The 71238-nt window shown below is 44.3% G+C and overlaps 3 protein-coding genes and 1 long non-coding RNA gene across 5 annotated transcripts; all 4 read right to left on the bottom strand.

Moving 5' to 3' along the window:
- Nucleotides 1-12314: 12314 nt before the first annotated feature.
- On the bottom strand, nt 12315-28651 carry BUB3 (BUB3 mitotic checkpoint protein). 2 transcript variants are annotated; one of them, XM_081006746.1, is made up of 8 exons: nt 28494-28651; nt 25198-25392; nt 23771-23840; nt 21754-21905; nt 18355-18513; nt 17098-17275; nt 16486-16706; nt 12315-12558 (listed from the first exon to the last, which is right to left on the bottom strand). In XM_081006746.1, the coding sequence occupies exons 2-7, from the start codon at nt 25390-25392 to the stop codon at nt 16486-16488; spliced, it is 975 nt and encodes a 324-aa protein (XP_080862872.1). In that variant the 5' UTR covers nt 28494-28651; the 3' UTR covers nt 12315-12558. The 2 variants fall into 2 exon arrangements, with proteins under 2 accessions (XP_080862872.1, XP_080862871.1); XM_081006745.1 differs by having other exon boundaries at nt 16490-16706.
- Nucleotides 13421-16479, bottom strand: LOC308477813. Its single transcript, XR_013986717.1, has 2 exons — nt 14511-16479; nt 13421-14469 (listed from the first exon to the last, which is right to left on the bottom strand). It is a non-coding gene; the product is annotated as an uncharacterized lncRNA (long non-coding RNA).
- A 4378-nt stretch (nt 28652-33029) lies between the features above and the next one.
- On the bottom strand, nt 33030-64583 carry HMX2 (H6 family homeobox 2). Its single transcript, XM_081005319.1, has 3 exons — nt 64365-64583; nt 35315-35607; nt 33030-34065 (listed from the first exon to the last, which is right to left on the bottom strand). The coding sequence occupies exons 1-3, from the start codon at nt 64505-64507 to the stop codon at nt 33521-33523; spliced, it is 981 nt and encodes a 326-aa protein (XP_080861445.1). The 5' UTR covers nt 64508-64583; the 3' UTR covers nt 33030-33520.
- HMX3 (H6 family homeobox 3) lies at nt 64514-67607 on the bottom strand. The gene is made up of 2 exons (XM_081005318.1): nt 66806-67607; nt 64514-65271 (listed from the first exon to the last, which is right to left on the bottom strand). The coding sequence occupies exons 1-2, from the start codon at nt 67167-67169 to the stop codon at nt 64610-64612; spliced, it is 1026 nt and encodes a 341-aa protein (XP_080861444.1). The 5' UTR covers nt 67170-67607; the 3' UTR covers nt 64514-64609.
- Nucleotides 67608-71238: the final 3631 nt, after the last annotated feature.

Raw genomic sequence — 71238 nt, 5'->3', positions numbered from 1 at the left:
ATCTTCATTTTTGAAGTATAGTTCTTCAAACTGAGCAACATTCTTAGCCCAATAAGACAGACAGACTGTCTGCACAGAAACTATTTAATTTGAGCTGGTTGCCCCTTCTGAAAAATGATGTCGACAGAAGATAAGGAGACAGGCATTTTAAATTTGTTCCATCAGAACCAGTGGCTTGTTATAGGAAGCTTATTTGAGGCAATTCAGAACTGTTCACTTTTAAGAGCCAATTGTCCATCTCGAAGACTGTTTGTAACTGAAATACAGACCAAAAATGGTTTGTAACAGCATGAGCTGCTACCGTAGGATGGAATTCACTTGACAGCCAAACGATATGTGCATATCCCTGTGTTCCATTTTATTATCTGTTGACTCTTGGCTTTTTGTCAATAACGTAAGCCACAGTCCATCAAATACTGCCCTTGCAAAACTTCCATATATATATATATATACATACATACATACATACATACGCACACAGAATCTGGATTTCTGGTCACTCTTTTGTCTATATTTGCCTTTCAAATCCATAAAACCCATTGGATCTCATTAGCGTGATCATGCTTAACCAGCCATATGTATTGGAAGGAAACATCCTTCAAGGACCTTACTCTCTCCTGCTTCTTTGAATACTATGCTGCAACATGGCAAAAGCTGATGAGAAAAGGTGGGGAACCTCTTCCAGCCCAAGGGATGCATTCCCTTCTGAGCAACCTTCCAAGGGGTCACATAAGAGTGGTGGGCAGAGCAACAAATGTGAATTTTTCCTCCGTACAGTTGGCTAGTCCCTATAAACTCCTCTCTCTCCTCTATCCAGACAAGTAGGAGGCATTATTGGAGTTCAGGGAAACATTCTAGCCAAGCAAAAATTCCCAAGAAGGGTGCAAAGCAGGGTCACTGAAGGGTGTGGATGGGATATGGCCAGGTGGAGAGACACAGAGGTTGCATTTGGCCTCTAGACCTGAGGCTTCCTCTCTGTTCTTGCTGTAGAGTCAGAACACCTGCTACTAGCTCCACACAGAGGCCATTGTGTGAGCTGTCTTTCAAGTCAGCTTGGAAACCACAGCTGGTGCAGAAGGCATCTCACAATCTTTGGGCTGGAGCCAAGCAATCAGATCCTATCAAGCTGAGACTTCACCAGTTCCAATGATTGCCAGTACAATTCCAGGCTTGATTCAAAGCAAAAGCCTTTAAGGCTCTAAATGGGTTGGGACCAGATTGCCTTAGGGATTGCCTGATGATATCTGTCAAGGCCAGCCCAAGACATTTTGCTACCTGAAGCAAAGGGCAAAAAGTGACATTCCACATACAGAAACCAAATAAACTGACAGATGAATCTTACGTACTAGAAGCAGGACAGCACACCTGGGAGCAGCAGACTAGTTCGGGGAACACAGGATATGCTATATCTATCCTCCAACAGAGTGGAATGGTTAGGGGCTCAACCAAGAGACTGCATCTCTGCCCCCCAACATCTGACACTTAAGGCTATCACTTCATTCTAATAGACCAGCTCTGATACCAGCCTACATGTTCCCTAATATCTGCGTCAGTGACCCTGTTCAGATGCCCACCGGTAAAGCTATTCAGCTGGCAGGCACAAGGAACAGGGCCTTTTCTGCAGTGGCCCTCCATTCATGGAACTCAGTCCCAGGGTAAGTCTAAAAAGTGGTATATAAACCTTCTTAAATCAATTTAGGACCAGAGTCTCACACCCGTGAGCAGTATCACCTTGGGAACAATCTCCACCAGATTACAAAGATGTGATGATGAGCGAGACACAAAATGGCAGCAAGAAGGCTGTTCCCAGAAACATCTTTGTGATGTTGGTCCTCATTGTGAGAAGCATCCTGCATATAGACTCTCCCCACCACCGCTCCAATGTTATTGTTTTTCAAAGCCACCTTTATTTGCTTCTTGCAGCAACTGCAGACCAGGTAGGTCAAAGGGTCCAATTTTCTTGTAGCTAGAAGGATTCCCCCCTACCCAGAAGAAGAGGCCTACAACATGGGTTGCCATAGTAACCTCTAGGCTAGAATGCAACTCAACACTACACCCACAAATAGCCATCACAGATACCATTGGACGTTTTCATGGCTATGGTAAAGGGACCTGGTATAGCCATGGCCCTTCTTGAGACAAAATCTACTCTTTTTTATAAAACACACACACCAAAAAACAGTATAATTGAAGCCCTGGATAAAAGCAAAATTGATAGGCATAAAAGACTAACCTGGTGCTTGCTGATGTCAGGAAGAGCTTTGATATGAAAATCGAAGAGAGCAACTTTGGTTCCATGATCTTTCCGGTTCAGATGCCTGCTATTAATTTGGGCAGGCATTATTTGATTCAAAAGGCAGGCAGCAGCAGCGAGTTAAACAGACAAAGATATATTAACTTATCCTTAAACTGGGAGACACACCAGAAACCGATAACCTCAATTAGATTGAGGTGGCTTTATCTCTCAATGGGATCTTTCACTCAGAACGAGGAAGTGAATTTATGACGGGGGGAAATGAATAAAGAATGGAAACAGCCCAAGCATGTATTCAAACCAATAATCATAATCTTTACCATTTTGTTTTCTTTAGGGATCCCCCTCCCCAATTTCATAGCCGTATTATTCCAACAAAGCTGAAACAATACAGAGGTAAAACATTTCATGTGAAGTGCAGCAGATATTTAACTAATTAGCAAAATGACCTTTGCATCATTTTCATCCACCATCTTCTTACATAAATATTTCATGAATTACATGTAATCATTAGTAACATCAACTTGAGTGAATTAATTACTGCCAATTCCTATTAATAAAATGCATCTTGTAATAAATAATGTTGGTTTATTACAGAGTATTAGTCTCAGGGGCACTCACATATGTCAGTTGCCTTCTACTTGAGGCTAAGAGAAAAGTAATCAAATAACTGTAATTATTGTACTAAATATATCACCGTTTGTTTAAAATGTCAATGAGACTGGATAAAGGCATTTATAACACTCCAAACTGAATATTCTACTGTATAGGAGTGTGGGGGAAGAAAAAGAGTGGATGTTAAATATCAGACTATAATGACTAGCGTCCATGAGGTATCAGTCATGTCAGCAGATGGAAGATGACATATGGTTCAATGCTATGAACAAAAGTTCACTGATCTAGAGTTGTGCACCGATACATAGCTGCCGACACCAAGATCTGACCCCAGTTCTATAAACCAAAGTTTATGTGTGAACATCTAGGAATTTGTGAGCTTCTGGCATCAACTGAAGAGGAAGAGTCCTAAGAGGGATGCCAAAAGCAACTGACTTGCAGCACAACAAATATGACATCAAAAGCTATTTATGTTCCAAGCTCTGCAGGTCCGCCATAGCATCTTCCCTCTCACCCCCGTAAAAAAGGTTGGAGAGAGTGGGAAGAGTTCCCTTTGGACATTAGGTCCGCACATGAAGTGATGTTCCGTTGTGCAGTTTGTTGTCCTTTTGCAAAACACTGCTGCAGAAATGCGCACTGTCCTCACAGAGGCTGCAGTCTAGAGAGGGAGAGCTGCTTGGGGAGATAATCTGTGCACATGCGCCAAGCTGCTTTTCTCGCCATGACTTTTTGCTCCCACGCGGTGAACAGCAGCCAAGGTGAGAGGGGTGTTAATGCAGGAAAAGCAAGGATTAAGAAAGAAACAGACACACACACACACACACACACACACACACACTACTTTAGATTGCAAACATGGCAGAAACATTTGACAAAAGAAAAAACATCAGAGACAAATGATATGTGGCTGAGCATCATATATAACTTGGCGTTTAGGACAGGAATACAAACTTCTGCTCTTTCAGCATAATGGCTAAATATTCATTCTCTCTCTCTCTCTCTCTCTCTCTCTCCCTTCTTGATTCCTGCCTGAGACCTTTCCAGCAACTGGGGTTGTTATGTGGAGCGTTTAAATTTTAAAAAAATGCCTATATTGTTCCTTTGCAAGCAATGCCTTATTTAGAAAATGCTATTTTGTTTTACACTAAAGCCTGATCCGCTCAATTAACATACAAGTAAGCAGTTGTCTCCTGCATGTGTAGTATTTGCAAAACATTGCAAGAAGCGGTCTCTCGCTCCCTTGTTTCCTTGTTCCTTTCAAGGGACTGGCAGCTCCATGCATGTGTCTCTTTGAAGATGAAGAGTTCCCCTGCCCTGTAAAGGGATGCCCCCTTGTGCAAGGGACAACAAAAGCAGCTTATCAAATGTGGGCTCTGGATCAGATCACTTGATTAGAATTGTGCCTCCTGCTCCAGTCATATTTATCTAGCACATGTAAGCATAGAACACAGGTAAATGTGTTGAACCTAGAGAATGAAAATGGCGGGCAACTGAACATAATAATGAATTTCCCTTTAATCTTTTTTTTTAAAAAAAAAAAACAACCTACAAAATAGACCAAAATTAATTTGTCCACACAACTTTTAATGTTGGAGGAGGGAATCGAGCAAATTCACAATGAAAGCTGCCAAACCAGGTAATTGAAACCATAGATTTATTTGTATGGTTCTTCCATTTCAGCTATACAGTAAATTAAACACAAAGCCAAAATATTAACATCAGATTTAAAGCAGCTTATTAATATATTCTGCCATCTTGTTAACATGTTAGGCTTTCTTTTTTAAAAGAAAAGAAATGAACATGATAAAGTAATAAAATAAAACTAGGCAGAGGATTAAAAGAAAGTGCTGCTTAACTTTATAAAGATAATTACCTGACACAAAAAGCAGCTAACAAGAAAATTTAGCTTTGGAGTTCATCCAAGAAAATTAAACCCATGTTGCTACCACACAGCCACCAAATACTGGGGTTTGGCAGAAAAACATCTATTTTTTAAATAATAGCCCAATGGTCCCAGAGGACATCAGCAGATGAATAAAGGAGATTGGGGGGGGTGCAATATAGAATCTCAAGCCTTTTTCCAAAATGGTGCTAATGCTTCTCTGAAACTTAATTTTATAATTTACTGGCAGTCAAGATGGCAGGAAATAAAATAATTTGCTATATTCTGCACAACAAACCCCACTTTTCCTGGGAAGGGTAATTATCCCTTTAAAAAAAAAGGAGGGGGAAAAAGACGACATCTCATATTAAGCTAAAGTCTCATCAAGAAGAGAAAGAGTGCCTCATTACATGTAATTACCAGGGAATTAGAAACATCATTTAACTAAATGAGCGAATAATGCTCAGGATATTGAAGAAACTTGCCTGCACTTCTGCAGAGCACTCTAAGTCCCATTACAAAAATTGCACCTCTTTAATGGAATAATTTTAGGCCTTGTCTGCCTTGCTTTAAAAATAAAGAGCCTCCGAGAGGCAGAAAGAGGCTGAAACTACCATAAACAACTGTTGAAAAGAGCTGCTGAGTAGGAGCAGTCTCTACTGGATACCATGATTTAAAATGACTCATAATCTAACATAATCATGAAAATTAAACCTTCGGGATTGGGAGGGGGTGTGTGGGAGGGGAGTATTACCATTTTTTTATTTTTTATTTTTTTTAAAAAAATGTACTTACTTGAGGCTGCAATGTGTTTGCGATTCTGTATATTGCAAATTAGGAGGGAAAGATTTTGAGGTTAAAAGCACGTCTTTTGAGCGTCTGCTTAAAATGAGGCTGTTGCATGAGAAGTGGGTTGAAAAGCAATATGGTTGCGCGCCTGAAGAATTGCCACTGCCATCATGCATAGCAAATTCATCCGTGGTTTTTCACTTCCCCTGTTGCTTTTATACGCACCATGCCTGCCAGCTCTGAAAACTCAAAAGGCGATTGAGGGGACAGGGAGGAAGAGGAGGAACTTCAGAGCTTGCTGGTGCCCCACCACCACCACTGAGTTGTAGACCTTGCCCTGTGATGCCCTTCCTAGCTGACTTCTAGCACTTCGCCTATTAAATGAGCCAGTAGGGTATAGTGGTTAGAGTGCTGGGAGACCATGATTCCAATCCCCACTCAGCCATGAAAATCACTGGGTGACTTTGGGCAAGTCACTCACTCTCAGCCTAACCTACCTCAGCTCACAGGGCTGTAGGGATAATACAGGTGAAACTCGAAAAATTAGAATATCTTGGAAAAGTTCATTTATTTCAGTAATTCAACTTAAAAGGTGAAACTAATATATTAGATTGGGAAGCAGGTGGTGCTGTGGGTTAAACCACAGAGCCTAGGACTTGCTCATCAAAAGGTCGGCAGTTCGAATCCCCGCGACGGGGTGAGCTCCCATTGCTCGGTCCCTGCTCCTGCCAACCTAGCAGTTCGAAAGCATGTCAAAGTGCAAAGTCGCGGACGACTCTGGGGTTGCGGCGCTCATCTCACTTTATTGGCCGAGGGAGCCGGGGTACAGCTTCCGGGTCATGTGGCCAACATGACTAAGCCGCTTCTGGCAAACCAGAGCAGTGCACGGAAACGCTGTTTACCTTCCCGCCGGAGGTACTTGCACTTTGACGTGCTTTCAAACTGCTAGTTGTGCTGAACATCTGTTTCAAGGTGTGGCATAAATGTTTGGAATTAAGTAAATAATTGTAAAAGTTCTTCAGGGCTACTTCCTAAGCAGCTGATTAGTGTTCTCCATTTTCTGACAAGGTTACATTGGCCCAGGTTCATTTTCTGGATTTGGTGGCTGTGCAGTAACAACATGGGTTTAATTTTCTTGGATGAACTCCAAAGCTAAATTTTCTTGTTAGCTGCTTTTTGTGTCAGGTAATTATCTTTATAAAATTAAGCAGCACTTTCTTTTAATCCTCTGCCTAGTCTTATTTTATTACTTTATCATGTTCATTTCTTTCTTTTTTTTAAAAAAAAAGTTTTTTAAAAAGTTTTTTTTGTAGTTTTTTATTGTAAGGTAAAGGTAAAGGACCAAACTGCGGGAGGCAGTGGAAGACAGGAGTGCCTGGTGTGCTCTGGTCCATGGGGTCACGAAGAGTCGGACACGGCTAAACGACTAAACAACAAAAGGTAGAGGGACGCCTCACCATTAGGTCCCGTCGTGGAAAACTCTGGGGTTGCGGCGCTCATCTCACTTTATTGGCCGAGGGAGCCAGCGTAAAAAAAAAGAAAGCCTAACATGTTAACAAGATGGCAGAATATATTAATAAGCTGCTTCAAACCTGATGTTAAAATTTTGGCTTTGTGTTTAATTTACTGTATAGCTGAAATGGAAGAACCATACAAATAAATCTATGGTTTCAATTACCCGGTTTGGCAGCTTTCATTGTGAATTTACTCAATTCCATCCTCCAACATTAAAAGTTGTGTGAACCAATTAATTTTGGTCTAGTTTGTAGTTTAAAAAAAAAAAAGATTAAAGGGAAATTCATTATTATGTCCAGTTGCCAGCCCATTTCATCCTCTTGGATCAACTCATTTACCTGTGTTCTATGCTTGCATGTGCTAGATAATTGTGGAGAACAGCCTTTACCAAAGGTGTCATGGGCTTTGAAGACACTCAAATTCAGGATGCAAGGGAGAAACATACTAGGAGGAAGGCATGCTTGGCAAATCCACACCGTGATCAGCTCCTGCCTGGAAACCAATGTCCCCACTATGGAAGGACACATGGATCCAGAATTGGCCTCCACAGTCACTTACGGACTCATTGTTAAAACTGTGTTTATGGAAGACAATCTTACTCGGCTACGAGTGATCACCAAAGAAGAAGTATCTGTTAGTGTACTCAGTTTCCCATCTAGATAGGGAATCCTTCATGGAATCTTGTATGGGTGACATCCAGCTGTATCTGTCTGTCTGTCCACCAGTGGAATGGACTTCCACTTTACTTTACTTTTCTGCCCTCTCCTCTCCCCTCCCCTCCGTGCCACACTCTGTGTGGGTGGTTTGAGGATATACGGGGATAGCTTCAGGGAGGTAAGGGACATCTACTTATGCAACACTGGATTTCACATTATAGATCTCTCTGAATTAGAGTTCTGCATATTTCAGCAGAACCCTGGTTCTCAAACGTAATCCGTTGCGAACGTCCATTCAACTTCCGAAACGTTCAAAACCAGGACGTGGCTTCCGATTGGTGCAGGCGCCCCGGAAACAATAGCTGACAGCCACATCAGATGTTTGGCGTTCGAAAAACATGCAGAAACCGGAACACTTGCTTCCAGGTTTTTGGCGTTCAGGAGCCGATTTGTTTGCAACTAAGCTGTTTGAGAACCAAGGTTCCACTGTAGCTGGTAGAAAATACATGGAATCATGATGCACTGAACACGAGAAGAAATTGCAGATAAACAGAGAAAGCTTTAGGTGCAACAAGGTTTCCCTACAAGATGAGCCAAGATGGTTTTAAAAGCTCACAGAAAAAAATATAATCAAATACTATGGGTTTTCATGAATACACACACACACACAAAAAGTGTGCTACCTTCATTTTTATTATAGTCCTTGTAGGTTGTTCTCTTGATATCTTTAGACCTAGTGGTAAAAAGCTTTCTTAAAATATAATTTTAATTCCCCCCACCCTTTTAAAAGTCTCACTTAGCTCTAACCCCATTACCTGCTTAATTAAGTTTTGGGTGTTTAAAATTGCTAATCACATCTTTGGGGAGATTGTACATTTTAATCACAATTATATGATGAATATTTTATGATATATATCTTTTGCGTATAATTAGGAATAAAAATTTAATCCCAAAAAGATGTTTAATAATTTATACTTTTGGGGAGTTGATTAAGGACATTAGGGGACATGGGGGAAATAATTTAATTGTGGCCAACTCAGAAACTTCAAGCACACTCTTGTTTCTCAAATTAAGAACTCTAGTTCAAAAGAAACCACCTTACACTTTTGAATTTGAGTTGGCTAAAAAAACCACACCTTTAAATTGATATATGCTTCAATTGAATGAAGTTTTTCAAAGAGGTTTTCATTTCTTAATTTATACTTTGAGGTGTAACAAGAACCTTCTATTAGAGTTTCAAGCTCGTGGTTCTGTCAGTAGCCATAAAGGGTAGAACAACCTCTCACAACATGTTTAGTGCATATGAATGGTTCCCACAACCATAGCTGTCACTTGATTAGTCAAAATGATACAGATCTGGGTCGCTTAGTCTGCAATAGTTCATGCAACACTTGTCTGGAAAGTGAAGTAAAATAATAAAATCAATCAAGACTTAATGCTGTAGAGATGAATAGCCCAATCTGGGAGTGTCCATGTCATCAAAATATATGCTAAAAAAGAGAATCATCAGGAGTTGTAAATGGGATCAAAAGTGAAAATAGTTTTTTAAGTGACTGTTTAGAAATCTAGGATAGACTACTATTAATACATTGTACAAGGTGCTGCCTTTGAAGTCGTTTTTTAAAAACCACACTGGGTTTAAATTTTTTAAATAAAGTAAAAATGCTGATCAAAATTCAGACTTTGCATGACACAGCTCTTGATGCTAATAAGAGAAAGGATAAAACAATTCAGAATCACTAAACCCCATTAGGTTATGGCACTTCATTCCTGTGAAATGACATATTTGAAAGGAAAATCTTGACTTCTGCTGAAATCTGATGGCCAAAAATATGAGCACAAGCCAAATTATAAGCAGCACACCAAAGATCCCAATCTGAAAATGGTGACTGTGGCCTGGCAATGATCAGTACTTCTAATGGGATAAGGTAGACCATTATCATCAAGCCAATGACTTTTATTTCTCGCAAGAGACTCCAGAAAATAAGCCTACACAATACGTGGAAACAATGGTCATTTGAACATCCGTGGCCCACTGCCTGGGTGGGTGTAATATAAACATGCAAAGTCTCCAGCCAGAAGCAGCAGCCACCAAACAGCACCCCTTGGGTTGCTATATGAATGAAAGACGCTGCAGGGTTTTAAAACAATGGGAGTTCCTACCATTCTGAAAACAGCATTCAGGGAACTTGAATTTACATAGCAATGTATGTCCATGTGAATTGTACTGTTTTACTGTGTGCAGCATTCTTCTGAAGACCTTTTTGCAGGACAAAACATATGGGCAGGAATCATAGAATTGTGGATTCTATTAGAATTGTGGATATTAGATTATTGTAAGTATTTCTAAGATTCACTGGAATCTCAGCCATTTTCTAATGACACAGATCTAACAAACCCCACTTATACGGAATCACTGAAATAGCAGTGTAGTGCAAGCCTATGCATGTTTACTAAGAACTAAGTTCTGTTATGTTAATGGGGCTTATTCCCCTATGTGTTTAGGATTGCAGTCATTATGTAACTAGTTCTGCACAAATTCTCATTAATTCAATCAAGACAACATTTACATTCAGGTATAGCACCGGAGTATTTAGGGGCACAGGTGCCACTTGGCTTCTAATATCATATACTATCATAATCCTTTCTTGAGAGACATCTTGTGACTTTTTTTAGCCCTGCAAGCAGGCAAGGATGATGGATGAGTCTATTAGGATGATGGCTGTGACTCCATGTTTCTCTGGAATGCCCTCAACCATTCAGCAAGAGGCAATGACTTAAGGAGCTTTTTAGAACTCAATTACACTGATCAGGAGTCTGTATATCCTCTTCGCTCAGCCGTTTCTCATACAGGAGAAAGAAAGCTCATTGCGTATTATTTCTTCTGGCTCCGAAACCTTTGTATTTATATTTCTGGAGGAGAGCTAATAAAAGGAAGATTAATTGCCTCCTTAGAGAAATAATGCCTATCTTTACTACATATATTCTTGTCTCAGTCATGAACACAGCTGTTGCCCTGTCCCAACCATTTTGTCATTCTGCATCATGCCAGGTTATCTTGCTGTCTTACCTATGCAGGCTCCCATTTGCTTACCACCATCACCACTATTCTCTCAATGGCAGTTTTTATCTTGGGCATGTCGGTGATAACCAGGAGAAAACCTTAACTGTTGAAAAAAAACCCACTTCCAAAAATACGTCCTATCCAGGTTTTATTGTTTTAGGAGCACAAGAACAGCACATCCTTTACCTGAAGGATGCTGAGATACTGAATGAGACTTCAGGCCAGTGGACATAACAGGACTTCCTCTTTCACTCCTTGTCCCTGCAGCCTGTCCCAATCTGCTTCCAAGCGTCTCCAAACTCTCCAGAGTAGATTCAGATGAAGGCAGGAGTTGCAGAAGCGAGGCAATGGAAAGTCCCATTTGTGCAGGAGGCCTGCTGCACAAGTAGGAGACCCCAACTGGATTATCACTCATAGACTGGGCAGGCGCAAAGCTAAATGTGATCCAGCCCAATAAAAGACCAAGCTATGAAGTCTGGCCTCTTAAAGGTGTTTTGAGAGGATAGTAGGTAGTCATTTCTTTTTTAATGCTTCCGAAGTAAGACAGCTTCCAACACAGCTGCATATGAACCATGGTACAGGTACAAACACTCAGCATACTCAGTTATGAAGCAGCAATGTACTAGGCATGAATGGCTGTCTGTTTCTGTTCCATGTTACTTTCACATGTGTTAATTCCAAAGTCCCTTCTATCCTCTTTCCACATCCATGTTTTGTTTATACAGCCGTGAAAATTAATTTAAATATATAATTAAATGCACATTTTGAATGTATTTTCGCAAAATACATATGTCTAAGCATTGTCATCTCTAAAACAGCTAGGTTCCCATCTCCTATCAATTTACAATCCCTACCACCAGGTCTTTATTAAAGCTTGTTTCACAATTGTTATGAAATGTTGCTGGGTGGAATATACACAGATGACTTCTTATATGATTCGCCCTTTGATTTTATCACTTTTTCTTGCTATTACTATGGAATTTAATTTATTAACTGGCTTGCTTTGTATTTATTTTTTCTTTTGCGTATTATCAATAAAGTTGCTCTGAGAGTTACCGAGTAGCAGAATATAAATTCATTAATATGCAATAAATCATCACAGCAGTTCTCTTGCTGAATGGGGGCAAATGTCTAAAACCAGTTTATTCTTTTCTGAGAAAGAACTTCTGAAATGCTGACATCACTCTTTAATGGTGCACTACACATCTTAAATCCCCCTTTTACCATCTGCCCAGCCATGCTGAAGACAAATTACAATTTGCAAAGGTAAATTGCAAGCGCTGGGGACAATGTGTGCTTCTAAGGTTTTTCAAACTAAGCCTTTGGCCAACCTAAGAGAGCTCTTATTCAACATAAAACTGAATATGTGGTTTATCCTACCATGCCCAAAAAGATAACAGATTAAAAAGTAGATGTTCCCGCTGATAAATCCAAGACTTATAATAGCATTTTTTTTTGAAAATTGCATTTATTAAACTATTTAAACTACTATTAAATATGTACAAAAGTTCAACTAGAAAATAACGTATTTCAAAGGAATCAACTAACAGAAAAGTTTATTACTGTTCAGACTGAAGAAAACAGTTTTTCATGGATAAGCTAAAAATAAAAGAATGATAGAATATACTGAATGATTACACAAAACACTACTTTCTGTGAAAGCATTATTGGAAATGTATCTTCATTTAATCCAGGATTTGCTTTATGCTAGCCTTGTAACGAGCAAGTGGACATACTTTGAAAGAGAAAATTACTGAAGCATTGTGTCGGAAGTTAAGTAGACCTGCAAAATAAAGAAGCATGTCTCAGAGAACTATCTGAATTTTCATAACATTGCAAATAAATTTTCAACAAAGTGTTCCAACTTGACATAAACCTTCATACATCATACATATCATTTCTTTGCCTTTCCAAATCTAACAATTAAAAGTCTGCAACTGGAAGCTGAAAAGCTCTAATTAAGGAGACACTATCACTTGGCACAAAGTTAACTTCTATGGATCACTACAAGAATTCTTCAGTGTCTGGTTGAAGACTGGCATAAGCAACATGTCTGAAAAGCATATTAATGTTTCAGAAATTCATTTAAAGGCAGAAAGAAGTCCAAATAGATGCCTGTCTAAATGCATTGCAATTACGTTACAATTATTTTGCGAATACACAGATATGCTCTGCCTTGTCTCAGCTCATTACCGACTCAAACAATTTGCCCTTCTGGGATCAATTGTTTGCTAATAAATAATTGTTTGCTGCAACAAAATGTTATTAAGTACTATTCTTATTAGTTTTGCTTCTACATCCTGTAATAAGATTCAAAACTAACTAATTCCCAGGAGTCTAACCTTAACCTTGCTGTGTTTAACAGCCCAGGAAATGATGAACCATCTGTTTCAGAAAATAATGGACAGCCAAGAGGAAATATTGTTTAATTGAAGATTAACCTCCTCAGAAAGCAGAACGAAGCATCCCTATAATTAGCAAACACAACGCAAGGATAGAAACAGCTGAAATCAAAGTCATATGGTCAGGCCCTCAATCGACTGAAGACTGCTTCCCATGCTATAATTCTCATTAATGCAAGTAATCTGCAGGAGCACTCCCATTAACATGGTGTAATGTGGGAAGTAGTTCCAAATATATATATATTTTTAATCCCACTATACTGATTTTGGCAAGTTGCATTCATATTAGTGTAACAGATGATAGCATGGCAAAGTCAAGGCTGGGGAAAATCGAATAAAAATCTAAAATATACTTTTAAGTCGTGGTTATGCCTGGAAAGTAGAACTGTGATGCTGGCTCTTAAGACTTTGAAATACCATGAGTGCTTATAGTACTCCCAGAAGCAGCACAGCAACAAATATTTACAAAAGGTCTGGTGGCATTTCCTTGTGTTAAACATAAAGGAAATATCATTACTAACTGTTCTACTGTCAGTATCTCACTCAACATAGATCAGCTGATTAAGTCAAATGTGATGAACATGACCTAAGGTAAAAGAGGTTTGGGAAAAGGTAGCCAATACTGCAACTCTATACAGACTTACCAGGGAGTAAGCCCCATCAAACTCAATAGGTCTTACTTCTGAGTAGACATGTTTAGGATTGCACAATTATATAATAAAGTTTTAAATAAATAAATAAGAGATACAGTGAGTTTTATAAGAAAAAGTCTGCCTGGAATGCTCCTACTGGGAAAAGGAGAGGGGTGTTTTTTGTTGTTTCCTTATTTCCCCTGCATTCCCGGAAAAACTGATCCAGAGTTAAGGGTGGAAACTTTAAATAAACCTTTTGCCTTTTTTTTTATTAGTTTCTGTAAACACAACTTTTGCATTAATTTGGTATTGTTCATTTTAGTTCAATTTTTCATGATCACATCTTTGTTTGTCTCATATCTGCATCCTTCACCATGATGCAACACTTTGGCATACACAATTCTTCTCTACTTTATCCTCAAAACAACCCAGAGAAGTAGATTAAAATGAGATGTGGTAACAGGCCTGGACATCTCTGGCACTAGTTCAACAATAACTATTCTTGCTTGAAAACATACTGGGTGGGATTCACTCAATGAGCCCCATCAATGGAAGCCTGTGCAAAGACACAATGGAGCTCCCCTCCCCAATGAACCCCCAAAATTGGCTTGGACAAGTTGGGAGTACTCCCAGAAAAGGGGGGGTGTTGTGTCTGACAAGCTGAAATGCTTGTGTAGACAAAACACTCACCATAGCGCAACAATGAATTGCAGCGTTACTGTATAAGCCCCTCAACAGTTTGTTTTTTAAAAAGAAATGAATCTCAAGAGCACAGGTACAGTTGCCAAGTTTATAACCTAGATGTGCTAATAAGCCTTTTTAAAAGTGCCAAGGCACAGGGACACAGCATCTTCCAGGACACCCAAACCCTTTGAAGTTCTTTGTGCCGGTTCTGCATGGGAGACACCACTCTGTATTCCTTTGGTTTGATAGAGGTATAACCTAATACCCTCCCTGTTATGGCATCTATCTTCTGAAATTCCCTTGCAAAAAGAACATTCCTTCAACACAACAAACTGTATGTCAATTACTTTCAGCTTAATTTAGCTGCACCTGATGATGCTTTACTATAAGATGCCCTGAGCACAGGGACCCTCAATGCCCACACCAGCTTATTTGCCTGACATTATTCTGAGGCAAGTAACTGTACTCACAAGATGGGCTTAGAAAAGCTACTCTTCATTTCCATGAAGTCCACGCCAGTGACTCAAGAATCAGATTAAGTTTTAAGTAAGAAATATCCACTTTTTGGATGTTATGTGTGGCAAATTCTACATCTTAATAAGCAACCAAATGCCAAGTGTGAGAATGCCCACAATAACTCTAAGCTGCCAATTCCTTGCAGGAGGAAGTTCAAGCCACACCGAGCTTTCCCACCAACTAGAGCCACTCTTCTTCCACAGCAGAAGTAGTGCATGTACACAACAAGAGAAAGAAGCAGCTAGTTTAAAGAGCTAAGAATGGAGGGAGATAATGTGTGTGTTTCTCTCCTATACACACCTATACTACAGCAGAGGTGAGCAAAAATTAGATCAGGGTGTACTGGTAGATCTAGTGATCAGCAAGGATTTATGACTCCTAAATGTTTAGCAACAAAAACATTTTCCACCTTAATAAGGGTGCTGAAATGGAAAAAAAATATTAACTCTGGCTGGACTTTTGTGTGAAATGTCTTTTAAGCTCAGTTCGGTTTTGGCCCTAAAAATTAATTCCTAGGTTCAGAATGGGCTCAGAAGCACTCTGTTCTTTAATTCTAAGTCTATGTGTGCATTCTTGTGTACCTAGGTCTGACTGGAAGATCATAGAGTTCCAGCAAGCAAGGAGTAGGAGTTGACCCATCCCTATGGATACTACAGCATAAAGGTCTTTTTGCATATTATCTTTCCCTACAGGCAAACATGCTCATATCTGCTGCTCCCCACCTTCCTGAAGGCAAATACACTAATGAGAGACAGCAAGCAGCTGTGGGGCTAGTGGGAACAGCTAATACCCACAGAGGTTCCAAACACTGCAGGCATATGTGTTTTCTTAGCACTGTAATATACTCAAGTGGCAAAACTGAATATAAGATATAAACTCCAATGTGCTAAGGGAAAGAAAATCGCAATGTATTTAGGTTTAGGCTAAATTCATTTTAGCTTTATGCAACCAAAACTAGTATTTTCTTTACCAGGAAACGTGGCACAATTCTGGACATTAAAGAGTTACACATACCGTTTCAAAATTATTTTCTTATAATTTAAACCATCACTATAGCAGCTCTGCTTTGGTGTATTGTAGATGAGAAGCCCAGATCTATGTGCAGAGATTGCCAATAGTTCAAAATCTTAAAAATCCTAATATAATTACTCTCTCATATGTATTATCCTGAATTCTTCAACTTAATTTTAAAGCAATGAGCTGGCAATAATGCCATGACTTCATATAATAGCTCCTATTCAAGAAGAATGAGAGTTTGACATTCTTCTCCCACAAAACAAGTAGACAATTTTATCCACCAGCCGTCTATCAACCTACGGATATTGAAAGCTTGGGGAGAACAAGATAAAATCAACTCTAGTCCTACTGTCAGGTTGCACTATCTACCAGGAATCAATAATGCTATTCATGAATTTAGGAAAATTAATAAATCCTGGAATAAACGGTAGAAAAAGCTCAAATACAGGTGAAACTTACTCACTTGGGTTTTGTTTCAGCATCTGTCACTTGCCGAATATAGATACCATCTTCAGGATGTTCAACGTCATCCAATTCGTACATATATGATGATGCAATTGCAAGGGTGGTTCCATCATTACTGAAGGCTAGAGATGCTATGCTTGTAGGATAGCGGTGGAACTGACAGAGTCTCTTTTTATTGAATGGATCCCAAATATTGACAAAGCCATCGGAACCACCTAAAAATAGATTGCAAAGATCCAAAGCAGCAGAAACGAGCATTATTGATATCTGTGCAATTAAATATAATTAGAAAGTGCAAGGATATTTCAGTTATTTAATGGGAGAAGCACATGGTACAAGATATAAAATAGGTTCTGAATTATTGCAGAAAATTTTCACATCAAACAATCTTCCCAGTTTTACAAGTATGCAAAACAGCTACAAAGTAGAAACTGTATTTTTCAGCTTATATTTTAATGATATATTTGAGAACTAAAGACAGGATACCTCAAATTCTCTAAAAGAATCACAGAACAACTGAAGCTTTTCAGATGACTGCTTGGTCAATATAACTGAAGAATTATCAACTAACAGCACTAATAAGAAAAAAATAAAGTTTCATGTTACCTGTAGCAAAAGTGTTATGGACATTGTGGAAAGAGATGGCATTGACTGGATAAATATGTTCAATATTATTCTCCTTCAATCTGTGACATTTGAAAGCATATTTCTTCTTCTGTACCTCCAAACTTGGATCCAAATACTCAACTGCAACACGGCCTTCAATAGAGCTTAACACATAGCCCTATGGGACATAGACAGAATCCTCACTTATTTCGATGACTGATCATAGGGTTTTGTTTTTTCTTTATGAACTGCTCTATGTCAATGAAACATTTATAAGATGTGTACATCTTATGTACACATGTCACATTTAACTATTGAGAGGCACAGGTGCACTCTGAGTCCTAAAGGTTTGTAAAAATGTCTGAGAAGATTCCAAAGGGAATTATAGATTATTCTCTAGATTATTCTCTTAGCATTGTGTCCTGATAAAGAATGTTGCATTCCAGTTCTGACATTAACTCTAAACAGGGCACACACTAATACCTTTTAGAAAGTGAGAACAGATTCCAAATGAGACCTCATTGGAGGAACCCTTTTGCTTATAAATACCATCTAACAAAATTCGCTTTCATTTAATGCCTCCTCTGCATAAGACAACTCTATATCTGCTAGGTATATCTTGCTATCTGACATCAATAAAAGTCTGTTAGGCTTTTCCTTTATATTTTTCCCACCTCAAGAAGAGCAGAAAATAATGGCTAAACACTACATTGAACCCCAGAGAAGGGAATGATGAGAGAAACAAAGACACTCTTGTTCTTCTGTTAATTCTCTTTGTAGCTTTGATAGATCCAGGAAAGAGCCATGCCCAGCACAGAAAACGACTCCTAAGCAAATAGTTTTTTATCTAAATCCTGTAACAGTATTTCCCAGAACACTAATTTTCTTGGCGCATGGCATTTATGCCAGTCTACTGCTCCTGCATAATTCAGAGCTCTGTGATAATTTTAGAATTAAATACAATATTAAAGTTCCTCTAGTTTCCAACTCCATTAACAGCTTCAAAACCTTAGGAAAGCACAGCAAATACATCATTTGTTTTAGAGATAGCAATAAAATTAGCAAGATTCAAAATAAACTTTTTGAGTCAAGATAATCATAAATATCAAAAGCTGGTATAATTGAGACTATTTTTCTACAAACTTTCATTTGACAAGCCCCTCTGAGCCCGGCCTTGGCTGGGGAGGGCAGGGTATAAATAAAAATTATTATTATTATTATTATTATTATTATTATTATGCAGCACAATTTAAATACCTGTTTGTTAGGGAATGCTCTGATGCAACGTGTCTGATATTTAAGACTTGATTCTCTTCTTTGTTGAACATAGCCCATGTTTCGCAAGTCCCACACCAAAACTCTCCGACCAGCTGTTCCCACTATCAATCTATCACCAGACACAGACAATGTATACACCTTGGAAAAAAGTTATAAAGTGGCATTACATTTTCCACATTCAGTACTAGGATTTCTACTTTAGCAGCATAAAGGTAGAAGGAAAAGATTACCTGTTCCATTAACATGTTCAATGACAAAAGATTTTTAAAAGTAGAAGTCTAGCAGACTTAACTCTCCATGAAACACTAAAATGCATTCTACATGGACTATACAAGATTACCCATGTTAGAATACCAAAATTTTACATACTAAGCCTTGCTATAGAGATGCAATTTTTCTTGTTTGTCCTCCTTATATCTATCTTGTTCCTGCTAAGAGTTCTCCATCCTCAAAGGGAGACCATTCTTTTCCCAACCAACCTACAAACCTAAAAAGCTACTTCTACCCTTTAAGTTATAACAATGTCCTTGCCAATTCATCTAACCCCAGCTTTCACAAATCCTCAGGAACTATAGTTAGCACAAACTATGGATTGCATATACATTTATAATCATAGTTGTGGTTTGGAGCTAACCATTGTTAGTACATACACACAAATAATTTTTAAAAACCCAGGTGCCTATGTAATGTTTTTAGGCTCTGAAAGCAAAAAGTGAATTTAAATTCTTTAAATAAAATGTGGGGTGGGAAGGGGAAGATCCATCTGCAAGAAGTAAGGTGAGATAGTGCTCAAGCTCACAGATTGCTCTCAATCTCTTATCCATGGTTAACAGATCAAGCATCATTACATCTGTGTCATGATTACATAAATAATTTTAAAGAAACAGTTTGTCTATTGTTTCAGAAAACAATAACCTACCTGTCAATTACACACAGAGAGAAAAATTTGCGGGCAGGAACATCAAAAAATATATTACACTGAACACTCAACTGTTTATTTACTCTTGCCATTTCAGGATGCATAACTAACCGCTAAAAAATAAATAAATGGTTGTGATAAACTAGAAAATGTTGCTTAAATCAGTTTAAACTAAAAACAAAAGTTGTGTAACTAAGCAATTAATCTGTTATCAGGTAAAACTCTTTCAAGTAACAGCTACTAGTTACATATTAGATATTTCAACTTTACCTTTCTAAAAAGATACATACTATACATGCTTTCATTCCATATGCTTAACATGTGGTAGATCTGGTATCTAATTACAGATCCTTCATTTATACTAGGACTAACAGAATGTAAACAGAATGCACGGGCAACCGATTAGTTTCCAGGCCCAATTCAAAGTGCTGGTTTTAACCTTAAGTGGCTCAGGACTGCAATACCTCAAGGACCGCCTCTTTCCATATGAACCTACCCGGACCCTGAGATCAGCTTCTGAGGCCTTTCTTCATGTGCCTTCTCCTAGAGGTCCAGAGGGTGGCAACACAAGAATGAGCATTCTCTGCAGTGGCTCCCTGTCTGTGGAATGTTCTCCCCAGGGAAACTCGCCTGACACCTTCATTATACACCTTTAGGCGCCAAGCAAAAACATTCCTTTTTAACCAGGCCTTTGGTTGATTTGATTGACATCCTATGTCCTTTTAAAATGTGGGTTGGGTTGTTTTTATTTTGATTATATATTTTGTGGTTTTATATTTTGATTTTGTTCTGTGAACTGCCCTGAGAGCTCTGGGTATAGGGCGGTATATAAATTCAATGAATAATTATTATTATTATTATTATTATTAATGATGAATTGTCAATGGCTCAAACAACAGTGACACAAAGCAAATTACTATACAAGAATGTATACAGTATAAAATGTGATAACACAAAAGCAATGTTATAGAAAAATATATACAGGAAAAACTGCATCAGGAGTGTTAACTACCTTAAATCTTCTTTACTGACTGGTGTCATACCTGTGAAGTATTCTTTACAGCACCCCATAGCCATAAATCAAATGAAACCAATATCATGAAATAGGCTAGGTATACACATTTATCAGAGATACTATTTAAAAAAGTGACATAATGAACCTTGCTATACCAATAAGAAGTTTGATTCAGTGTGACTGTCTATTATATGGCATTCTGCGAGCAATTCATCACAGTTTTCTACATGCTACATGCAACCATAAATCACAAGTAAAAAACAACATTTTTATCCTGATCAAAGATCTTGCCAATAGATTCAGATTATGTAGTGCCCACATTACTGGGCTATTTAGACATGATGTGGTCCAGACTGACAGCTCACCATTGTATTAGAAAGTATTTGAAGTAGTGACAAAAACTATTTGCATGTATCTGCCTATGAAAATGAAGACTGGCAAGAGATCATAAATAAAAATTTAAATACTCTTAATGCAACTGCTGTTTAGTGAGCTGAAGAAGTTAAAGCCTCATCTCATCCATTTATCAAAACATGCAGCTATTCATACCATAAGGCTGCACTAACATGTTAAAATAAAAGTTACACCGTTCAAGTTACTCTTAAATGCATAACTCAAGGTTTATTGTTGGCCGTAACTTTATCCCATCACTTTGTTTACAGTACTTGTAAGCCAAAGTTACAGCAGGCTGCAAATCAGCTGCTAGGACCTTACTCATGGACCCTGAATAAGAAGCTGAAAGAAATTAAGCTGCAACAATCAAAATTTCCTGTTTACATTGGCATAAATGGATACACCAACAAAGCCCTTCCTATATTAGTGTATTGACACCACAATATAACATAGGCAATACTACCAGCTGGGTTTCTGGAATATACCTTCAGCAAAAGGATCTCCCTATTGTATCCAAGTCTTATCCTGGTTTGTTAATTAACAATGGTTTCTAAAAACCAGTTTACTAAAGATTGAGCAATGGGAAAAAGCAGTTTAGAAACAAAAGACGACTAAAGCTTTAAACCTTGTCCCTTTGTGGGAGGAGCAGACAAGTCTAAGGTTTGTGGGGCTCAAGCCCTTAACAACAAACCATGGTTTTGTGTTATGTCTGAAGAGTGTCATTATATTTTCCTGGTGTAGCTAAGCTTGCATTAATTACTGAGAATAACTAAAGAGTTAACTTTGTATTTTTCTGGTATTTAAGTAGCACTTGTTAATCATACAAAAACTCACTTAAGTCTGTAATTTTACCTTCATTAATAGTGTTTATAATTTTTTAATGCAAACAATGAACTGATCTGAAAGATATTAATACTTTGATTGCTCAAATGTATTCCTTAAGCACATAAAAAATACAAGTCTACTAGAAAAAGAGCCCCATTGAACTTAACAGTGCTTACTTCTGAGTAGGCATGCAAAGTATTGTATTGTAAATTGCTTAAATACAAACCTTTTCAGGCTGAGAAAATGTTCCCGCATTACAAGGTGTTCTCGGATCCCATAACTTGACTGTTTGATCCCAACTTCCTGTTACCATTACATTGACCTCTGGACAATATTCAACGCATCGGATAGGAGCATCATGGGTGCCAACAAGATTGTCTGTTTTTTAAAAAAAAGATTAGTAATAATCTGAACACATAGTTGCACTATATTTTTGATAATCAAATTTAATAAAAAGGAAAAAACAATATTCATACAGAGTTAACAGAGTCTGATATACCATTCACTAATGTATGTGCATGCTGGGACATCTTTCAAAGGACGCTTGATCCTCTAATCTTCTCAATAGACAGACACTTCTGAAGTGTTAAATGTAGACTAATAGATATCAACTCAGTATTTCAAAGAAGCTTAAGGGGGGTGTTGGTACCCATGCAGAGATTTTCAAATAACAAAAGAGATTTGTGCACCTAACTCTGTTGGGGTCCTCTGAAAATCCTAGTCATGAATGGTGTGTTTGAAAGATCTAATAGTAGGTGAATGTAACATGACCACATTAGTTCATGCCTTTGCCACTTGTGAGTAATTAGGCACTTTCAGCAAAACTGTCAATAAACCTTTATTCCACAGCATCATCCATTTTAGCACTGTATCCTGTAGTATTAAACTGTTTTAGAAGCTTTTAAAGTGATGCTGAATACTAATCCTGTAATACTTCAGATTCTTTCTCCAACTTAGGAAATAAATCAGTACTTTTTTTTAATCCTCTAGAATTTATTCTAAATAGCTTTCTCCTCCAAACCCAATTCTCCAGTATCTTTCAAGACATCAAGCAACCATTGCCTGGAAACTTCTTATCCATTTACAATGTCACAGCATCTAATTTCATCCTCTACAATGATGAAAAGCAGCTTTCCTGACATTCAGTTACTCTGCTTCCAAACAGCTAGGTGTCTGATCCTATTATCCCTGCATCAACTACAATGACTATTTATCAATATTGTAGGGTATTTGTAAAGGGAGTGGATGTTAAATGTCCTCTTATCAAGTCAGAACATGCAATCATACTCACACCTTAAAATCTCACTCAACAGATGTCCCCCCAGATTTCTCTACTACCCCCAAAAAATATATAATCACAGTTTAAGGATTTCATATTTAGAATCATAGAATTGTAGAGTTGGATGGGACCACAAGGATCATCTAGTCCAACCCACTGCAATGCAGGAATCTTTTGCCCAACATGGGGCTCAAACCCATGACCCTGAGATTAAATGTCTCACAGCTCTACCGACTGAGCTATCCGTTTACAGCAATTTTCCCCATTGTCTCTTAAATCAATTCAAGCCCCGCACATTACTCTATGAACTCATAGTTCATATGCACATGTATGCGGAATAATGCCCTTCTGCCAAAATCTCAGGCAAGTCTAAACGACTGTAAAAACAAAGTTGGAAGTGTTAAATAGCCCATAAATACATTTCTAAAGGGAAAAGAACAAATGAAACTATCAAGGATAGAAAAAGTACTGCATAGAACTAGGTCATACAAGCAATATTGACAGTTTCGCTTTCTCAAAACTCAAGACTAGAACTGTAAATAAAACAAAAAGATTGTTTTTAAATAAAAATGTACCACCCTGCAAATATTTTTATATACTCAGTTAAAGACAAAACACCACAAGGTTCTTATCATGGAATACTAACTCTTTCCTTAGCCTAAAAATCTGCATTGACTAATAAAGCTTTAAATGCACTAAATAAAATCAAGAGCAACACTATACAGAAATAAATGGAAGTTACAGAAAGTGCAGACATAAAACCAAATGACATAGTAAATATGAACTGTACAGAAAAGAAACACATTTAATTTGCACTTTAATGCTGTCTGTATTTACACTGTAAGAATTCCAGTCATAATACTTTTCTATTTCACGACACTATTTTCAGTGAATTAATCTACTGTTGAAACAATCTATTTTCTCCTACTTCTGCAGATTCTACTATACCTATCAATTAGCTTACCTTGATCAGTGTTCAAGTCATGCATTTTTAACTGCCGATCCAATCCTCCACTCCAGGCATGTGTAGGGTCCTTCAAGAGAAGAAAGTTGTTCACTTATGTTCTATATCTATACTCCAAGGAACCAACAAATATTTGATAAAGGCATTATTTTTGCTTTAAAAAGTCTTATCCAACAGTGTCAGCAAGGGATCAACAAACCATGACCCTTTCAAAGGCATACATATAAGAATTTGAGATGACGCTGCTCTCCTACTGCCTACATACCCAATTTATTTCCACAAGAGAACAGGGCGACTGAATGACAACAGTAGCACTACCGCCAAAGGTCACCCACAATGGTTACTATAACTGTGAGAAGAATTTGAACCCCACCCCTGTGCAAGGGGCTTCAGCTCCTTCACTGGGGCAAAAGCTACGCACAAAATTATGAAACTGAAGATTAGAAAATAAATTATGTTATTAAATGTGTTTGACAACGCTAATGTGATATTGCTTCCAAAATAATTAATGTTGATAAAATCCTGCAGCATAACTATTATATAGGAATGAAATACTGTACTTGACTAGGCAACAAAAAGATCAAAAGACAGTGGATGACATCCAGTGATGTCCACCCAATTGTGCAGCCGACTTCTGCTCATGGAACAAAATGCCCCATTTTTGCATATTATCACTGCTACCACATTCTCTTCCAGTAGATTGGCAGACCCTCCAAAGATGATATTGGAGATATTCAGGGGGCTACAGAGTGGAGGACAAAGCAGAAGTAACGTATGAGCAGAAGACCACTGATGCAACACAATTTTACTGGTTTCCCAATTTTCCATAAAGGCTTACAATCAAAATACGTAGTTTTAAAAACAGAGCTGTCAATCAATTGAACAATTCTGTTCATCCATCTGTCTTAACCAATTAAAATTAAATATTAACCTGTTAAACTGGCTTATTACTAAAAACCTCAGTAAGGGTACCTTTAAAAAAAAAATGATGAAGATAACCTGTATTTTTAAAAGTTTTCACTGGTTGTTGGAGAGCAAGACTATCTTTAGCATTCTTTTTTTATTCCCCATTACAACAAAACATCAGGCCCACACAAGCATCAAAACAAGCTTAACTTACTTAACTTAAGGCATACTTAACTTATAGCTCAATCTAAAAGGCCAGGGTAGAGAAGCCTATGTGCAATTACAAAGTGTTTCTGAGCACAGAAAGGGTGGTGGGTTGTTCCAGAGGGCCTCCCAGTCTTCAAGAGGTAGTTTCTTGTCAGATGGGAGGAGCTGAAAACCCTGTGCGTGCAAAACCCTGTGCATGGCACTTTGGAATCCAGCCTAAAGACTTCAGTAACCTACTAATTAAGTCAATTACACCTTGCATCCCCTTCTTATAACTTCAACAGTAAAAACACAAAGTAGTAAAAAAGACTTACATAAAAAGCACAGTCAAGTACAGCTCCTGTATGTTGATACTTGAGTCTCATGGTGTTGGCAGGAACATCATACAATCGAACAGAAGTGTCCCAAGATGAAACAAGCAGAAACTGAGATGTGTTAGGACTAAATTTCACTGATGAAATTCCATCTTCCGGTGGTTGGTTCAACTTAAATTCATTTGACCCAGTCATCTGAATAAGATATTACAAAAGTTATCTACAGATTATTATTATTTTCTATATTATCTTTGGTAGATTTTAAAGAGAAATTGCATCAACAAGAAAAGCCTGCTGGATGGGCCACTGGAACATCTGCTCCAGAACTCTGTTGTCAATATGCAATATGCTGATGACACCCAGCTTTATCTGTTGATGGACGGCCATCCTGACTCAGCCCAAGGCACACTGACCAGATGTTTGGAAGCTGTGCCTGGATGGCTGCATGGGAGCCAGTTAAGTTCTTCGAAATCCTTCGAAGACAGAGGTCCTCTGGCTGGGTCGGGACGACATGGGGTTCGGGGGCCAACTCCCATCTCTTGCGGGGGCTCAATTAGTGCCAGAGCCTTCTGTCAGGAGTTTGGGTGTAACCCTTGACGCCATCCTCTCTATTGAGGCGCAGGTTGCAGCCACAGCAAAGGTGGCATTTTTCCACCTTCGCTGTGCTAAGCAGCTGGTCCCTTACCTTTCTCGCCCTGATCTAGCCACAGTGATCCATGTGATGGTCACCTCCAGGCTTGATTATTGTAACTTGCTCTACGTGGAGCTGCCGTTGAAGCTGACCCAGAAACTCCAGCAGGTGCAGAATGCCGCTGTGAGGCTCCTTATGGGGTCCTTGCCATGGGACCACATTCAGCCAGTGCTATACCGGCTGCACCGGTGGAGTACAGGGTCAGGTTTAAGGTGCTGGTTTTAACCTTTAAAGCCTTATACGGCCTAGGACCCTCGTACTTATGGGACCGCCTCCCCTGGTATGCCCCACAGAGGACCTTACGGTCTGCAAATAATAGTATCTTGGAGGTCCCGGGCCTCAAGGAGGTTAAACTGGCCTCAACCAGGCCTTTTTGGCTTTGGCCCCAGCCTGGTGGAACGCTCTATCGCAGGAGATCAGGGCCCTGCAGGACTTGACATCCTTCCACAGGGCCTGCAAGACAGAGCTGTTCCGCCTGACCTTCGGTTCGGGCCCAGTTTGATCCCCCTCTATGGGACCCCCTCTTTGGCCCTTTTATTGGCTCATGTGGGACCAACATGGATAGCTGGCGCTGATGAATACTTGAGGTTCCCGACCCCTATAGTTGTAATTCATGGGCAGTCATTTAATTTTATCCTGATTCTAATTTTTAAGCTGCATTTTAATCAATTGTCTGATTGTGTTTTAATGTATTTGATATTTGATGCTAGCCGCCCTGAGCCCAGTCTTGGCCAGGGAGGGTGGGGTATAAATAAAAATCTACTTACTTACTTACAAGTAGTCATACCTCGGCTCCCAAACGCCTTGGGAGTCAAACATTCTGGCTCCTGAATGATTGAAAATCGGAAGTGAGTGTTCCAGTTTTCGAACGTTCATTTGGAAGCCAAACGTCCAACGGGGCTTCTGCAGCTTCTGATTGGCTGCAGGAGCTTCCTGCAGCCAATGAGAAGCCACGCTTTGGTTTTTGAACGTTTCGGAAGCCGAATATCTGGCAAATTGCTGAGCAGCCTATAATGTAACATCTTATTTGGGGGGGGGGGGGAACCAAAGCCCCATAACAGTAGAAATGTGGCCCAAAAAGAAAGGTGGGAGAAGCAGCATTCCCAAGTTCTGCTCTTGTACACTGCTTATGTCCAGGCTATTTTGGCTCAGAGAACATCAGTGCTTAGCATCGCCCGGCTATGAGTCGTGAAGGCCGTTCCCTGCAAGGCCCTTTCCACCTGGCCTAGCGAGCGGGGCCCAGACTCACCCAGCCCTACTAAAGAGGCTCCTGGTGAGACAAGAGGGACATCGCTAGGCCTGACAACAAACCCTAATTATTGATTCTTTTGCCCCATCTTTTTGTGCCTCCCAAACAGCCGTGTCATGCTTATAATAATATTTTATTCTCTTGTTAATTATGCTATTTTAAATGTGCATTTTATTTTTGACTTCACTTAGCAATGATTTTTTGTTAACTTTGTGTTAAGTATGTATTCTGTAGCTGACCAGCTGACCTCCTTTGTAATGTTTTATTTTGAAATCTTTCAGATAATATTTCTGATAATTATGTTGCTTTGACTGTATACTTTATATTTGGCTTTCTTCAGAAATGTTTGATTCTGGATTGTTTTACTGATGTTTAATAAGCTTTAAACCACTTAGAGATTTTTCTTTAAAATAAAAAGCAGTATAGAAATGAAATGAATAATAATCAAATAACAGCATACGGAGAAATCAATGTGCTAGTATAAGTGATTCCATGTTATACATTTTAAGAGATGCAGTTGGAACTAACCCTTTTGTTAGTTCCAACTGCATCTCTTAAAATGTACACCAGGGATGTGAGAATTCCCCTCTCACAGAAGCACTCTAAGGTTAAACCACTGCTTGCTTTCCCCCATCAAAGTTCCATGATCATGGGATTACACAAATGCCTGGAGAATATGTCCCTCATCGTCATGGTAGCCATATCAGAACCACCATCTGAGAGCCTAGGTACCAGTTGCTAGGGAGCAAGAGTCACAGAGGGCCATAGATGTCAACTTTTCCCTTTTCTTGTGAGGAATCCTATTCGGAATAAAAAAGGGAAAACGTTGACAGCTATGCAGAGTGCTACTGCTTGCAATGGCATCTTGTTATCTTAGAATCCTGCTTCCTACAAGACTGACCACTGGCCTGATCCAGCAAAGCTCTGGTTTTGTCTTTAACTTATCATTTCAACGAGCCTCGGTCTTTACAGCACAAAACCTTACCCCCTTGTTATTAAATGTTTGACCCCAGAAGCGACGAAGGACCTCGAGTATTGGGGGGGGGGAGGATTCTTCATAGGATCCCCCCTGCTTATTATTCCTTAACCATATGTTATTCCTTATGGGATGCCTGCACCCCCCTCCCCCACCCCAATTTCTCAGAAAGGGAAGAAGGCAGCAAGGGCTCGCGGGCATGACGCGGGGGTGTGTAATGGGCGTGGCCTGGAAGGGGGACCCGCAGCTCCGCTTCCCTCCGAGGGTTTGGAGAGGCAATGGCCGAGAGGGAGTCCCCCCAGGCCGCGCGAGGACTCTCCGTCCCAAGGCGGGCGGGGGTGGGGGGACAACAACAACAACAACAGGGGCGCCCCTATTACCTTGTCCTCCAGTTTTCCAACGGGGCCTCTCCCTCACTCTCACACGCACCAACCGTCTTCTTCCTCTCACCACGCGCGCGCGCCTCGATTACCGAGCCAAATCCCAACAGCCCCAGCTCCGGCGACCGCCTCGGCCGGCGATTGGTTAGTTTAAAATGACCGAACGGCTCACGTATGGACGCACGCACGCCCGGCATGCTCCGCGAGGCAGCGTTTTGCAGCGTCGACTACAACGCCCAGCATGCAACGGGCTCCAAGTTACCCTTCCGCTGCTGCCTCGGCTAGTGCCCCCCCATCTCTGCCTACAGAAGCCCCATCTGTTTCTTTGAGTCTTCTTTCTTACGTGCCCCTCTCCGGGGCAAACCCTTGCGCTTCTTTCGCCACGCGGAGGACTTTGGCGTTAGAGCCAATTGTGAACGGGGCTCTTGAGGCTGGAGAATGAATGGAGGCGGCTGCTCAAGCCGCACCTGTTTGGGCAGAAAGCAGGTCCTTTGTCGCCTTCATAGGGAGATGGCTCCAAATAAGAGCGCTTTGGATCTGGGTCGTGGTCCTACGACCACAGCAACTCTCATATAGGCCAGTGCTCCGTAGATCTCTCGCTTCCTCCATAAGCCCCCTAGTTTTATCTTCCTGTGTACACACCCGCGTCATCCCTGTATGCGGCAGCCCCGTCCACGACTCCGTAGCAGTTGTGTAGCAGAAAACACACCGCTGCAAAACCTGCATCCAGCAGAGTGTGTATAAGATTGCCAAAATTTCTCTGCACGGGATATATATATATATATATATATATATATATGTTGTTTTTCAGTTCGACTCCAAATTAAAAAGTTTTGCAGCTTTGGCTTTAAATGTATACACGTGTATGTATGAATACGTGAGTAAACTGGGAAGAAAGGGGCACCGGAGGCTTTTTTATTTTTTTCATTCCCACCCCTTGATTATTTACATCGCGTTTCCTTGTACTTTGGATTTCAACATTTAGATGTGCATGCATCATACACATACACTTTTGCCCATGTGTAACTATCATGATTATATTGATAGAAAGGATTCCTACCGAACTATTGCTGGAACTGTTTTCAGTATGTGCATATAAATATCAGCCAAAATATTATAATTTCATATCTAAAGCCAAGTAAGACACATGTATACCACATGAATTCAGAATACGAGCATTTGACTCTTCTTGCTAGGCTTTCCTGCTGTTCAATGCCTCTCGCTTTGAGGCAGCTTTCGAAATCCCTTCCTTGAGTTCTTGGATCCTGACATATTTGCATAATCCTGTGTTCAGGACAAAGGACAATTCGCCTCTGAAAGGAAAGTCCAAGCGGTATCAGATGGAAATTAAACGCGCATGCTCTTAATAGCGAGAGCGATGATCATGAAAAAAAATTTGTTGTAATAGCCCTGCCATTGATGCCTCGCGGTTGAATCGACGCAGAAGCAGCAAGTTGGGGATAGTTCCCGGATGGAGAAAGAAGGTGCTGGGGAGATACTTGACGGCCCAAGGTTAATCAGTCTACCTCGCAGCTAAAGCAGATTGCAATGTATAGATCTCATTGTCGTCCCCTCCTTTTTAACCTGCTAAATCCTTATGTGTAGTCATGCTTGCAATTAAAGCAGATTAACTGCAAGCAACCGTTCACAGAAGGATTTCAGGTTAACACACACCACAGTTCTATGCAGACTGGCTTTAGAAGTAAGCCTCACTAAATTCAATGGCGCTTACTCCCAGGTCAGTGGGTATAGGATTGCAACCCTTTAAAAAGTGATGGAAACAACGAGATCTGTGCAATACTAACTCCTGGGGGCCACTATGTCGTTGACTTAAGCTCGGCCAGAGTTTCCTCTACTATCCTGCGGTGGCTGAACACGCTTCCATAGAAGAGCCACACTGCCTCTGCCTCTTCGCTGTATCGCCACTAGCCTACAAAACACTTTTTAAATATCTCCTGGTGTGTTGGACCAGTTCCAAGGTTTGCAATAATGCACAGGATTGATTAGCAATACGATTTGCAATGCGAGGATAAGGATTGCATGGAAACACCAAATGCATCCATTGCTCTTCCCAAAACGATTTTTTGTTTTGTTTTGCTTCACTGCGTGCGATTGAGATGGGCGACGGATCTGAGTTATGCAAACCGAATATATGCAAACACCCTGCACGTCTGTGATGCTATGTACTATGTGGGTGACAGAGAGGGGTCATTTAAAATCCAATAAACTTGTACTGAAATTCCACTTTAATTCGAATCATCTGTTTTTGGGTATGTTTTACTGAGAAAGCTGTCTTCGATATTAATGAATAGTGAGGCAAAACCGAAACATTCAAGGAAACTGAAAGTAGTAATAGTCTGAAGTCAAGAGGCGGAAAAGATTGGAAGGGCACTGATTCTAAGTACTCCTACTGGAAACAATCCTTGCTGGCAATATGAATAACACTTCATAACCAGTGAGAGCCTGAAAAACTTCTTTTTTTTTTATTTAGTTACAAATATTCACACACAACCTTGATCATAATGAAAACTTTTTAGAAATATCTCCCGTGCATTACAGTGGAACTTACGCGGTCAAGGATAAATAATGAATTTCCTAGGCTCTATCTAGATCTTTTGTTTGTTTAAAATAGAAGGACCAGGTTGCCCTAAATTCATTTGTTTCTGAGATAAAAGGTCCGTGCATGCACTTAATAGGGAATTACCGCCGTTGGCTTTTGAGAAAATGGTTCAGATAAACAATTTCAAAAATATTCTTTTCCACGAAAGAGTGTATCTCGAGCTTATTTTTTTACACGGGCCATATGGAGTGTTATCCCCCCCCCCCCAATTCTCCGTTTTAAAACATCGTAAATGTAATTTTAGCTGGATTGTGGTTACTTATTGCATTTTAAATAGTCTTCTCTCTAAGATCCTGAGCGAACCAAGGAACAGGTGGCTGTGATAAACCACGTAACGGCGCCTGCAATTTAAATAACACTTGATGAAGTATTTACTTTTTGTTTAAACGATTCGCTTCCTCCTCTCGGCACATCCGAGGCTGCAGGTGTTTTGCAGCGCTGGGGTGAACGCTCAGATCAATCACGGCTTGGTTATAATGTCACATTTCTATTTAAAAAGGAGCTGGCATGAGATCTTGGCATTTAACAGAATACACCTCAAACTAGGAAGAAAGCCCATTTCCGGAAACACTTGTCAGCTCCGATCGCTTAATAAAGGACGTTCATCTTCTTTTCAAATAACTATATACATGAGCCGCTTTGATCCGAATGCGTTTGACATTTGCAAGCTTTTACCCGGATCTGCAGTGTAGAAGCTTATATTTTCCATTCACTTTAATGAGGGGGAGGAGGAAGAGAAAGAAGAACGTGCCCCATCTGTGGTTTTACGATGGAGGGCACAGAAGTAGAAGTGGCGCTGCGGTTAATATCAATGAGCTGGATGCGAATCACGTAGCATGCCTCTAAACAGCGCAGATCCAAAGCCAGTTAAAACGATTTAAGCCAATTGGCACCTTAAGCGGAAAATCGGGCCGCTTTCAATGGATTTTTTTTTTTCTAAATAAGGATGCAGTCCAATACAGACTTACCTGGGAGTAAGTCTCACTGAACTCAGCGGACCTTTCTTCCGAGTCTCCCTCTTTTTCACCTCAGCAACTACTAAGAGTTTCGGGACTTGTGCTTAGACTCGGGGTGGTAGAACTGTGACCCAGGGAGCATTTTTTGGGCGGAAGTGAGAAGGGAAGGGAAGTTCCCCTGACGTGAACAGAACCCCCACTACAAATAAAAACCATTAGGATCGGGCCTGCCTGCCTCTGAGTTTTACCTGTGTAAATTCAGTAACTACAGCTGGATTTAGTAGTAATGGACTGTGTAGCCTGAACTTTTTTTTTTTTTAAAAAAAAGGTGTGTGGAATATCGGTTCTTGATCGTTTGAGCCCATACCGAAATGGCTGTTTATTAAATATCCCTAAATTACAATGGTGATCTTAAATAGTCTGAAAGAAGTTTAAAACTTCCTGCATGTCTTTCTCCTGACTTTAATCCTGATCCTAACCGCAGGAGGAAGTGAGCCCCACTCTTTTCAGTATGGTCTATAAACAACGTGGAATGGCAGCGTTGTCAGCATGGCGAATATATCAATATTTCAGCTTTATTTTGATCAATGCTCCCCGTCTATTCTTGAATTTATTTTGCTGTGACATTTGCCACAGTTTTTGGACAGGAGCGCAGCTGGAGATGAATCGAGATTTCCTGCGACCTCAACGAGAGAGAAGCCCCCATCGTTGCACGGATGAAACTTTCCTCTTTTTTCAAACTTCCAGCGAGAGGGGCCCAGAGGGCAGAACGCATCCAACTTTTCGCACCTAAAACCCAAATACATGTATTTTATTTTATTTTTAGGGGCGGGGAGGTACGCCAACTGAAATACACAAGCAATCTGATCCAAGTTACCAACGATGTTTAAAATGCTTTATTTTCTTTTAAAAATATGTACAGATCTGAAATACACTATTATTATTTTTTATTTCCCGCAGATATAATTAATACTCAGGGCAAAAAGGAACGGTGGGGGCGGGCGAGGGGAGACTGGAAAATGGCTGGCCACTCCAGCGCCCTGTTTTTATCCTACCTGCGCGCACACGCAGACAGAGCAGCGCGGTTCTTTCTAAAGGTGAGTTGATGTGTTGGGTTTCCTGTTCTGCTCGAGGTCGGAAAGTCACTTTGTTATTATGTCAGAAAAGGACAGACTAAAGAAAATGGGTTGTGGAGGGGGCTCGAGGGAGAGAGGGCTGGAAGTGACACACTCTCTAGGGCAGTCTAGAAAACAAGCAGAACAAAACTAACCCAGAGAGGATTCCCATAAATAAAATGTTCTGGGGGTTTTTTCCCTTAAAAAAAAATATAATCATAATAATGAATACACATGGTGTATTTCTTAACAATGCAAGAAGCACATTTCTCCTTTCCTATGAATAACAGGCGGGCGGGTGAAGAAAAGGTCGTGGGTGGAGACGGCGGTGTCAGTTCAATAGTCGATCTTGTTGTAGAGATTATAAAGAGGTAAGGCCGACAAATTGCTGCCTGGGTAGTATAAGGGAGCCGGGAAGGCGATGGATCTGGGAACCGGCACTCTGAGGAGAGAGTTGTCTCTGAAAACTAGGGGCATCCCCACGAGAGTCTGGGCTGAGGCGTGGGCCATGTTGGCCGCCTCCAGTTCCGCCGAGAGCTGCCGTTTCCATTTGTTCCTGCGGTTCTGAAACCAGGTTTTCACCTGGGTCTCTGTCAGCTGCAAGCTGGAGGCCAGGCAGGCGCGCTCCGAGCTGCTCAGGTAGCGCTTCATGTCGAAGGTGGACTCCAGCTGGTAGACCTGGCTCCGCGAGAAAACCGTGCGCGTCTTCTTCTTGGCCGAGCTCGCCTGCCGCTCCGCGCCGTCCCGCTGCCGCTCCGACGAAGCCGGCGAGCCCGGCCCGAAGTGCTTCTCTTTCTCTTCCTTGAAGTCCGGCTGGGACGGGGAAAGGAAAGGCGGCGTCCGGTCGGAACTGATCGCCGAGCCGTTCCCCTTCGGGTTGCCTTGGAGGGAGAAATTAAAAAAAAGGAAGGGGGTGTGTGGAGATGCCTTTCGGATCAGATTGGCATGGCCATGTGTCCCTCCCCACAAGCACACACAGGCACCACAACCCACCGACACCAATATACGAATCCCACCAAACACTAAACCCGGGGAGTCGATTGCTGCTTGTTCCAGAGCTCCAGTTCTTCCTAAGAAAATATTTATCATCATTCTATAAACGAGTTGCAACTGGAATTTATGAAGTCCTTTCAAGGTCAGGTAAAAACTTCAGTGCACCTCACAGGAGAGCAGCCCTCCTTCGCATCGGTGCTGCGCTCACGAGTAAGTCTGCTTCCAAGTGCAGCCTTTACAATCCAGTTCATTCTCGGTTATAATTCTAAAAGCGCAACCTCATACTCGCCACCTCAAAACTAAGCCCCGCTGAGTTTAATGGGATTTACTCCCAGGTAAGTTATTCTGTTTAGGAGTGCAGCTTAAAGCTGCCACCGTATTCATACTTTCTTTTTTGGGGGGTGGGGGAGAGTTTCTTTAAGCGCCACCGAATTCAATCTGAATTCTTGGTCAACGCGGTGCAGGGGCGTGCCCGTGTTTTCAAATACGACCCTTTTCCTGCAGAATCGAGAGAACTTGACTTTTTATATCTTAACATTTCATAAATTATGTATTCGGGAATCCTGCGAAAAACCTCCGGCTTCTCTTGCCTTTTTGTTGGGGTGAGTGCGGGGGGGGGGGAGATCACCGTTATCCATCATAATAAAGAAATGATCTCCCCAAAGACTGGACGGAAAAGGCATGATAAGATAATAACATGTCTCTTAAAAACGAAAGGGTCCCTTAATCTGTATGACATCCGAATTTAGCACGCACAAAAGGAAACAAATACAGATTTAAAAAACAACCAAAACAAATAGCATCGAGAGAGCGTGAAAACTGCACCCTATACATTCGCAGAAAAGCTCAAACCGCTGTTCGCCGGGCTTCCCACAACCTATTCCATCCCTGATGTCATCTAGGTTAATTTCGCCCCCTAAAAGCCCGGCGATCAGAAAGACTGCTGTTCAAATAAAACAGTGGTTACTTGCAAAGCTGTTTTTTTCAACACACACACACAACACGCTGCATTCTTCCTAATAACACTGTCCGCCAATATAATAAGATGCACCTACATATCATCCTTCCTAATTAGGAAGTAAAGGAGGGTTCGAATGGTTTTTCTTTTCTTTTCCTCCCCCTTGGTCCAGTACTTACTGAGACACGTGAAACTGATGGGTTGGTGGTGTTTGTGGCACGTTTCTTTAGGACCATGCGAGTCGGGGCAGAAGCAAGCGGGGTGTTTCCAGCTCTCATCCGGCTCCTCTTCTTCGGAGGATATGGAGAGGCTCCTCTTCCTGCTCGGCCAAGCGGAGGCGGAGGCTGCCTGCTTGGAGCTGGGCTCCCTGCCTCCTTCCGAGGTGCCGCTGCCTAGGATGGACTGGATGGTGAAACTGGAGAGCGGAGGTGCTGCGGGACAACACTTGCTCGGGTCTTCTTTGTTGCTCATCCTGGGCTCATAAGAAACAAGAGAACAGCTCTCGCTTTAGAGGCGCGCTGGGGACAGGGGGTCTCGTCGGAGGGTGCGGGGGCTGCCTGGGGGGCTTGGCTACCTCGCCTGCCTTTGGGGGGACCAGTTTGGGGGGGTGTTTTTGGCGTGCCTTGGCAGGTTTTCCCTGAGCTTGCCGAGCCTGAATGCATGCTCCTTTCTCTCTCAGATCTCTATTGATCTCCAGACGGCGGGGTGGCGTGGCTTCATTTGCATGGAGGTTACATCCGCCTCGGCCAATCACAGGCAGCCAGGCTGCCCCGGAAAGTTTCAAAATTCTAGAACGCTGTCAGCCGCCGACTTTGCAGGGCCACCGAAACCGACGTGATCGGATTGCCCCTTCTCGTCGAAACAGACAAAAAGGGAGCGGACCAGATTTTTATTATTATTATTATTATTATTATTATTATTATTATTATTAAACCCACGGTCTAGTCGGGGCTAAAAGTCCGCAGAGGTTTGATGTGTGTCCCAATCCACCCTTCCAGCGCTGGCCCTTATCATTTATAACCCTTTAAGGTAAATCGAAGTTGCCTCAGTTTGTTGCCTTAAATAACGAAATGAGGCTTTGGGATGATCACACCGTTTAGCAATCTGATATGGGCGTTTGATTCGCGCCAACATTTTGCCAAGGTGTTAAGTAGCTGACATTGCCTGTATAAAATAAGTCCTGAGATCGGAGGTTGGGTTCTGAAGCGCACTTGAATAATCTGAAACCAGCAGGGTTGACTTTCAGAGCAAACGGGTCCTAAACTATTCCCAGTGGTTCAGGAAGTGGCTAAGCAACTCTACCTTAGACGTCTCCTCTCCTACCAATAGGAGAGACAGAAGGGAGAAAGACGACATTCCTAGTATATGGCTAATTGGGCTAGTACACAATATGTGTTTCCTAAAACAAAGTATTCTCCTCATGCAACAGTCCTCAGAGATTATATATATATATATATATAAAATACACGCACACACGCCCCGCTGCACTTGTGTATTTGTGTTCTCCATTCATTTCCAGTCTGGCTCTGCAAGCATTTGGGGCTCAGGCGGAAGGCTAAGAGGCTTGGCATTAAACAGCTTATGGAAAGAGATCTGGTATTTAAACCAGAAGGGCAGCATTCTAGCAACGGATCCTTGGCGCTTTCATTATCTTCACTTTTTATCCCCCGCGCAGCCCCCGAAATATCTTGTCTAGCAATGTCAATCGGGGAAGAAGAAGGGGGGGAGACACCCATGCATGGATGAAAGCCAATGTTTTCGCTTTGCTGTTTAAACCCTCAGCCCAACGGGACGGTCACTCATCTGCATCCCTTGGGAGAAGAGGGGGCAGGAGGGTGGGGTGGGGGGGACAGCCGGAGCCCCTGCTTTTCCACGGATGGGAGATTGCAAGCGAAATGAAAAGACTGCGCGCATTCAAGTTGTCTGGCGCCAAGCTGCCCAGGCAAGGAGCGCGCAGCAAAGCGGGCGGAGGCGCGCGGGGGGGGGGGGAGAGAGACCGCTTGCAATACAAGCTGAGAAATACCTTCCCATTCCCAAACTCATGCAGGTACATCCCTAATCTTCCCCATGGGATGTAATCCATCCCGATGGCGCAGGGTATATATAGATATATACGACGTATGTAACAATATGCAATTATTTAGGCTTTCTGAGAGGATTGACATAAATGCCTTCCAATGATTGTAATACAATCGCCCCGCTTCCTCTGGGCTTGTACAGCTTTGATCGCACTCAAAAAGTGGGTGGAGGGGTGGGGGAGGGAGAGAATCGTTCTCTCCAAAAGTTTTCAGAAACTTTCCTTTGGAGGGGGGGCGGGCTGAGGAAAAAAACAGAAACGAAACGAGAGTCGTCCACTGTTTGCTGGGACAGCCATCCAATCGCATTGGGAAGGCACGTGAAGGCAGGTGTCTTAATGAAAAGAGCACGTCCACAATGCAACATTTGCCTGTTTTAATGATTTACGCAAGACGCCGCCGTGGAGCAAGAGCCGGTTGTCTGCTTCCCGTGCTTTATCTGCGTGAGATTCACCAGCTCAGGAGGAAGAAGCGAGCAAAAGCGATGTCAATGTTGCCAGTAGTTGAAAGGGCCATTTATATTTTCGGTGAAGCAGATCCAAAGCGGTTGGTTCCCGAATGCCCCAGCCACCGTCGACATCTTCGAACCGCTTATTCCTCAAGTTCCCTGCTTGGGGGTTGTCAAACATAATGTGAAAACAGCACTGCCGTTCCTTTTTATTTTATTTGGAAAAGTGGGTCCTGCAACAAAGTGTTGCAAATGTATTCTCACCTCCGAAGGGCAAGTGCTTCTGTTCAGACTGCCAGCCAGCCAGCGGAGCCCTTCACCAGGAGGCCGTTTCAGTTCTCCCTATCTGAACCCATTTGCGCGCCCGCGTGCGTCTTTTCCTCCGTTTGCATCTGACTCAACATTTCGCGACTCCGGAACATGTTGAGACTCGTAGTTTTGAAGGGGGTACATCTTGCTGGGGGGGGGGGCGGGGTTGAAGAAAAAACTATCTCCCGAAAGGCTGCCCCGGTTCCCCGAGCATGAGGGCACGTCTCTGATTCTCAGTGTCCACTGTTGGCCCCTTTTGCCCTCGCCACCCGCGTTCGCTCTTAGAGGAAGTTTTGCTATTCTTTTGGAACGTACCAGGGCAGAGTGAGAAGGAAGGAAGATTACTGAGTTTGGTATGGAACGTGATTTATAGTAGCCACGGATTCAGTTCGGCAGGATTCGAACCGCATCACCTGCAACAGCGAAGCGGGGCAAATTTCGATCTGCTGAATTTTAAACCGTGCTGCATAACAGAATGGGTTTTACAATGAGTAAATAATGAGCGCACGAAGAGTTACTATTCACCACATGAAATCCCCAAAGTTGGGGGAAAACGATATTCCCTTTCAAACAGGTTTACTGGATTGCACGCTGGGTCAGAAGGCGGAAGGTCTGGGTTCAAATCCCTCTCTGCATAAGCTTTGCATATTGGAAGCGATGACCAAGTTTTTTCAGTGCTCATTGTCTAAATAAGCGGTATTGGGGGTTATGGGCACGCTCCAGACTGTGGAAGTCCTTGCTATCAATTCCAGTTGTGTGTGGGTTATTTATGATTACAGAGTGACGATAGAGTGACATGCTCAAAGGCACTGTTTCAAGACTAGGCACTGTCAACAGATTTTGGGGATAATCTCAACATTTTACATTCATAAGTACTGCAGAAGGTCCATATTTATGGTTTATGTGCAATGTAAGATAGAATTACATTCAGGATGGTTTTACCCCTTCCGACTCCTAACGTTGCTCTGGGGTAGGATATCTTCCCACATTTCTCATTGGGTCATTGTTTGCGTTGGTGACTGGTGCGGTTATGATCCTGACATGTCCGACATATGCTGCTCCAGCCCTTTGGAGGCTCCATAATGATCTTTGGGACAACTTAGCCATGTCTACTCAGAAGTAAGTCCCACTGAACTTGAATGGGGCTTACTCCCAGGGAGCTAGGCTCGGCAATCCTCTCTAGACTCAGATCTGCGCCAGGGCTCAGTTCTGAAAAGGTGACGCAGTGACGAATGCAAGGGCGCCTCTGAGCGTGTGCAGTACGCCTTTTGCGTCGCAAGCCCGCGCTTAGCTGGGATCCGAGGAAGTGGAGAAGGGATCCCAGAGCGGAATTCGATTTCCAGCGGGACTCACTCCCACTCCACCGCGGCTGCCACTTCTGCTCTTACAAGATGAGTCCTGGAACAATGGACGCTGACGGTGCGTCAATCCTCCGAGGTTCAAGACTAGGCTTCCGTCATAGTGTCCACCCCTCTTCTGCCCAGACCCAACTCGGAGAAAGGGAGAGAGCAGAGCCCTGGAAGCGGTTTTTGTGTGGCGTGGGAGATGAGACCTGAGAGTCAACGTCTTCCCCTCTCCTTCGGTCCTCTTTCAGGTCTGGGTTCCCCCTCTTCCCCCGGATGGGCTTTCTTAATGGGCTGATTATCCCCTTCCTCTCTCTCCCCCAAAATACATAATGAGAGATAAAAGCAAGATTCCGATCAATACAGACAAATGTCAAGACGTTTCCAAATGACATTTTCATTAACTCCCAGCCCCCGTGTTAGGCCTCGGCATATTGAATCAAGTGCTTATAAAATAATTAGGGATAGCGAGATGACGAGCGAGCCGCGGTGCGATCATTCACTCCCCTTAACTACTTTGGATAGACTCATTAAGGGGCTAATTGATTAGGGAAAGTGGCCCGGCTCCTCCCCTCCTTGTGCGGGGCAGGTGCTGTCCTGGTTTACCGCATTAACCTTTTCAGTGCTTTTCAACAGGCTCCAGACACATTACAAATGGTCAGCTTTAATCATGATGTCAGCTCATTAACCCGGAAAGACCCCGCACTGAAACACAATGTAAGGGATCGTCCTTCACTCAGCTCCGCAGCCGGCCCAGGCTGCTCCCTCCAAAGCCTGCCCGGAGAGAAGGGGCCGGGAAGACAGAGGGAAAGGAGAGAGAGAAAGAAAGCCGCTTCTCTCCAGCTCCTTTGCAGAACGAGCCTCCCGGTTTTGTGACATCACACTATCTTAGGCCATCGATCCGGAATAATTTACCAACCTGCATGCCTTATCCGCTGTCACTAAACGCGCGTTAGGTAGACAGATGCGTAAAGTGGGAGACCTTTCTATGGAAAACATCACCCTTTACAGCCATTCTCTGGATTAAAGCTTGCCACGTTGTACGCACACACACTCACAGACACACACAAACCTATAAAGCTGTATGATATGTAGCAGTTGTACAGGTGAAGCTCCCACCTACTTAATGTGCCTGCAACCCTAAACCAGGATTGCTCAGCAGTAAGACCCATTGAATACAGTAGGAGTTTATTCTGAGTAAACATGCATAGGCTTTGCGCTGTACATTTCAGCCTCCCTTGCTGCTCTTAAAGGCATAGAAACCCAGCCAGGGAAAAAAAATTGGCAAGTCTTTGCTGGCTTATAAATATAACTGGGTGGATAGCAGGATTTGCTCTAATTGTGAGTTTCCCAATGTGAGGGAGGACTAAAGTGTACTTGGGCACATCTACCACTAACCCTCCTGTTCCAGAACCAGATTTGATAAGCAGCAAATAATTAAAAAGTCTGAATAGTCAATAATCACCCACTGGGCCTTTTGCTGGCCATCACCTATACAGATTAGAATCTCCACTGCATTTAAGGAGCAGAGGGATATGCCATTATTTACCTTGCTTGCAAGCAAAGACAGAAATAGGACCTGGAAGACTAGTGGCACCTAACAGGGCTAGTTCAGTAGTAACTCAAGGGCCTTAAGGAAGAAGTAAGTGCATGTGTATCCCCTGTCTTGAGGCTGCAGATGGAATATCCTTTTTCCAGCAAAAACTGGTGCAAAAACTGAGTTGTCAACCTTAAACCAAAAGAGATTCTACCAGCTGCTCTTGTCCCTCTGCCCTGAGACAGATTGTTATCCTGCACAGATTGTTATGTTCTCAGATTTTTCTTTGAAAATGTGCTAAGATGATTCTGCTATCTTAGTAGCATGTTTGGATGCTGAAGTTCTCTATGCAATCCTGTGCAGACCTACATGACAGTAAATCCCACTGAATACTGAATTCAAGGTACTGATGTTGACTTATAAAGACCATAACTACTTTGTGCCCAAAGACTTGAAAGAGTGTGTCTCCATGCTAACTGGGGCCCTCAGCTCTGCAAAAGAAGATTTTCTCATGGCATCGCTAATGAGTGTTGGCCTGGTGGCTGGAGTTGGGGCCCTCTTCGTGGTGGTCCATGTTTGTGGAACTCCCTTCCCTTAGAAGTGTGTCAATCATCCTCATTGTGAAGTGCTTGCCATCAGTTTAAGACACATTTATTTATTCCACCAGGCATTTGAGGCAGGTGGATATTTGTATTGGGGCACATGTACTCATGGTTACTGCTGTACTGGTATGATGAGTTACAAATTTGGGTCCCAAAACATGTGTCCTTGAAGTCTGATAGTGTCTCTTGCTTGCCTAGATAGAGGCTTAATTAGGTGTAAAAATGTGTAGAATCCAGCCAACTCATTGTTCCATCTACTTTGCCTCTGGACCCACTTACTCCTAGACTGTGGCCCATGGAAAATTGTCCAGAAGGCTGAAAGAGTTGCCCTACCTGTGTTCTACATGTTTTAACAAATGTACCCGTATTTTTCGCTCTATAAGATGCACCAGACCACAAGACGCACCTAGTATTTGGAGGAGGAAAACAAGAAAAAATATATTCTGAATCTCAGAAGCCAGAATAGCAAGAGGGATCACTGCACAGTGAAAGCAGCAATCCCTCTTGCTGTTCTGGCTTCTGGGATAGCTGCGCAGCCTGCATTCGCTCCATAAGACACACACACATTTCCCCTTACTTTTTAGGAGGGAAAAGGCGAGTCTTATAGAGCAAAAAATACGGTATCTTTAATCATGCTTTGAACCCATTTACTTGAGAAGCAAATTAGATTGACAAACCCATAATTTTCTAGGGTGGGTATTTGTCCAACATATTTTGCAATAAAGACTAATGTAGATAACTAACTATCCTGCCTTGCAATCTCCCTGTACTTCTTTAGTGACCCTTTCACGCCTTTGTCATATAATGGTCCTACCTTATCTGGTTTCCTATTACTAATGTAAAAAAGAAAAAGAGAAAAGCTCATTTGTAAGGAGCAGTATCCATTACGCTTATTCCATCAGTGCAAGGATTTACATTTGCAAAACAGAACTTCCTCCCACTCACATAATAATAATAATAATAATAATAATAATAATAATAATTTATTATTTATACCCCGCCCATCTCTGGGCGGCTTCCAAAAGAACATGCCCCACACACTCCCCAAATCTGCTCCAGAGGATTAGGAGAACCCAAAAAACAGAATAACGGAGCATGCAGGAGAGCAAAAAAAATCCCAGTCTGCAAGCATGAATCCTTGCACTGACAGAACAAGTTCCTTTGCACAGCACTGGCTATAACTCATTATGTTTGGCAACATCCGTCTCATTTTTTTGTTCTGCAGGCTCTCTGTTTATGTGTGTACAGTAAGCCCACAACATGCACAGGGGTTACAATTTGGGGATGACGCCTAGAACCATAACTGTGTATAGTCAAAAGACACTTGAAGCAGTGGAATGTGAAATCGCCAAAATCCTTTTCTCTGGATGCCCACCCCCTTTTTACTTTAAAACAAAAACAACAAAAAACAAAAAAACCAAGTGCGTAAAGCTGAAGGGGCACAAGTTAAATAAGTGTAGGCTTACTACATTATCTTATTATTGAGAGTTTGTGCTCCTTCCAATTCTTCTCATTTGGGAAAATTTTCCCTTTTTTAAAAAAAGAAAATCTCCTTGCCTCTCATAGTTTCCATAAGGAGTTATTAACAGCACTGACATCCTAATGATCTTAGGTTGCCATCCTATGCACATTTATCTGGGAGTAAGTCCTGTTGACTGTTGAGAACACATGTATAGGATTGCACTTTTAGTCTGTGCTATACATTGTGCCTGAGCTTCTGTTTTAGTGGTTTTAAATAACCTTCAAGCTTCCTGAAGGGATTTGACCCTGCTGACCCTCCCTTTCAAATTCCTTTTAATGAATCCCCTCATTTCCTCTTTTGAAATTAAATGTGACTGTGTTGGACTTTGTGGGCAAGTTTCCACTCCTGTATATGTTGCATTTAATAGCACTGTGGTCGCCATTCCCAAATGGCTTGACAATACTTCCATCAAATCCTGGAAACCACTCAAGATTCACTTCTTTCTCCATCATAACCCAATTATTCATTTCCCTGGTTAATGTGAGGGTAGATGAAATCACTCATTAGTACATTTTTTTCCACCTCTGGTTGCTTCTTGGTTTCTTTCTCAAATTTCAAGATAACCCTTAGAGTGGAGTGGAGATGCTATGTACAACCCCTTATTACACGTTTGGGCCTAGTATTTTCCCAACCAACATGGTTCTCTGGTGGGGGTGAAAGTTCCTCAAGATTATTTCGAGCTTGTTAAGAGTCTGTGCTTGGCTCAAGAACCTATTTGGGCTTGTGAGCACATCTGCAAACTGGAGACATTGTCTTGGGCTATACACACACTTGCAAACACACAGCAAACAAGCACCCACCACAACCAACCCTGATTAACTACAGCTGAATACTTGTTTCAAGCCTATTTTCAGCAGGGGAAGGGGACTCTGTCAGCAGCCTAGAAGGCCACTGTGGGTGCATGTGTACCCACAGGCATAACATTGTGGATTCTTGCTCTAGCCCCTATTTGAACTATAAGGCAACAGCACCTCCAATATGTTCTTCCCCTTCCCTTCCATAGGAGCCAATTCCTAGGGGTCAAGACTGAGCCCTCACAAAAGCTGATGGGCGTTGCCATTCAAATAGTGTCCATACACTGTGTCATGAGATCGATTATGCAGGGCAGGGCTTACTGCCCCCCCCCCAATATTTTATTCAAGTTGAACCCCTGTTTCTTTCTATATGTGCTGCATCAGAATACAATGATATCCCACTGATTTCCAGTTCTGTGCCATTTTTCTGATATGTGCATGTTCTGTTGGGAGGAGTCATTATTCAATAGTAAAGCACATACTCGCTCTACAACGCAGAACACTATCAGATTCAATCCCCAGAGTTCCCAGTTCCTAAATTTCTGAGAAAAGGAAAGACCTTCTCCTGAAGCCATAGAAAGCTATCCTATGAGAAAAGTCCTCAGTTCCAGACTGCCTTTGCCCTCTGCTGCCTGGGAGGGAAAGTTGGCACCTCTGAAAATTGAGGGGGTGAGGTGTATTTTCATAGTTCAGTGATACAGACCATAATCAGCACACAGGAAGTCTCAGGGTCACTTCATGCCCTATCCCAACCAAGATTATTCTGTTCAGGGCCAGGCTACCATTAGGTAGATTGAATGGCTTCAGACAGTTGGTTTGCAATGTCATGAAAGGGCAGCAAATTGTTAATTATGTATTATTGGTATGTTTACTGCCAGGGAACAGGAGAGATGTGTCTGGGATTTTCTGTCTGAGAGGCTGTAACAAACTTTATCTTCTGATATAGATCAACAGTGTCTTCTGATCAGACCACTCCTCTGGTCTGCAACAGACAGATTTCCTGTCTTTTATTTCCCAATAAGGTTTCCAAGGTTGTTGGTTTTTTTTAATGGGCCAGCTAGTCAGAACTGTCTCTAGCCCTTTTGTAATGTAAGCTCAGGGTCATTAGGGCAGCGGAGCTAGCCTTTAAATAAATTTTGACAGGCCCAGAGATCACAAAACAGCCTCCCTCTGTCAGAGGCAGGCTGCTTCTGGTCTCTACTTTTCATAAACAAGTGAAGCTTTGTTTTTATCATTTTGCCCTGCTGATTTAGAACCATGTCTTCCGCAATGAACTCTGCACATGCTCTGAATTACAAGTCTGGGGAAGCACATAAAATTCAAGCTAGCTAAGCTTTAGATTGGCTTTTTGAATTCATTTAAGGTCTCTGTGTGTGATTTGTTGCCTTCCTGTTCCTTTTTTATTCCTGTTTTCCCTTTCCCCCAATAAAAATCTTTTTAAAAATATACTTCAACATTTGGCTTCCTTGGCTTTAAAAGCAATTCTCTGGTATTTCTCACTAGGATCTTCCCCACATGATAGACTGCACAGGGGTTAAGCTACCCCTTATGTTCTAAGGGCATTTCACAAGGTTTTGCTCAGGCCTGTGCGCTTTGGGCTTAGTGGAAATAAATCCAAAGCCCCTCTCTTTATTTTTTCCCTGGAGCTGGGCTGAAAAGAGAAGTCCTTGGCAGAAGGCCTCAGAAGCTTCCTAAACAGCTAAACAGACCAGACTTTTCCTACTGGTGCCCGCCCCCCTTTTATATAAGGTCTCCCCCCATACATACTTTTGATATGCTGCCTTAAGTCAGGTTGAATGTCCTGACACATTCAAGCCCTTAGGGTATGTTAGAAGGGTTCAGCCTAACTAGTAGAACTCTATCAATTTGGGGGGGGGGGGCGCGGAAGAACCCTTATTTCAAAGCAGGGTCCACCAGAATGGCTCCCTGTTTCTTGGTGCAGCCTCCTGCACCCAGTGCTGCATGTAATACTGCCTACTTCCTCCTCCTTGGTTCCATAACACCTTTAGATTTCAAAAGGGACATATTTTTCTGTGACATTATGCCCCTCCATCTTCTTGGCAACCACCCAAATCTCCTGTTTGTCAATAGCTTTGCATCTAGCTCGCCAGCCACCAGGCTGGTTTGCGGAAGCTAATCCAGGAATTTCTTTTCTGGTACGGTTCTGCGGCTTGTATTTTCCCTCCATATCTCTCTGGTGCCCTAGATCTATGACAAAAATAAGCTAGATAGGCTGAGGAACCTTTGGCTAACAGGCCAATCTGCTGGTGAGCAGAGGGCTCAATCCTGCTTGGTGCTGCTAGCGAAGCATGTTCTCTCCACCCTCACCTCAAGGTCAAGATTTACAGATGGCGAGACCACCCATGATCAGCCTAGCTGGATGAATGGTTTGACTCAGTGCAAAGCAGTCAGACTCCTGATCCACCTACCTCAGTACTGTCAGCATGGACAGGCAGTGGCGTTCCGGGCAGCGGTATCTCTGGGCCCTGCTTTGTGACGCTAAGGATTGAACCCAGGACCATTTGTATGCAATGTGTGTGCTCTGTCACTGCTATTATCTCACCCTGTGCAAGTGTCAGTGGAGTCTCGTCCATTCTATTCCACAATCTTGTGGGTGGGTAGGGGAGTTGTAGAGTAAGCTGGGGGTGGGCCTAATGTTCTCCCATAGATCTGGAAATGTATAGGGCCCTGTGTTAACAGTCCTCTTGCAGTTTTAAGACTACCTGATTCAGGCTGCAATCCCAGTCATACTGCAGAGCAATCCTCATTGAATTCAGTGCAATGGTCCATGTACAATTATTGTGGCATGAATTCACACTAGAAATTGTGACAGCAGGGACCCCTTTTGGACCAAGGTGGAACATTTAAATGATATACAGTCGTACCTTGGTTGTCGAATGCCCTGGAACTCATACGTTTTGGCTCCCAAATGCTGCAAACCCAGAAGTGACTGTTCCAATTTGCGAACGTTCTTCTGCAGCTTCTGATTCACTGCAGGAGCTTCCTGCAGCCAATCAGAAGCCGTGATTTGGTTTTCAAATGTTTTGGAAGTCAAATGGACTTTTGGACAGATTCCATTTGACTTCCAAAATCTAAGTGTCCACTGTTTCTTTGCAGAGGAGGAGGATAGGGAGAGAACCAGAACAAGTGGAGGGGCAACTGTGGCATCAGGGATCCCTTCTGAACCAGAAGTTTTCCACAATTACAGGTGCTAACTGTAAAACAGTGGTGCCTAAGTGTCCACAAGACTTGGGGAGAAAACCTGAACTTCGGCATGCCTCCTTGACCTCCAATTGGCCACACCCCAATGCTGTCAGACATTACTGCAATCAAACCAGCAGTTCATGTTTTGTCGATAGGCACATGAAGGGGCTGTGAGTCACAGAGCTTTCCTATAAAATTTGCTAGAGAGAACTCTGTGAGATCACTTCTTTGGTCTGCCTTGGCAGGAAGCTGTAACTACTGCCTGGACAGTCTCTTCTTTCTTCATCATGCTTCCAAGCTGACCATACGCGCGTGTCTGAGTTCTGCAGTTCAGACACCATTTCTGAGCTAACATTTTGTACTTTCGTAACTTACATAGTAGTTATAAACCTGTCTTCATTTTGCTACTGGAATCCCTGCTGCAATTACATATGTAAGTAAATGCTACTTTTATTTCTTCACAACACAATATGTGTGTGATTGTTGTTTTTAAAGAGGGAAAAAAGGAAAATCCAGTCTGCCTTAAAGCATCCTGGATTATTGCTTATGCAGGGTTCAAGCTGCAGAGGATGGTACTCTGTTGATCTCATTCACATGAGCAAGGAAAGATAAATAATATATCCTCTCCTAGTGTCTAAATCCACTCCTACAAATGTGACTTCTTAGTAGCCTCACTAGGTCTATGGGACATCAGCCACCACTGGGACTCCTATGGATCCAGGAAAGGAAAGGGGCAAACAGATGCTGGTAGACCGTCCCTCCCTCCCTCCATTTCTAGGGATGTGTTTCTTTACACTAGACTTTCCCATTCAGCTGAAGCTGAGCATAATGACCTAGAACCCATCACTTTTTTAGGCTGTGAGGAACAGCCTAAAAGAGACTGCAAGCCTGATACTTGCTGGTGCTTGCTTCTGCATAAACCTGGCTCTGTCCTGCAAAAGTCTCTCCTTACCAGAAGATCAGACCCTTCTCTTAATCCTACCACCCTCCCAGGCACACTTGGTGGGGACGCAGGACATGACCTTCTTGGTGGCTGCTCCCAGACTTTGGAATTCCCTTCCTAGAGAAATGGACTGGCTCCCTCCTTGTTGTCCTTCAACTGGTCTCATTCCAACATGCTTTTGGGAACTGACTGCTTCTGGTGAAAAGGCCTGGTGACATGCTGCTTTTCATTGTAATTGTATAGTTTTAATTATTGTTTTCAGTGGTTCTTATTTTTACCTGTAAGCCACATTCAGTCTTGTCAGGGAAAAGGGTAGTTAGTAAATAAATAAATAAATAAATAAGGCAGGCAGGCAGGCAGGCAGGCAGGCCTGGGAGGGAGCCATCCAGTCCATTGGCTCCTTCTGATTTGCTGAGTTAAAGTGAGGCATATGCTCCTGCAGGTCAGGAAAAGCCCTGGGTGAAATGGTGATATATTGGGCCTGGCGAAGAGGTGGAGGAGAATTTACAACCAGGGCAGACAGGGCGTGAAATCTGCCCTGTCAGAGCTAAATGGGTGCATTTTATACACACCCGTTTCGGCCTAAAGTTGTTAAATGGCCACATCTGTCAGGAAGGGGGAGGCGGGGAGAAAGGAGAGAGGGAACAGCAGATATTACACTAGAAGAGGCTTTTGTTGACGTCCCTGAACGGACACCTAGAAAGCCTCATCTTCACCCAACAACCATTTTACTATATGGATTTTTATTTTTTGCTTTGTTTTGTTTTGGGGAGCGCCTTTGCTTCCCATCCCCTGAGCGGAAGCATCTCCTGCAGCCTTTTGACGAGGACTCTCCACTGATCAATAGCAGGAGCCAAAGCCATAGGAGCAAGATGATGACACTGAGGCTTATGGCTCTGTGAATTGTGATTTCCCTGGAGGCCCGAGTGCCTCCTTCTTTCCCTCAGCTCTGGGGCAGCAGTGGCTAGGGGCTTCTGAGCAGAGGGGTTCCGGGGCTCACGCTTGTCTGCTTAACGGTCAAAAGTCTCTCTGAACCCAAACAGTGGGGCTGGGGGGCTGGGGAGGGTGTTCAGGATGAGCATGTGGATTTATTTCACACATTACAGAACTTAGCCTTGGGGGGGGGGACGTTCCCTGGTGGGCTGGGAGACTTCTTCCCCCTGCCTTTGTCCTGTGGTAGCACATGGCTTCCCCCAAAGAATCATGGGAACGGTAGTTTACCCCTCACAGAACTACAGCTCCCAGCACTCTTAACAAACTGCAGGCCCCATTCTTGCAGGGATGTACACAGAAACTAGGAGATATTATAATTTCATACATACGTTTGTGAATTTAGCAAAGTACACCCCTTTTGCGACTACAGCCTTTTTGACAAAGCTGTCCAGAATGCCTGGGTATAGCCTTGTTTTTCCTGGTGTTCTCCCCTTTTATCCCCCTCAAAACAATCATAGAACAAAAACAGTCTTGTCAGAATAAAATAGAGTTTCCTCACAGTTCACATACAGTAGCAATCTGGAGGCAGGCTTAGGTTGCAGTTACGTGTGGGTGGGTGATGGAGTCTGAATCTTTTGACGTCAAACTCAACAAGTCACTACAACTCTGTAGAGATGCAGTAGGAGAAGATGCATGATGGTGGTAAGCAAGCAAGATGGACTAAGAGATAGAGATGGGGACATAACCAGCCCTTTTATAAAAATTATGCCCATCTCTACCTGGCCGCACTCAGGGGGAGTTGACTCCCGCAGGGCAGACAGGAAGTCCTCTCTATTGCATCCACATTTTGCTGAGTGCCCATTCTAGCCAACAGGAAATGTTGGACTTGGCTGCTCTTTCAGGATACCCCACAATTCTTGGGGGGAAGTTGTGTGCCTCAAATGTATGGCGTGCTGCATTTCCCAGAATCCCTGGTTTGGTTGTTTTGTCTCCCTCTCAGGTCTGAAGAAGGCACAGGATGCTACAGACATGCTAAAACTAAACGCAACGGGGCCGTGGGGGCAAGTCTTTAGGGCAGACGTCCAGGGACCAGGGTCCCACTCAGCAGAGCGAGCAAGAGCGCCCCCTAACGCAGCACCGCTGACTTACCATACTTTAAAGTAATGCGCATTACATACTAATTGAAGCGTGTGTGTGTTCTATAAGACTATTAATGGCCGAACAGCACCACAGCCTAGAATGAAAATGAACTCTAGAACGTTAAAGGCTGTTTCTTGTCTGAGTCCCCCACCCCCATCTAACTTAGCCCGTGTGAGTATATTCCAGGTTTCCATGGACCCCTTTTCCAACTCTTAAAACGCACACACATGCACACTAAACAGGAAGCAACTAGCAAAGGAAGAACAACGCCCCCCCCCCCCAAGGCAGAAGGGGACACTTAGGAGTCGAGATCTGCAGATTAGACGCAGGTTCAGTTCTTCAAGTGGCCCCGAGCAAGCTTTCAAAGGTTCCCTAATAAAAATTGATCTCCCCAGCTTTTGCGGCGCTTGGAAAATAGGCTTGTTGAGAGCCTGTAATATCGGGAGCAGGTCCCCCCCCCCCTTGAAATGACAGATGAAGTCATAAACAAGTTTGATCTCCGAATCAAGCTTCGATAAATATTAAACACAATCTCTCTCTCCCCCCCCCGCGCCCCTCTTTTTGCCACGTGTGGATTATGATATATGGAGCGTCCAAACTTTAAAATAAGGAAATACCAGAGAAAATGATCTCAATAAATTTTCTAAGTATAAACGTTGATTATGTTTCGATTTTCATTCAAGAGGCTATGCTGCCCGTTTTTTGGTGCAAATGACATCTCGCAATAGGCTTGTGCGGGGAGCGAGGGGGGGAGGCATGGGTGAAGCGAGGAAGGCTCCCTATTTTGAAAAGAGAGAGGTAGGCGGGGGAGAGAGAGAGCGAGAGAGCGAGAACAGGAGAGCGAGCAGGAGGGGGGAAGAGGGAGAGGGAGAGGGAGAGGGAGAGGGAGAGGGAGAGAGAGAGAGAGAGAGAGAGAGAGAGAGAGAGAGAGAGAGAGACTTAGCGGTGTACAATTTATGTAATCTGTGGCTGGAAAATGAATTGTGTAATTTATTGGAAAACAGAAAAGTCAGGCAGATTGGATCAGCATAGCCTATCCGAGCTCCCCTATCCATCAAGTTCCAATTAACAACCTAACCAGAGAGCTTTAATGTGTTTCCAATCTAGTGGCCTGATAGACTCATCAATTCCTCGGGGAGAAATTAAGAAAATCGACCGCCCCTTGGCGTTGTAGTGTCATTCCTTTCTGCAACTATATGTCAAATTAAAAACACAATTAAAATTTAAACTGTTTCAATCAGAGGGTGCCCCGCAACCTATGTTTCACTTAATAGAACTTTGATGAAAATCTGATGCTTCCACTCCATCATGAAAGCGACTCGAGTTTAGGAGAGCGAGAGATCCCTCAGATTTATTTTAAATAGGAGGCTAGAGCAGAGACCAGGCGACCCAACCTGAGCGATATAAGCGAGCAGAGGACGACGCAGCGCGCAGCGACGCTGGCGACGCGCTCCCTCGCTTATTTGCCCCCCTCCCACTCGCGATACTGCCATTTTCGACTGTGGATTACCTAAACCCGCAATAACGACGCTGCGCGGGTGCGTGGGTGCGCTCCCAGTTGTAGCTGGACTAGCTCACGTCCTCCCTGACCATTGGTCATGCTGGCTGGGACCAATGAGAGTTGGAGCCCGTACAACAGAGGGCCACGCATTCCCATCCGTAAACTACAGCGAGACACTTTGAATCGGATCAGGGATGCCAACTTGCATAAAATATTGGGGGGGGGGGGAGCAGGTAAGCCCCGCTCGCATTATTGATCGCATGACGCGGCACGCGCACACCACCTGAATGGCAATGTGTAAGTGCGTAAACCGACTGCGCAGTGTTGTATTGACCTTCCTATATAAGGCTGAATCTAATACAGATTTACTAAACCCCGTTGAGTTCAATGGGAATTAGTTCGGAGCAGATATGGATAGGATAGCACTGCTGCGCAACAGACCCAAAAGCAAGCTATGACTGTCTCCTTCCGCCCCTTTCCAGCTGTTCAGTCCAGTTATCTTTTATCAACAATCCACATGAAATCGACATTACTCTGCTTCCCTAGACCCAGGGAGCAGGGGCAAGGAGCAGAGGTTCAAGTTTGGCCAGATGCAAAAGAATCTGGGCTGAGACAAACAAGCAATTCAGTCATTTCTCGTCATATACGGTGCCCAAATGCTATCACAAAGATTTGGGGGGGGAGGGGGAGAGAGAGAGAGACAGGGCTTTTGTACTTTTAATAGCTACACCTGCTGAAATTCCCTCTTTTGCACAACTATTAAAGGTGTAGGAGCCCCTGTCTTGTTTTGCGTCTGGCCACTTTCAGCCATTCTCATGGAGACAACCGTTAGTCTGGGCCAAAGAACAGACAGATCCTATTTTGGGGACGATCGTTTTAAAAGCATCGCTCGGATCCAAAGGTCTTTTTATTACAACGCCCTCAGCACTTAAACCATTTTTTCCCCTCCCGCACTGCTTCCACAGCTTCTATTCCAGTCCTATTAACATTCACATTTTAAGATCCATAATTAATGGAGCCATCGATTAATCGCCCCTATTTTCAGTTTCATCCCCATTTTTCTCCTCCGACCTCCCCCCCACCCCCTCACTCGTCTCAATGAGGTTAAAAGCACAGAAATAGAGGGAGCGGTTTCTGTTGGGGACAAAGGGGAATTGCCAGAGATGGATCGGGAAGAAACTGGACTGGGTCGCACCACTCAGGGAGGGAAGAATTTGAAACCTCCCCGCACCACCTTAAAGGGACACGTTTCTATTTGGCATCATCCCCAAAGGTTTGCCAAGCCCCCGTCAAGCAAGACATCTATGCGCGCCTCTTCACAGCATCTATTCCAGACGAGATCTTTTCGAAAACCAGCTGAGAGCTTGCTTGGAGAGCCCGGTTCGAGGATCCAGAGAGCAGCAGAACTAAAAAGGGTCGTTTCTTTTCCTCGCACTTCTCCTGCTTTCTGCTCAAGTTAGCCACATTATCCGATGAGGCGCCCTCCCCATATAATTATTGGACTACAATTCCCACCATCCCTGACCATTGAGCAGCATCGGGAGAGCGCCACGTTAGCTACCTCTGCAATAGCCCAGTTGCTTAGCGTGTAGCGCTGATAATGCCAAAGTTAAGGATTTGATCCCCTATGGGTACATATTCCTGCATTGCATGGGGGTTGGACTAGATCAGGGTTTCCCAGACTTGGGTCTCCATCTGTTGATTTTTTGTACTACAACGGGCATCATCCCTTGCCAGCAGGACCAATGGTCAGGGATGATGGGAACTGTAGTCCAAAAGCAGCTGGAGACCCAGATTTGGGAAACCCTGAACTAGATGATCCACGGGGTCCCTTTCCAACTCTATGAATCTATTACAGGGCTGATTGACCGTGGCTGCCTATAGTCTCCCAGAGGCCATTCTTCTACTTCTATTAAAGTGGCAGGAATTCTGCCCTCGTTTGCGTCTGGACACCCCAACAATAAATCCCATGCCATAGGCCTGGGATAGACATCCTGCAGATGCTCTTGGACCCTAACTCCCCAGTCAGCATGGGCAGTGGTCAGGGATGATGGGAGATGTAGTTCAGCAACATCTGCAAGCCAGGCAGCACGTTGGCTACCCCTGCCATAGGCTATAACCCTATCTAGACACTTATTTGGTGATATTTATTTCGGAATGAACATACGTAGGGGTGCACTGCTCACTATTAATTCATGAAAAGGGTACTTTCCTCTGTCTTCCAGGACCACATGTCATTTCGTTTAAGTGAAGATTGGGCCATAGATCCGTGGGAAAACATCAGCATTATACGCAAAAGTTCAGTCTCTGGCATCCCCAGATATGGCTGGGACAACTTTCAGTCTGCAATCCTGGAGAGTAGCTACTAGTCATCTTAGACCAGGGATGGAAAACCTTTGCGGCTCCCCACTTACTTTCTTTGCTGTACTCCATTTCCCATCATCCCCCGGCTATTGCTGGGGTTGAGGGGAGCTGAGTCCAAAGCCCTGGGTTCCACCCCTTGGTGTAGACGTGATGGGGGGAACCGTCTTCAGCCCGAGGGTCCCATTCTGTCACAGGCAGCGTCCCAGGGGCCACAGGCTGATGGCGGCAGCCGTAGCTATAAGTAAAAGTGACTCTTTTCAGTAGGCTGTTTTCGAGCCACGAAAAACCCAGAGATCGCTACCCTTCTCCGTCTCTCCACCTAGGCAGCCAAGAGGCACCATCGCAGTTGGAGGCAACATCTCATGGCCTGAGGAGAGTTCTGGAGGGCCTCATTCGCCCTGGTGCCTCGGATTCCCCACTAGATTGATCTGACTGGACACAAGTCCTTCTCCTTTGTTCCCGTTCACACCATTCATAACCTTACATTTATTGGGGTTGCACTATTATGTGTCCTTACCCAACAGTAGATCCCACTGAATATAGGAAAAGCATTGGCTCGCAAGGCCTCCCCAAGGCACCGAAGGCGCTCTACTCCAGGCGCTTGGAATGGTCAATTGCTCTGTTCTGTGCTTTTTCCAGTGCTTAGGATATACAGTGGTACCTCGGGTTACAGACGCTTCAGGTTACAGACTCCGGTAACCCAGAAATAGTACCTCGGGTTAAGAACTTTGCTTCAGGATGAGAACAGAAATCGTGCGGCGGCGGCGCGGCGGGAGGCCCCATTAGCTAAAGTAGTACCTCAAGTTAAGAACAGTTTCAGGTTAAGAACGGACCTCCAGAAGGAATTAAGTTCTTAACCCGAGGTACCACTGTACTTTTTTCCCGAGGGGAGCCGACCACAACCCTACACTATTTCTCAGAGGTCAGGTTTATATCATGGCCTCGCCTTCGACCTAGAGATCCTTGCAGGGACCAAGCACTTTCGTGCCGGCTGCAGAATTCTGCCTGTCTCGAAAACCCACGCGCTTTTACGCCGACAGTAGTGTCAGAAAAGCTGCCTCCCCACCCACCAAATTATGAAGAACAAAACGCAAGCCTGGTTCATCTGACCCTGATCTTAAAGTGATCTTAAAGTGGTCGGGAGCGAGAGAAGACCAGCGTTCTCACATTGGAGATGACTCTAGTTCCTTGTCTTTGGAAACAGAAAATCTAAGCACCCTCCCTGTCCTGAGCACTCGGTGTGTGGCAATCGGTGCTCCCGATGTCAGTCTATAGGCTTTGGATCAGAGGTTTTGGTTCTCGTCGTGCGCTTCTGGTGAGATGCCAGCTCCACTTTCGGATGGATTTCGTTTCCAAACAAGAAGCGCCTTTACGCATTTTACGCATTGCTCGGTAAGAGAATGTCTGTTGTTATTACGCACATTTTAAACCGGCTTCCAGATTGCTCAGGGCAGCGGCTCCTCTCCCCCACCCCTTTTATTTTTGATTGGTTCAAGGTCATCCAATGAGGTTCGTGACTGAATGGGGATTTGAACTTCTGGCCTCCCTGCTTTAACCACTGCACTACTTTGCTCTTAATTCAGAGATGTGCGTTTTATATTGCGATCTTGGGGGAGAGGCGGGGAGCGGAGGTGTCATAATTCTGAATGCTTCCCCGCTTTCTTTAACACTCCCTGCATTTACTAAACTAGCACATTAGTGAGTGGTCTGCCAAACCCTTCTCTTTGATGGACTAGTTTTCTACTACTGGGGAGTGTTGTTTATCCTTTCCTCTCCAGGAAGCAACCAAAAAAATATACCATAACCCCCCCCCCCATTTGTTATCTAAAGGCGTGCAGATCACAACTCAGGAACTCTAATTCACTGCCACTTTGTTCAGCATAACTAGTTGAGCAGCCTAAGATCAGAGGATGACAAACAGATCCAAAACACCTCATGCTGTAGTCAGGCTCACGCCTCTCAATGGAATTTTCAAGTAGGCCAACTCCAGATTAAGAAGTCCAGTCAAATCCAGATCAATAGGGATTTTGCCATTACCATCTCTACACTGTTGCAGAACCTACATTTCATCTTAAAAGGAGTGATGGCATTCTTCTTTGCATTGGGCCAACACCATGCAAACTCAGGAGTTCAAAGGAATTTGTGTCTTTGCCGGAATTAACTAATGGAGACAAAAGTTTTAGATGCCTGCCAGAATCACTGAAAACTCCTTATTACGTACCGTAAATGCATTATTGAAAACTGGTGTCTAGCCACATTTTTTAAAAGAAATGGTATTTGGTTAGTCTGATTCAGGAAACAAACACTTTCTGGAGAAGGAGAGGAAGAAGACCCAACTGATGTGGTTGCAAACAGCTGCCAAGCCATTGATCCCACTGAAATCAATGGGACTGGGGTATCCAAGTGGTGCCCTCCAGACAGGTGTGCCAACTTGAATAAAATGGGGGGGGGGCAGGTAAGCCCCACTCTGCATGGTGCACACACACCATTTGAATAGCAATCTCCACCAACTTTGGGGGTCAAGCCCCCTCAAATATTTTATTGGGCAGGGGGGCTGAAGGGACCTTGGCCCCTAGGAGTTGGCTCCTATGTCTCCAGATATTGCTGGACTCCAACTCCCATCATGCCTAACCACCAGCCATGCTGGTTGGGGTTGATGGGAATTGTAATCCACAACACTTGGAAGGCATTGAAAGTGTTAGCACACAACTCAGCTTGCTTAGGGATTTGCATGGGGTTGAAGCAGACAGAAAAGGGAGCCTCCAAATTTCTATACTGTCTCATTGTCCTTTGATCTCTGCCCTGACCTTTTCTTTGATGGTAGAATGATATTCTCAGGTTGCAGCTATCTCTTCCTGCCTCCTTCACATTTCCCCTTGAACCCTCTTGGAGAGAGGTCATATTTTGATGTATCTCTGCCGGGTGCAAGGAGCAAGGCGGCTCCTTTGCACCTCCCAACATAATTAGTTAGAACTGGAACTCCTTTCTATAAACCATGTATTTTCTGTAATAAGCCTAAGTTTTCATGTCTGTCCACACCAAGTGTCTCTGTGTGCTATTGCTATTGCAGCCACTTTCCCCAGCAAAGGGTTCAGCTCACTTTGCAAAGTAAAACAACAGAGGGCCCCACATTGGCTACCCCTGTTTCATCCTTATTCACACACCCCAATCTTAGGAGGGACCATAAAAGTCACCTAGGCCAACCCCCTGCTTAAAATGCAGGATCTGCAATGCAGCAGGCAACTATGGTATCCCTGACAAACAGCCACCCAGCCTCTACTTAAAATCCTCCAGTGAAGAAGAGCTAACAAGCTGACCAGATTTAAGAGAGAGAGAAGGGGGTCTGCAAGCATCAGTAGATGAAACTTTTCACAGTGTGGGGGATCAACACTTAAGCAAAGTAGAACTCTCCATGCTTAACACTCGCAAGCCCTAAGAGGGTGGAAAACCTTCTTCAAGTCAAACCCTTCAAGTTATGGCTTCAAGAATGGCTATGGGGTGATAATGTGTAACTGATCCACCATAACCATTCTCAAATATGCTTCCTGTGCATTATGGATCTGGCTATTAGAAGTTAAGCCTCCATTCTATTCAACTTGACATGTTCACTGTTTTCTATTAGAACTAGAGGACCTGACTGCTCCACTTGCTGCAAGGGGCACCTGTGGCACTCCAGAGGTTGATGAACTCCCAACTCCCATCATCCCCAGATCTTGTAGCCAATGGCTAGGGATGATGGGAACTGCAGTCCAGCAACCTCTGAATGGCCACAAGTCCCCCATCTCTGGCTTACTTTAAGATCAAGGATGAAGTTCTTTTCAATCTCCCTCCAGCAACCTCATAATTCAACAACAACAACATTAGCAGTGGTTTTAGAGTAAAAAAATAAAATAGATTCAAGTCTTCATTTTCTGCCCTCAAAGCGGGTAAGTCCCTTCAGTTTTACAGATAGAGGGGCAAAAATGACGGCTAAGGAGAAATGATACATTTCTCTCTTTCCCCTTGGCTCCCACAATAAATCTTTGAATGAAATGCAGGATGGGGCACACCCAAATGCAAACCCAAAACTCTAATCACTGGAACACTGCATGTGCTGTATTGGGAGAATATTGCTAAAATGCAGCAGTTAACAGCCCAGCCTTGTGCTACCTTTACTCCAAAATGAGTCCTCCTGAGTTCAATGGGGCCTATTCTTGTAGAACTTCAGCCTTAGTAGAGCAAGGGAAGTAATATGGGGCAAGGACTACAGTCAAGGGTAGGCAACGAATTCTATGATTAAGGACACCCAACAGTGTAATCCTAAACAGGCTTGCTAGGGAGTAAGCTTCAGAGTGCTTCACAAGACTAAACAAACTTAGATCTGCATTTCAGGTGTCCCTGTAATGACTGTTCTCTAGGTGGGCAGAAATGTGGAGCTACTGAAAGATCTCTGGGTGATTTGAAATAGATAAGTGAGGATTCCTCAGGGGCAATTATTTAAACAAAGGCAGCAACCAAATGCTATCTCCTCCCTAAATAACCCAGCTGAAATGAAGAGCGGGAGAGAGGATTTGAGTGTGGAAGGTCTGGGGCACCATTCGGAATCCTTTTCTGAGTTCAGAATTCTTTCAATCTAAGGGAATGACTTTTGCACCAGGTTCCGGTGGGTGGATTTCATGAGTCTATTTTAAAGCGAGACCACAACCCAAAGCAGATCCCGCCAAGCCTGAAGTCTGCTCAGCCCTGCTCTGGGCTCTGAACCTCATGCCAGCACCCTGCCCCACCTCAGAGCTTTGCCACAGAACGCCTATATATCCTGCGCCCTCCCCGCCCCCTCGCTGTTCATTGCCAAGTTAGCAAGGATGTAAGGGGAGAAAAGGAGGGTTGCTTAATCAGATTGAGCCCTGAAAGGATAATTTGCCTGTTTGCGAGCATCCCAAGGTCATCAACACTGACGAAAAGAGCACACAGGAACAATAGATTCATTTGAAACAATATTTTACAGACGTTTGGCGATCAATATGAGCTGCTGTATTATGCCAGGCCAATCTGTTAATGCTCTTAATGGGCTTCTCATTCCGTTTGCACACACTATGCTAAGTCGATAGAGCAAAGTGATTGTTACAGAGACACTTGCAGCAGATTCCGGGGCGGAGGGAGGCAGGCGGAGGCTGAGGGAGGAACCCACCCCCGTTTTGAATTTCCAGCAATTATTATTTTTACTCCCCTCTCCGATCTCACAGTATGCCTAGCTAGGTTTAGGTGGCCAACTTTTTTTCCTTTTTCAAACTGATCCTACCTTCTCCCCTCTCCGCCCAGCGTCCTTCTCGCGTTACTTTCCGGGTCCAAGGACGAGGTAGAAACTTTTTTAAAAAAGGTACGTGTAAAATACCCCTTCCCCACAGAGCAAGATGTTTCAATCGAATTACCTCTTTCAATTCTTCTGCTAAACTCTACAGAGCTGCTGGCTGCTGGAGGCGGCGTCTGCTCTGCGTTTTAATCTCCACCAAGTCTGCTGAATTCTTCCCCCGCCAGATCTGACGTCCCGAGGAAGTTTTATATCTTGGTGCCTGCTGTTGCCTATACACAGCAAGCCTCTATTTACTCCTAAATAAAAGAAATACATGTATGTTGCTAATACAAACATCCGAGCGAGTCCTGTTCACTGGAGCTTTAAAGAAAGGAATGGCGAAGGTGGGGGGGGGGGAGAGGAGAGACAGAAGGGAACAGGGGAAGATAAAGTAGACTCTCCCTCTCTTGCATGACAAACAAAGGCAGAGATTTGTCAGAGTCCAATTTCGGCAATAAAGAGAAGTGTCGGTGGAGTGGCTGCAGATTAAGAAATGGCAGCAACTGCCTTTGAATTGAGACCAAACAGGCTCGCCTTGGTGGTTTCCAAGAGATTTGTTTGGAACCATTATTATTATTATTTAAATAAAAGGTACAACAATCCATTGGGGTTGAGTGGCTACTTCCACGTATTGTTTTTTAGAAGAGAAATAAGCCCTCTTTACTGTCCACTATAAAGGAGCCCCAGTTCAACGCACGCGTTGCATATAAAACGTTTGACATTTCCAAGCGCAGCCTATGTGATCTCAGGTCAGAGGCTCGGGGAAGGCCTGTTCCTTGCGCCCTGGCTAGGGATGGCCAAGTGCGGGCCTAGAAGGAGAGGGTGAGCAAGGGCTCTTACTTAACTCCCAGATCAAAACCCTGCTTCAACAGCCCAGAGCACCCCGGCAAACTTTGCAGACCGAAGCAAGTTTGTCTAGGGGCGCGCGCCTGACTTATCCACGCAAACGCCTATAGCTGGCGCGCAATGACGCGCAGGAATTGCTCTTGGGTGGCCGTTTCCCACTCACTCCCACTTGCTACTAAAACATTGCTGGCTTGAATGTGAATGCTTTTCTTTTTTTCTAAGCAAGACTTGGAGGAGTCCATCCTGGATCTATTCTTCTCCTTTTTAAAAAAGTGGGTCCTTGGACCTTGATTTCAGCGAGCTGCAGACTGCGTTTGAAGGGAGCTGAAATTATACTTAAGCAAGGGCCTCGGGGAGAGAGGGGGGGGAGAAGGGAGCAGATCAACAGACCTGAAGAAGTTGTGCTTCCCTTCCAGCGGGTTCCTTCAGGGGGCTGGAGGAAGGAGAAGCCCTTGCTTGGGGCCCTTCAGAGAGAATGGACCTCAGGTCAACAAGAGGTTAGAATGAGAGGCGTAGGGGCGCCCAAGACCTGTCCACACCTCCATTTCCTCACTGCGCACCGGAGTTTGATTTTGAACTCAGCGGCTTGAGCGTTGGTCTTATGAAGGAGGAATTCGGGGTCATTAAGTGGGCTGCGGATCAGGACTTGTTCCCTACCAACTGACTGTATAGCTAGCCAAAGGTTCCTAATCGCAGTGACTGATGACACCGCGCCTTAAATCGCAGCAGCTTTCGCCAAGCTGGTGCCCTCCAGCTGATGTTGGAATACAACACGCCATGAGCACCAGCCGAAACTGCTGGGAGTTGTACTCCAAAATCTTTGGTTGGCCACTGTGGGAATAGGATGCTGGACTAGATGGGTCATTGGTCTGATGCAGAAGGCTTTCCTTACGTTCTTAAAAAGAGTCTGCTGGATCAGACCAGCATCCTGCTCTCACACTGGCCAACCTGCGTTGTACAACCCCCACAGCCCTATATGGGGGGCATGTTGGAGAAGGCTGCGTTTTAAGGCCTTGACCCCTGGACACATAGGCTAGTGGGGAAACCCTCGCGTCTCAGCCAATAGATATGGACTCTGTTGCAATTCTGAACCGGAACGCTTTGGCAGAGAGGGGAGGGGGAATTGCAGGCAACAGAAGCAGGTGTAACATATAAAAGAAAGATAAAGAAATAAGGTGGGGGGGGGGCAACAAGCTGTGCTCGCCTCCAACTGGTCCTTTCTCGATTGAGTAAAGACAGGGTGAGCCAGGAACCGTTTTCTAGGCACTAACCACAAATAGAGAAGTTATTTTTCTCGGCGTTTGATAACATTGCGGCAGGGTGTTCGCCAATGGAAGGAGATATTTGCTGTTGCAACAGGGCTTTTTAATGGATTGCTAGTGGCTTGGCCCAAAGTTAGTATTGCAAACAGCCCAAAGGCATCAGCTTGTTTGCAGGTGACACAAGGAAGATCGTATTTTGACTCTACATTTCTGTTTATTTTCCATTTATCACACAGGCCAAGAGGTTTTAATCCCAAACGAAAGGAAAATAAATGGTTATCTCTTCTCCTTCCTTCTTGTTTCTTTCTTTTCTGGTGAAACCTTGCCTCAACTGTATACATACATACACACACAGAATTATTCACGACAGTTTTCTATAAACGGAAAACGATATTATCTCTCAAAGCGGGCCCCAAAGATCTATTGAAGAGCACACGCCCTGTACCAATTGAGCTCAAGAGATGGAACAAAGAAAACAAAAATCGCCCAGAAAAATACTATCTGGGTAAGTTTTCTCTGGAGTGAATAACAACAGAACCATGACCTTTTCTCTCCCTCCCTCCCTCCCTCTCTTGGATGGACTGCTGAAGAGCAAATTCATTAAAAAGCTGTAGTAAGCATCAATGATTTTCATTCTCTCGGAGTTGAATGGAAAGCTCCAGCAGCCTGATTTGTCCCTTAGAAACATTTACATTGGCAAACTGGAGTGAAATCGGATTCAAAGTGGGACTAGGAAGGGGCTTCCATTAGGGTATAAGGTGCCTTGACCCAGCCTCTGAGTGATGCGGCTTTGGAGCAGTTCTGCAACAGAGATACACTCGGATTGGAAATCTAATCCCGGCCCCGTGCGCTTGGAGAGCTCCAGGCACACCAGAAAGGCTCCAGAGTCGGAGTCTCTCCAAAAGTAAAAAAAAGGACCAAGCGCGCGTCTTTCCCGATTAGAAGCTTCTGTCAGCCAATCTGATACTGGCGAAGGCTCAGGGTTCTGAGTTCGAATTCTGAGCTGCGGGAGAGGAGGAGGCCACGCGGCGACTCACAGTTGGAACAAGCGGGGCGTGCTGCCCACTTCAGCGCGCAGAAAGGCTGTGCAAATCAATCCTCCCCTCTGCTTGCCTTTCTCGGTCTCTAGCTGTGACGCTAGGGGTTTTTTAACCCGTTGCTCGCGGCGTGTGAAGCCATCAGCCTGCTATCTACTGTAGAACACTCCAGAGAGCGCGGAGAAGGGCCGAAACCAGACGTAGAGCGCATTGGGAGACAATCGTCTCCCCTATTTATTTTTTTAAAAAAAGGACTTCTCTGTAGGACAAAGATCCCTCTTCCCACCCTCCCAGCCCCACAACCCACCGATCTATTCTCATCCTTAAACAACCCCCCCCCTTTGCTCTGATTCTTAGTTTTATCCCAATCTCCTGATTCTTTCTCCTACCGAAAGCGAGGAGGTCTGTAAATTTAGCCAAAATGCGTCGTTTTGTTTGCGAATGGATGATCTGGAGCAGAAACGTTTACCTGAGACCGCACGTAGGACTTCGAAGGCACAGCCGATTATCCATAAGTCTACAAGGCCCCTAAAACGCCTGCTAGTCTCAGCAACAGGCGTTTTCGACTTATGTGGAGGTTGTTGTTTTTTAAAAACTGCTTTAGAAAAAGTCTCCTCTGCGCAGGCAAAGCTGGCCGGCTCGTTCCCCCCACCCCGCCTTTTTTTTTTTGGAAGAACAAAGACTCCTCTGTCTACCTCTGCAGGTTCAGCGATCCCTTGGAGTTGGAGAGGCGGGCTTGCCTGCGTCCCACTAGCGAGACGGTTTAGGACACCTGTTATCTCTCCTTTCCCAAAGTCCCCTCCTTCCGTTTCTAAAATAATCAAGCAAAACACCACCAGCGTCACCAGTAATGAACAGGTTTTCTTTATTTGTTTCAGCCCGCCCCTCCCTCCAATCACGACACTGAATTCTTATAACAATATTTTCTTCTTCTTCTTTAAATTTTTAAAAATAGGACTGATCCCTGCTAGAGAGGGAGAAGGTGGGGAGGGGAATAAATCTGGGGAGGCCCGGAAATAATTTGTCAGACAACAGGTGAGAAAGACTGACACGAAAGAATTCGAGATTCCACCCCATTCAGGCGAAAAACCCCACGCGCCCTCCTTGAAACTGACAAGAAAGCTGTACAGAATAGCAAATAAGTTACAATTCGTCTTTAAAGAGACTGATTGTCCATCACTTAAAGCGCCCGACACACTCTACCTCTTGTGAAGTTTGGAGTTCAGGAGCAGCTGCCTTTTGTCCGTCCCCCCTTTTTTGTCTCCCCCATTATATTGTGCACTTCTCCCCCCCAAAACCCGACATTTCCTCACCTACAACTCCCCCCACAAAAAATACACCCTATAGTGCTTTCAGAATCGTACAATATTGCACAGGTCAGCGGTATAAACCAGAGGAGCTGCTGCTTTGAAGAAGAAACGGGGACCGGGGAAGGCAAAGAACTACAGCTCTCCACAACATCTTTTTTTTATTATGATTATCATGATTATTATTCTGGAAAGAAAGAAAGAACTAAAGATATACGCACCCGGAACAGAATAAAATAAGGAGTGTCATAAATAATCAAGTCAAAAATGGTTCACGGTGACGCTTGCCGCGTTTCTCCTTAGAGATCCCAGAGAACTGGAGACTCGGGCAGTTAGGACCAACAGATCCTTTCAAAAGTGGACCAGGGCCATAAGGCCAGGAGGCTTCCAAGCAACATAGCACCCCCTCCTCTCCCCGCCAGCATTTGGCACCATCTGGACACGTGATTTCTCCCCACCACCACCACCAGAGCACGAGGGTGATCTCCTTTTGCGCAACGCTTCTCCATTATTATTTTTTAATAGCCAAATCCACCTTAAAGCAAAGCAAAGACAAGCGCTCTCATCAGCCCCCACTCTCTACTTCTACAGAGCCCGGGTTGTAGTTCTGTGGTGGTCTCATCACGACCGTTCTGTCCTCCTCCTGAACAACCCAAAAGTAGAAGGAGCGAACCGCGAAGGGGAAGAGTCTCTCCACGCCGGGCGTTGCGCAGAGCATCCGGGCGCTACTTACACAGCCAAATCTTTGCTTGGTCCTTGGTGGTCCTTGGTGATGGGGGCCGATCGCTTCGTCCCGGAGGCCTGGGCTGCGAGAGGCAACAGAGGGTGGCTGTCCCTCAACGCAGTTCTTAAAGAAGCCACCCTCCTTCCATCCATCCATGACCCCTTCTCATGCCTTCCTTCCCTCCCTCCCTCCCTGCTCCATTCTCCTCCTGCCTCCCTGACTCGTCCCCTGTCCGTCTGAGCTAGGCCCAGTCCTCAGACGGGCCGCAGGAGCGGCACGGAGGTGACCACGGGGTGCGAGTAGTAGACTGGGTGGGGGAAGGTGAGCAGGGGCTGGCTGACAGGCGCGCTGGTCGCCGTCGGGCCGCCTCCGCCGCCTCCGCCCGCCCCGCTGCCCCCGCCGTCGGCGCCGGCGCTCTCGTGGTACAGGATGGGCACCCGGACAATGCGCTGCGCCGCAGCATGGCTGAGGTTGGCCGCCTCCAGCTCGGCTGCCAGCTGCCGCTTCCACTTGTTGCGCCGGTTCTGGAACCAGATCTTGACCTGAGTCTCGGTGAGGTGGAGCGAGGCGGCCAGGCCGGCGCGCTCGGAGCTGCTCAGATAGCGCTTCATGTCGAAGGTGGACTCCAGCTGGAAGACCTGGCTGCGCGAGAAGACGGTGCGAGTCTTCTTCTTGCGGCAAGGCTTCTTCTCCGGGCTGCCAGCCTCCGACTCGCGCTTTGGCCAGTCCTCGGCGCCGCTCTCCTCCTTCTTCACCTCCTCCGAGTCGCTCTCCTCCAAGATGATCTCGTCGGGGCTCTTGGAGTCCAGCTCCTTCGCCTCTCGCTCGGCCTTCAGCAAGGGCTCGTCCGGGGAGTCCCTGTCTGTGCCCACCGAGGCCGGCGAGGAATCTCTGAGGAAGGCTTTGTCCACGGAAACTGCAGAGGAACAGCAAGACACACGCACACAAAGAGCAAAAGTCAAGATCCGAGCAGCCAGCGAGGCCACCGTCAACCCTGCTCGACTGTCAAGCTCTCTCTCTCTCTCCTCCCTGCTGAGCGGAGTGGAGCTCAATCCCTGGAAAGTGGGCTTGTGACTGAACTCACGAGGGAGTAAACCTAGTGGGACACAGCTGGGGCTTACTTTCGAGGAAACGCACTTAGGAGGACGCTGGGACGCTGCCTCTTCGGGGTGTCTCTGCAGAGACACTTCCGAGAAAGAGACCTGGCACGTTTGATACAGTTAATGGGACTTCTCTGCTCGGTAAAGGGAAAAAATGCGTATGATGGCAGTTATGAGAACAGAATGATTAGAGTAGATCCACTGAGATGAATGGCCATGACTAACTTAGGTCCATTCATTTCAATGGGTCTGTTCTGAGTAGGACAATAGGGAAATCTGCAGTCTGTGTGCTTGGGAAGAAGTCATTTTTATTCCCAGTCACTTAAGTCGGGTTGAAATCCAATGCACACTTCTCTTAGGACTAAGCCCCATTGAGCGCTGTGGGACTTCCTCCTGCCCTCCACCCAGCAGCCTTGACTCCCTCCTCTTCCTGCAATGGGCTGGAGAACAAGTCCCATTTAGCTGTATGGAGCTGACTTTCAAGTTCTGAGTTTTTAAGGATTGAGCCCTGGGCTCCTTCACCGAAAGGCTGCGATCCTAACTGCTCCTAACTTGAGCGTGAGCACCGTGGAAGTCAATGAACTTCCTGAAATGGCCTTTTCCTTGCTTCTCAGACACATCCCCACCGTTAGTTGATAGGCTGATTTGCTTGTGAGTAAGCCTCGTCGGATCCTAGCTACACTTCTTTGGAAACAAGTCCTGTGGGGGATTTCATGGGACTTCCTTCCAAGAAAGTGTGGTTGGGACGAGAGACGGAACCAGAGATAAGATATTTAGATACAGTATGATAAATGCCTCTTGTTTCTGAATAAATCCCGTGGAAATTAGAGTGGCACCAAACTTGGAGGGGAGAGGAGAGTAACAGATGGGGCGCAGAGAGGGATGAGAAGGTGGCCAGGGGTGGAAAGACGGGGACTCCGTTCAGTGCATATAGTTTCTTGGTGATGAAACGAAAGCCAACCTTTGATCTCCACAAAACTAAATAAATGTTCTTCTGGCTAGTGCCTACAAGTCAGTGATGACTAAGGAAACATCGCTACTTCTCATTGATATGGGGAAACCCCAGCTCACACCTGGAAGGCTTTATTTGCCCCGGGGGAGAGCTTGTTTGGGAGAAGAAGGGGAGACCTGGCTGACCCTGGAGAGCAGAGACCACCGAGGAAAACCACAACGGAGCAATGGAGATGGAGTCCAATCATCTTGGTGACAAAGACTTGGGCTTCCTTCAGGAAGAGACCTGGACCCCCTTGGCTCGAATGGGTTACTGAAATGGATGGGTGGGTGGGGGGCTGAATAGACTGGGGAGGGGAAGAGGGAGAGAGATGGAGAGAGGACTTTGATCTCCAGTACCTTCTGGCCTAGGCAGGTGGCCTCCGGCGGGCGTCAAACTGTAAGGATACCACCAGGCAGGGGACCTCTCCAGATAGTGTGCAGGCAAAGCAAATCTCTGCGCCGGGATCTCGAATCTCGGGAAGGCGAGGTCACCCATCTGCGACAGGGCGAAGCCGGCCCCCTCCAGAGCCCCCTTGGCCACCGGAGGGAAGAGCGCCCGGGGCTGCTTAGGAGACGCCTTGGGGTGGTCCCCATTGAGCAAGTTCTTGATGGAGAACGGCGACTCCTTGGGCTGCGACGACGGAGGGGGCTGTTGCTGCTGCTGCGGCGGCGGCGGGGGCTGCGCTTGGCTGCCGGGGGCGTCCTGTCCGGTCTCGGGCATCCTTCCCACGTTTCCCACGTCCGCGGGACGGCGTTCACACTGCGCTCCGGAGTGGCTCCGAGCTGGCCGATGGCATGGGGGAAGGACGGCAGGGGGAAGGAAAGGGAGAGGGGTGGAGTGGAGGTGGGGGCCGCACTACACCCGGACGAGTCCCGGTCCTCCAGCCAGCCAGGCAGCGAGACTCAGAAGTCCGTGGGGGCCGCTTCTCCTCCTCTTCCTCTTCCTCCTCCTCCTGCCGGTGCTGCTGCTGCGGCTTCTCCTGCGTCAACCCGGCGCCGAATGCTAACGCGGAAATCCAAATGTCAACCCCAGTGGGGTGACGCTGGGCGGCGGCAGCGGCGCTGGGGCGCGGAGCGTGGCAAGCGGCCTCGGGCCGGGCAAGGCGTCGGATGGGCCCCCGGACTCCCCCAGTGCCACTAGGCAGGGCAAAGCAGAGTGAGTGAGGGAGAAGAGGGAGAGAAGCGAGAGGCAGGAGGCGCGCACCCCCCTCCCTCGCCTCTCCCCGCCGCCGCCGCCTCCGCCGCCGCCCCGTCCATCTCTCGCTGCCTCCACGCCCCCCTTCGATTTGGTCCTTTGGCTCCAGGCTACGAGAGCTCGCCTCTTATTGGCTTTATATAGTCCAATTAGGCAGCAAATGAGGACAGGGCTATTAGCACAAAAGGGTATTGGCTCGGTTGAAGAACCGCCGCGCCGAGGAAGGGGGCGACGAGGGCGCACAAAGTGAGGACCCCCCTGCAACACACACACACACACACACACACACACACACACACACACACAGTGCTCACTCTGTACAAACTCCCCTACCCATGACCCTCCGGAAGAAAGATCAGAAGGAGGGTCGCACGCCAAACCTGCCAGCCAGCCTGGACACCTCCTCTGCGCTATGGGGTTAGGGATGGGCCAGGAGGCAGCGGCAGGGATTTTCCTTGGGGTTGCTTCCCCAAGGATTGGAGGGCGGGGGGAGACTCGACTGGCCGCCTCCGACACACCGACAGCAGCAGCCAAACCCAGCCTCGCTCTGGTTCGCTTCCCCGGCGCTGCGGGAGCGAATCCCGTTTGCCTAAAACGGGGCGGCCGGCGCTGCCCTTCTCCAGAGCAGCTTCATCCCATCCGGGGTGAGCCCTCGGGGTGGAAAAGTACCCCAACACCATCAGCACCACACCAGCGATCCCATCTCCCCGCACACAAAAAAGCTTCGACGTGGGATGTGACCTTTCCCCAGGGGATCCATAGCTCGATCACTTCAAAACCAAAATAAAACCAAAATAAAAAAATAAAAAATGCTGGCCTTTTGGAGAAGGCGCTCGCAATTGACGTGTCAGATTCAAAGCTTCTCCACAGAGCTATTTCCCGAGAGAGAAATAAAGATAAATGGAGAACGGGATCCAAATAGGTATAGACTGTTCTCTCTATAGATCAAGACAGATAATTGTTGCCAAACCAAACGTCACCAGCAGCCTAAGACCAGATGAACAGGAACGGGGTGAAAGCAAAGTGTTCCTCGCCACGGACGCCAAAAGGCCACAGATGCACCGATTAATAATAATAATAATAATAATAATAATAATAAACAACTCTAGAACTTAAGCCCCATTGGTCCCGGTGAGACAAATATGTGTAGGAGCGAGGATAAGTCTAAGAGCTTAAAGCTATTGCTCGTTGTGAATATTCTGCGAAGAGGTTTTTCATTCATGTAAAACCGGTCTGTCTCTCATTAGGTTGCTTTCTGCATCCTCTGAACTCTCTCATGTTTAAGCAAAATAGATTTAGGGCAACCCTATGCCTTTGAACTTAGCGGGGTTTGCTTCTGAATATACATTGTAGGATCACCTTGTTAAAGACTGAATATGGTTTCCTAAATATAGGTAATGTAAATTTAAAGCAAGAACGCTGCACAACTATGCTCAGGTAGTTTTGGAGGTTTCACCTAAAAAACGAGGTTGCCTGCTACTTGCCAAAATGCTGTTTTTTTAAAAAGTGGGACAGAATAAAACATATGTGGAGGGCACAGTGCTTTCTACACTCACACGCCGGACACACTCTCCACTAATGTGCCTTGCTTGAATTTAGTTTTTCTTTTTTGCAGTTAGGTTTATTGCTTTTTTGGTATTTTTTTTTGGGGGGGGGGAACAAATTTGGTAAGAAATGTGAAGGGTGCTTATAACGTAGATCGAACAGAAGCAAATTTCTCCCCCCCCCCTTTTAAATAAAAAAACCTGAACTTAAAAATACCTTGGCATCCCTGCACACAACTATTTTTTGCTGGTGACACGAGGAAATCGAAGGAAGCGATCGTGGGAATCTAATCAAAGTCACTACTTTGCAACTGAAAAAAATCCATTCAGCTACAATAGTTCGTTTTGCTTTCCATATTTTTCCGGATATCCCTGCCACATCCTACCTACCAGTTTTGCAAATTCTTTCTTTCTTTCTTTCTTTCTTTCTTTCTTTCTTTCTTTCTTTCTTTTTAGAGTCACGGACCCCTTCCCCATACCCATATTGCCCTTCTACGAATCTTTCCTAAAATTAAACACACATTTTCCGAATGTTTTACACTATTATTGTTGTTGTTATTGTTATTATTACTACTACTACAAGGGGAAGAGGACAAGCATCATGGATCACGTCATTGCTTTCAGACAGAAATCCGCGTTAAAACTTTATCGACACCCCGCTCCAGAGCAGTGTTGGCTTGGCTTATCTGAGATGCCTTCAAAAAACCCGGGCAAACATGAAGATGCTGCCGAGGTGCCTCTAAGGAGAAACAAACCACCCTGGGTGAAATCAAGCTTTTGACCAGTGTCACATCTGGTTCTCGCAGAAAATGAAGATTGGTCTTTATAGACTTCGAAGGTGACCTGTGAAATATATCTTAGACGCACACCCACTCACCGAGAGCATTATAGCTGGCTGAAAAGATATGAAAAATGTAATGAAATAGAAGTTCCTATTAATGTCATTGCTGGGAGAAGGAGGTGGCTGTTGTTGTTCTTCCTCCCTCTCATCCCCTTTTTGTTTGTTTGCTTATGTAACTCGGCAAAGTCACACGCCGTGGAAGTCGGTAGCTGTATGAATAACCACAGGACAGATCAGGATAGATCTCTTTATAAGTCCGCTTTGCCTAAGTGGCTGCTGCTTCTGAGAAATCGTGGCTCTCTCTTCCTCTTATCGAGATCGTTCTCAAATGAAAGTCACGTAACAGATGGATTTTCCCCACCGCAACCCTCCCCAAAACCCATTGCTTCCTTGCCGCTATAGTGTAGTCTTGGTGTCGTCAATATGGAATTATTGGCATGGTCTTCATGATCGGCGATCAAAAAGAAAAGCAGATGCCTATCACTAGTCTGACTGGCTCAATCCTATATGTATCGGATATACATTGTTTTGAATGGCGTTGCCACCAGCACTTTGTGGAGCGCGTGTGTGCGTTGGGGGAATTAATTACGTGAAGTAACCAAAATAATCCGCTTGCACTCTTCCCGGCTCCGGTTTTCCCCTTAGCAAAACTAAAGGGCATAGCGCCCTCTGTTGGACTTCCCTGCGATAAAGAACCGTGGTTTCTGCTTTATTCTACACGACGGTTCAGGAGTCTTCTGGGGTCCAGCTGCTGTGCGTGTGACTGTGTCCATTTTCCACCGAGATCCAGAAAGAAGAGACCTGTGGCATTCTAAAGACGAACAGTTTTATTGTGACATAAGTCTTTTGTGGATTAGTAACCACTTCAAGAGGTGCTTGAATTAAGTTCCTGCTTCCAGAGGCTGTGCTTACGCTGTTGCAAAACCTCCAGAGTCCTGCAGCTCCTTAATTAAAGAGAATTCGTTCACCCAAGTCTACACCATTATAAATTTGCTGGTCTTTAAGGTGCTACAGGATTCTTCCTTAGGAAATGAGGCAGGCCCTAGTCCGTCAAACTTTTCGCCAGGATAAATCTGTCTTCTTCTTTTTTAAGGGGGCTGCTGTGCACGCTGGTCCTACTATTAGGCAGAGTGGGGCAGCTGCCTTAGGCGGCAGAAGCTGAGGGTGAGCGGTAACAGTGGGCCAACCATATCCCCTGAGTGTCCCAAGC

Source organism: Podarcis pityusensis, assembly GCF_964106645.2.
Source record: "Podarcis pityusensis genome assembly, chromosome: 5".
Taxonomy (NCBI): domain Eukaryota; kingdom Metazoa; phylum Chordata; class Lepidosauria; order Squamata; family Lacertidae; genus Podarcis; species Podarcis pityusensis.
Note: the sequence above shows the minus strand (reverse complement) of the source record. Positions and strands in the feature narration are given on the sequence as shown.

Bases quoted from the DNA above. Each gene is read 5' to 3' on its own strand.
- HMX2 (XM_081005319.1), bottom strand. From the start codon at position 64,507: ATGGATGGAAGGAGGGTGGCTTCTTTAAGAACTGCGTTGAGGGACAGC. The intron at 35,608-64,364 runs GTAAGTAGCGCC...TTATGAGCCCAG, and splicing joins CCAAGCAAAGATTTGGCTGT to GATGAGCAACAAAGAAGACC. The intron at 34,066-35,314 runs GTAAGTACTGGA...TCTCCCTCCAAG, and splicing joins CATCAGTTTCACGTGTCTCA to GCAACCCGAAGGGGAACGGC.
- BUB3 (XM_081006745.1), bottom strand. From the start codon at position 25,392: ATGACTGGGTCAAATGAATTTAAGTTGAACCAACCACCGGAAGATGGA. The intron at 21,906-23,770 runs GTAAGCTAATTG...TTTAAAAAACAG, and splicing joins TGACTTGAACACTGATCAAG to ACAATCTTGTTGGCACCCAT. The intron at 18,514-21,753 runs GTTTGTATTTAA...CTTTTTTCCAAG, and splicing joins CATTTTCTCAGCCTGAAAAG to GTGTATACATTGTCTGTGTC.
- HMX3 (XM_081005318.1), bottom strand. From the start codon at position 67,169: ATGCCCGAGACCGGACAGGACGCCCCCGGCAGCCAAGCGCAGCCCCCG. The intron at 65,272-66,805 runs GTACTGGAGATC...GTTCCTCTGCAG, and splicing joins CCACCTGCCTAGGCCAGAAG to TTTCCGTGGACAAAGCCTTC.